This window comes from Aquarana catesbeiana, linkage group LG01 (assembly GCF_042186555.1).
Source record: "Aquarana catesbeiana isolate 2022-GZ linkage group LG01, ASM4218655v1, whole genome shotgun sequence".
NCBI classification, from domain to species: domain Eukaryota; kingdom Metazoa; phylum Chordata; class Amphibia; order Anura; family Ranidae; genus Aquarana; species Aquarana catesbeiana.
The window spans coordinates 967,357,609-967,429,697 of NC_133324.1; the positions used below are offsets into that span (position 1 = coordinate 967,357,609).

Sequence of the window (72,089 nt, forward strand, 5' to 3'; positions counted from 1 at the left end):
GTATTTGGCTTCCTCCAGTGGTATACAATGTGAATAGACTTGTTAAATTTTTATACAACAGCTAAGCAGGAAGTGACTTAATTGTTTTACTAAAAAGGACTCACCTACCCACAATGCTCACTCACCTACCCAGAAACACTAAGTGGCTGAATTGCATGCTGGGTAGGTAATAAAAGGCCCGACGTGGCCATTTTCTGTCTCTTCTGGACGCGTGGCCTGCCTGCAGGGATCTGTGAGGGAGTGTTCCAGAGAGCGCGGCCTGTATCTTGTGGAGGAGAACAGCAACCACTGAGATTGTCTTACCACAGTGTGCTGGAGAAGCTGTGTGATCGGGTCCGATGACCCAGAACACCTGACAGAGCCAGACGAGGGTCCAGGTCATCTTGCGGAGCGGAGCAACATAACAGTGCTGACCGGCGGCAGGACTGAGACTACCGGAGTGGAGGCATCCAACTTTCCAGGCCTGGTGTGGTGAGAGGGCTGTTGCCCAGAAGTTATATACAACACTTCACACACTTAGACTAACCGCACAGTGTTGCTGAGACCTGCAGTCCCACAGCAAGGGTCTCCTTTAAGTGGACTGAGTCCAACCAGGCCTCAAAGCTTATATCCCACTAGGTACTGACTGACGGCCTGAGTGTGATTTCACTGGAGACAGTTACACGTGTGTTCCATAACCGGAATCGCTGTCATCATCCACTTTATGTCATTTTATTATCTGTCAAACCTTTGGATTACAAAGACTGCAGTATAATAGCTAGCAGAAGAAAGAAAACCAGAGACTATATCTTTCGCTGGGAGACTTTGTGTCACAGTCACATGCAGAGAACTGCATTATACCTCAGAGGGAGCTCTTGAGCAGTTATACTGTACTGTGATTAATAACCTTGCATAGTGTGCCTAGTACAAGCGTACTGGAAGTGGGAAGGTGCTCAGCGTCAAAGCTTTATCACCCTGAGCATTAGTCCCACTCGGAGACGCGCCTGCAGAGGTCAATTAAGAAATCTGCTAATAATTGAAGAATTACTTATTGCATTATTGTGTTAAGTTTGTGTATTAATTCAGTTATTGTAATCCCTGTTTAGCCCCGTCTCAGTAAACTTACGTTCTGGTTAAAGTACAATTGGTGTGAGGCTTGTTCATTCTCCTACCAGGTGGAACAACGGCTGCCCAGGTAACGACAAACGTACATTACATGCATATTGTTATTGTGGGATTGTTCTTTGTCATTGGGTTTCACACCAACACTTACATAGCTGTGTCAAGGGGATTGAGCCAATTCATTGGGGGTGGAAGAGCAGAGCATAGGTCCTATCAATTACAAGCAGCTCCTTCGGGGGTGAGTGCTACATTTGTATATTTCTCCTTTAAGGGGGCATGGCAGGGGGTGTGTCTTATGCCTACATACTTTTGCTAATAGGTGTCCCTCGTTCCCATCTCAGAAAGTTGGGAGGTGTGCAATTAACACAGAAGAAAATACACTTATGCCGCATACACACGATCAGACTTTCTGGCATACTTGGTCCGGCACACTTTCCAACGGACTTTGTCCGCCAGGTGCGCCGGACTTTAAAATGGACGGACTTGCCCACACACGACCGGACTTTCCGGCGGGCTAAGTCCGCCCGTCTTTCCGACGGACTTTCGCCGGAGTTATGGCGGACTTTCCAAATGAACGGACTTGCCCACACATGGACAAGTCTGTTCATGCTGGGACTGTGACGTTTTAGGGGGCGTGGTCAACATCACCCGGTGACCACGCCCCCTAAAACGTCACAGTCTCAGCATGCCCAGGGACTGTGACATCATAAGGGGGCGGGGTCTCCGCCTATATAAGTCACAACGGAGCCCTCAGAGAGCAGTCCAGCCAGAGAGACCGTCGTGTCAACATCTGGAGAAGAGAAGAGGCAAGAAGACAAGAAGCCCAGAAGTCCGGACCTCCGCTGGCAAGAGAGCGGCCTGAAGACAGCGGAAGAGCCGGCCGAAGAACTGGAGAGAGCGGAGAAGAACCAACCGGACGCCGGGAGAAGAGGAACCAGAGGGACCCCCGAAGCCGGAGGAAGACCCCCCCGGAGCTGTTTAATAAATTATTTAAAAACCTGTGTAGTGTGTTTTATTATTGACACTTTTTCCCTAGGTGAATGGGTAGGGGTACCATGTACCCCATACTCATTCACATAGGCTGGGGGGCCGGGATCTGGGGGCCCTCTTATTATTGGGGGCTCCTGGATTCCGATAAGCCCCCCCGCCCGCAGACCCCGACAACCAACGGCCAGGGTTGTCGGGAAGAGGCCCTTGTCCTCATCAACATGGGGACAAGGTGCTTTGGGGTGGGGGGGCCCCGCAGGGCGCCCCCTCCCCCAAAGCACCCACCCCCCATGTTGAGGGCATGCGGCCTGGTAAGATTCATGAGAGGGGGGGGCGCTCGCTCGTCCCCACCCCCTTTCCTGACCGCCCGGGCTGCGTGCTCGGATCGGGGTCTGGTATGGATTTTAGGGGGGACCCCACGCTGTTTTTTCAGTGTAGGGGCTTCCCTTTATAATCCATATCAGACCTAAGGGTCTGGTATGCCCCGCGCTCGCCAAAATAGGTAAATTTGTTTTTCCTATTGCAGCGAGCGCGAAATGCAATACCCTGCCCTTGCGTCGTATCTGGTCCATTGAACCAGCATACAGACGAGCTGGCTTTCCGTCGGACCAGCACACAGATGAGCTGACTTTCCGCCAGAAACTGAGTCTGACGGAAAGATTTAAAACCTGTTTCAAATCTAGGTCCGGCGGGCTTTTTGGAAAAAGTCCGCCGGAAAGTCCGCCGGAGCCTACACACGGTCGGATTGTTTGGTGGACTCTGGTCCGCCGGACCAAGTATGCCGGAAAGTCCAACCGTGTGTATGCGGCATTAGCGCCAGAAATACTGAACATGACTAATATTGTAATATCTCGGCGATCACCCGCTTACAATCTCACCCACCTATCGTTTCCAGAGTTTCACTAAATGAGCTAAATTAACGCTTCTGTTCTGTCCTAGATCAGAATTTTAGACCAACCAGGGAGGAAGAAGGGAAATGTCTGCAACAATTGAAAATAAGACTCCGTATTATATTTCCTACTGCTTTTCATACCAAAGAGCACTGAATAATGTCAGGGTAAGTTCACCTGATACTGTATATGTAAACACATTGGTGAGATTTGTTGCTAATAGGTTGGTACACCCAAAACTGATATGTTTGTTGGATCCTAAATATTAACCGCTTAAGGACGGCCCCATGTGCATATACTATGGCAGGGCGGCCCTTAAGTGCAAAATCACGTACCTGTATGTGATTTTCTGTCTAAAGCTCTGGGGTTGCGCACGTGTGCCACCGGAGCCCCGCTGTGATTGGACACAGAGGGAACCAATCAGCGGGTGTCCGCCGGACACCCGGAGATCGTTCAGAGATGTAAACAAGGCAGATCGCTGTTCTGCTAGTAAGGAAGACAGATCTTGTGTTTCTGCTAAGCAGGAACATGGATCTCTGTCTTTCTACAGTTAAACAATCCCCCACACAGTAAGAAAGCACTCCCAGGGAAAACATTTAACCCTTTGATTGCCCCTAATGTTAGCCCCTTCCCTGCCAGTGTCATAAGAACAGCGACTGCTTTTTTTTTTAAGCACGGATCACTGTATTGGTGTCACTGGTCCCCAAATAGTGTCAAAAGTGTCAGTTAGTGTCCGATTTGTTTGCCGCAATGTCGCAGTCTCGCTAAAAATCACTGATCATCGCCACTACTAGTAAAAAAATTTAAAAAGTTCCATAAATCTATCCCATAGTTTGTAGACACTATAACTTTTGCCCAAACCAAATAATATACGTTTATTGGGATTCTTTTTTACCAAAAATATGTAGCAGAATACATATTGGCCTAAATTTAGACATTTGATTTTTTACATTTTTTTTATTGGATTTTTTTTTTTTTTTAGCAGAAAGTAAAAAATATATATATTTTTTTTCAAAATTGTCGCTATTTATTTGTTTATAACCAAAAATCAAAAACAGAGGTGATCAAATACCACCAAAAGAAAGCTCTATTTGTGGCGAAAAAAAGGATATAAATTTATTTGAGTACAATGTTGCACGACCGTATCGCAAAAAATGGCCTGTGATTGAAGGGGGGTAAATCTTCTGGGGCTGAAGTGGTTAATCCAGTCGTTAACTGTTGGAGGGGCAGATGAAAGCCACTTCCTAGACACTGACTTCCTTGGCAGACACAGGAGATGAATAATAGTCAGCAATGAAGAATGATTTAACTCCAAAAAACTCAGAAACCCCCAAAACACAGCTGAGCGGGACAGAGGGAATTTGAATATTATATATAACGTTTATCATATCCACTATTTATTGCCAATATTGAAATAGTTTGGGACATCACCACAACCTATGGATCATATTGCCCGGGTCTCTACGGCATCTATGACACAGAGAGAAATCTCTAAATACAATTTTATGGAACCACTTGGGTGTCCTGTATGTTCCATGTAATATATTTATTTGTGTCATCCTAGTCGAGGCGGATAAAGATGTATTGAGGACTAGGGATGAGCCGATGTTCTAGTTGAACGTAAGTTCGACTCGAACATCGGGTGTTCACCTGTTCGCCGAATAGTGAACAACTTGGGGTGTTTGCGGCAAATTCGAAAGCTGCGGAACACCCTTTAAAAGTCTATGGGAGAAATTAAAAGTGTTAATTTTTAAGCCTTATATGCATGGTATTGTCATAAAAAGTGTTTGGGGACCCGGGTCCTGCCCCAGGGGACATGGATCAATGCAAAAAAAGTATTAAAAGCTGCATTTTTTTCGGGAGCAGTGATTTTAATAATGCTTAAAGTGAAACAATAAAAGTGAAATATTCCTTTAAATTTCGTACCTGGGGGGTGTCTATAGTATGCCTGTAAAGGGGCGCATGTTTCCCGTGTTTACAACAGTCCCTGCACAAAAAGTCATTTAAAAGTACTTGCGGCTTTAATAAATTCTTGGTCCCAGCAATACAAATAAAAGTCATTGAAAAAAATGGCATGGGATTCCCGCTCCAGTCCATTACCAGGCCCTTTGGGTCTGGTATGAATATTATTTGGAACCCCGAACCAAAATAAAAAAAAAATTGTGTGGGGGTCCCCCCAAATTCCATGGATTTTTGGGGGACCCCCACGCCATTTTTAAAAAAAAATTGGCACAGGGCTCCCCTTAAAACCCATACCAGGGTCTGGTATGGATTTTGAGGGAGACCCCCACGCCTTTTAAAAAAAAAAAATTGCCATTGGGTTCCCCTTAATATCCATACCAGACCTGAAGGGCCTGGTATGGAATTTGGGGGACCCCCACACAATTTTTTTTTTTTAATTTTGGTTCCGGGTTCCCCTTAATATTCATACCAGACCCAAAGGGCCTGGTAATGGACTGTGGGGGAATTTCATGCCCTTTTTTTAATGACTTTTATCTTTTTTGCCGGGACCGACAATTCATTAATAGCCGTGAGTAGTTTTAAATGATTTTTTTTCCTTTAGAAATGTCATTTTGCTGTCAGACTGTTCTAAACACAGGAAACATGCGCCCCTTTACAGGCATACTATAGACACCCCCCAGGTACGAAATTTAAAGGAATATTTCAATTTTATTGTTTGACTTTAAGCATCATTAAAATCACTGCTCCTGAAAAAACGGCCGTTTTTAAAACTTTTTTTGCATTGATCCATGTCCCCTGGGGCAGGACCCAGGTCCCCAAACACTTTTTATGACAATAACTTGCATATAAGCCTTTAAAATTAGCACTTTTGATTATTCATGTTCGTGTCCCATAGACTTTAACCACTTCCCGCCCGGCCTATAGCAAAATGACGGCCGGGCAGTGGTTCAGTAATCCTGACTGGATGTCATATGACATCTTTCAGGATAAGTGCTGGCGCGCGCCCGTGGGGGGCATGCAGCACAGCGATCGGTGGTGCGGCATGTCAGTCTGACACATGAGGCTCTTTACTGAGTGATCAGCTGTGTCCAATCACAGTTTATCACAGTGTAAACAGAAAAAGCCGTGTATCGGCTTTTCCTCACTCGCATCTGACAGACGTGAGTACAGGAGAGCCGATCGGCGGCTCTTCTGACAGGGGGGCTCTGTGCTGATTGTTTATCCCCATAAGTGCAATGATAGGTGGGCACTGATAAGCTAGCTGCCATAACCCGGTATCCCCGTGTTCGGACGGCAGTTGGCTACAAGATAAAAGTGGTCTCTGCAGGGGATTCACCACAAGATCACTTTTATCGGTAGCGGGAGAGGCCCCCCCCTCCCGCCACAATCCGGTGCCCTCCGCTGCATACCGGAGCCATCGGCAGTGGCGGAGGCGATCGCGTCCTCTCACTTGCTGTGCATGGAGACTAGTGAGGGTAAGATGGCCCCCACCATCTCCATGACACTGCAGGGCGGAAGCAACGTCAAAATGTCACTTCCGTCCATACGTCTTAAAGGCAAATTTTTTCAATGTCATTTTTTCACATGACAATTTTTTTTTTCTTTTTTATTGCATTTAAGTCCAAATATGAGATCTGTGGACTTTTTGACCCCAGATCTCATATTTAAGAGGACCTGTCATGCTTTTTTGTATTACAAGGGATGTTTACCTTCCTTGTAATAGAAATAAAAGTGACCCAAATTTTTTTTCTTTTTTAAAAACAGTGTAAAAATAAATAAAATCAAGTAAAATAAATAAGAAAAAAAAATATTTTTCAAACGCCACGTGCCGACGAGCTCGTGCGCAGAAGCGAACGCATACGTGAGTAGCGCCCACAAACAATAAACAATAATTGGGCTAACTTTACTGTTGTCTTATTTTTTTATTCAAAAAAGTGAATTTACGGTGTGCGAATACGGTGTGAAAAAAAGTATTGCAAAAAACTGTTTTAAACTTGTAAACACCAAAATCTCAAAACGAGGCTGGTCCTTAAGTGGTTAAGGACGTTACAAAGAATATATTCCCATTGATCTTTAGTTATAGGACCCATGTCCTGTTCCCATTTAACCTTACATGGGAGGGGGGTCAAAGATATTTGGGAGTCAAGCATCTTTAACCCCTTCAATACAGGGCACTTTCACCCCCTTCCTGCCCAGGCCAATTTTCAGCTTTCAGCGCTCTTACCCTTTGAATAACAATTGCACGGTCATGTAACACTGCACCCAAATGACATTTTTATTATTTTTTTCACACAAACAGAGCTTTCTTTTGGTGGTATTTAATCACTAATGGGATTTTTTATTATTTTGTAAACAAACAAAAAAAGGCCGAAAATTTTGCAAAAAAACAAACATTTTTCATTGTAGTATAAAATTTTGCAAACAGGTATTTTTTCACCTTCACTGATGTGCACTGAGGAGACAGGACTGATGGGCACGGATAGGTGGCACTGATGGGCACTGCTGAGGCAAGACTGATGGGCACTGGTGAGGCGGCATGATGGGGGCACTGATGGGCAGCATTGATGGGCACTGATAGGTGGCACTGATGAGCACTGATAGGCACTGGTAGGCACACTGATGGTCACTGATAGGTGGCACTGATGGGCACTGTTGAGGCAGCACTAATGGGCACTGGTGGAGGGCACTGATGGGCACTGATAGGTGGCACTGATGAGGCGGCACTGATGGGGCGCATCGATGGGCACTGATAGGTGGCACTGAGAGGTAGCACTGAAGGGCACTGATGGGTGGCACTGGTGGGCACCAATAGGCACTGGTAGGCACACTGATGGGCACTAATAGGTGGCACTGATAGGCTGCACTGATGGGCACTGGTTACTGCGGCACTGATGGGCACTGATGGGGGGCACTGATGGGGGGGCACTGATGGGCACTGATGGGGGCACTAATGGGGGGCACTGGTTGGCACTGATTAGGAGGCACTGATAGGCAGCATTGATGGGCACTGATAGGTGGCACTGATGATGAGGCACTGATGGGCACTGATAGGTGGCACTGTTGAGACTGCACTGATAATCAGGACACTGAGTGCCCTGATTATCATTGCTGATGTCCCTTTAACAGAAGCCGGTTATCAGCTTTCTGCTTCTCTCCTAGTGCTGACTGTGAGGAGAGAAAAGTCGATAACCGCCTTCTATTTACTTCCGTGATCAGCTGTCACGGGCTGCTGTGATTGGCTCTTTACCCGATCTTCAATCAGCTGAGTCCCAAGGACTCAGTGATCACCGAGCGCACCCAGAGGGTGTGCGGGAAGCGTGATCACTGAAGGACGTCAAGACGAGCTCCCGGCAAAGTAAGCCTGCGCTGTAGCGGTTATTTAGCTATAGCGTGGGTGGGAAGGGGTTAAGTATATATTAGACACATTACCCCTTTTAGAAAAAGCATTAACCCCCCCAAACAACTCTGTTGGTGTATATAATCTAAAGCAACTCAGCTTCTGTTGAGGATGTATAGCGTGTCGAACTTGGAGATATTGAAATAAACTAGTTCTAGAGATTTGGTATTTGTTGAACGGATTTCAAAACATTATCCTTAAAAAGCTGATAGATGTATCTCATGGCTTTGGATTCCCATTGTTCCATGGTACTTAACTTAGCGACATCCGACAGGAGTATAATTTCCTCACAGAGGGGTGTATATAGAGAATCCCTCATAATTAAGCCAAAATTCTTGTCCCAAATTTTTTGAATCATTAATAAAGTAGGAAAGGACTTCAAATGCAGTAACTATCTGACTTTTAACATCAAAACCACCCTCACATCAAACAAAATATCTTGCTCAAGTATATGCATTGGGGTCTCTATTCCCATCCACAAGCAGACCTGGTCAATGTTGAATCTGAGCAGCTATGTAATATAGTCACATGTTAGGGAGTGTCAGTCCTTGTTCCAAAAAAAACTAAAACTTCTAAACTTCACTCTTGGTGAGCCTCTCTTCCATTCCAGCTCCCGAAAAAAGCATCAACGATATTAAACCAACACTTTGGAATCCAGATAGGAGCATACCGTAAAAAAATATAGCAATTGGGGAGCCAATTAAGTTGGTGCAGCCAGCCATTGAAAGTGGGAGGCGGCTCCAACTTTAACACTGAAAGCGCAAACTACCTGGAGTCAGATTCAAGGTCAAATAATGGAGGTTCGTGGACATCCTTGGATTGAAGAGGTTATACCAGGATGACGCCTGCAGCTCCATTCGTTTAGATTCGGCATTCATTATTTCAGATAATTCATAAATTTGGATAAATTTGAATTTGTTATGTTCACTAACAGCCAAATTTGAAAGTAAATTCCAATACCTATAATTTAATAGTTAGTTATTATTAGCTAGTTAGAAAATCTGAAAGAATAACTTTCTTATTTTCAAATTTTCGAATTTACGAATCTTTAAATTACGACCATAACGAATGACCCGAAAAACGAAAACTAAAACCATTAAAACAATGAAACAAACACATTTTTGGCAGTACACATGTCTAGTTTGGTGGGGTCACACCACACAGGCAGTACACAAACTGTGCACAAGATAACTTTATATAAGCACTATCAATTGCTTGTCAGATTGTTTATCACCACTGTGGACTGTATTGACACTTCATGATTTGTTGTATATTGTTTATGCACAGAGTATTTATTTATGTTTGTATAGCTTTTGAACAGCACGGCACATATGTTTTGATTCAATTTTATTCCTTTCTTGGCGAATGATGGTGTAGCGGTTATTATAATTAAGGGGTATTAACCACTTCAACACAGGGCACTTTTACCCCCTTCCTGCCCAGACCAATTTTCAGTTTTCAGCGCTCTCACTGTTTGAATGACTATGGCGCGGTCATGTTGCAACACTTTACCCAAATGAAATTTTTATAATTTTGTTCACACAACTAGAGCTTTCTTTTCATGGTATTTAATCACCACTGTTTTTTTTTTTTATTATTTTTTTATTTTTTTTGCTAAATACACAAAACCCAACATTTTGAAAAAAAATGCATTTTTCTTTGTTTCCGTAATAATTTTACAAATAAATAATATTTCTTCATAAATTTAGGCCAAATTGTATTCTGCTACATTTCTTTGGTGAAAATAACCCAAATCAGTGTCTATATTTTAGACTGTCAGAAAGTTATAGAGTCCACAAACTATAGTACATATATATATCTAAAAATTGATCAATCCTCATATACTGAGGGCCATCTAATTTCAGGAGGCCCTAAAACGCCAAGACAGTACAAATATCCTCCCAAATGTCCCCTTTTGGAAATTAAACAGTCCAAGGTATTTAGTAAGAGGCATGATGGGATTTTTAAAGTTGTATTTTTTTTCTCATGATTTTTTGAAAAGAACAGCAGTACAACATCATCATATGACAGTGTGTCAGTAATCAGGGACACTAACTGGTGACAGTATGAAAAAAAAAGCAGTGTGACCAGAACAATATAATGTTACCATAGTAACATTGTACTACTCTGGGGAAGTGATCAGGATTTTTTATTTTTATTTTTTACACATTATTATTGCTTATAGCAATGCATTTCATTGCTACAAGCAAACATTTTACTGAATGAGATCTATTCATTCAGTTTGTTTTGTTGTGATTAGCTTTGATTGGTCAGAGCTAATCACATGGTACAGATGGACTGTTATTGGTCTTGTTTGTACCATGTGATCACTGTGACCAGTCACAGATAGCTACACAATTGTACACAATGGATGGCATGAAAGGAAGCCACCCATTGTTTACAACACAATCACATCGATCACATGGTAGCGGCAGCGAGCCGGTACACTGATCAGGCACCCCCGGGGTGGCGTGTGAGGAGCGATCTGGGAGGACGTTATATGATGTCCACCTGGATCGATGAAAGGCCAGTCTGGCCGTCATATTACTTTATGCTGGGCGGGAACTGGTTATTTAAAAAAGCTCTGGGGGGATTGCCAGGAGATGGTGGGTGAAAGAGAACTCTAGGTTCGTTCTATCACAAATAGAGGTGACAAAATGTCTTTTCTTTTCCAAATGTATTTAGTTACCATTTTTCAATAAATTGGACCAGATCTCTCCCTTCAGCCTTCTCTGGATAAACCCAAAATTTGTATATTATTGCATCTAAGATGATTCTCAAGATCATCTAATTTGGCAGCATGTAGCATTATAGCACGGTTTTGGATGTGCTTTATAACTTCTACTTATTTATAACTTTATAACTTCTACTTCTGCTTTGATCCAGGAATTTGGTGTTATAGGACCTTGGTCTTCTAAGCGCATCAGTCAGTTGGCTTTACCCAGTCATATTTACGTGAAATATGGACATCAGTCAAAAGAAGACACCCGTAAATATGCAGATTTGCATCGAAGTTACAATGCCATCCACCATCACATCTTCTATATCCGGGAATACGGCGCGGACAGATCTTTGCTGCAGCTAACATCTAACAAAGGAGGAGCTGATCCTACATGCCCAAACTATGGTAAGCATAGTCAATAATCAGGAAATTTGCTGCAGTGTGCAGAGACCCATTACCGGTCATACCAGGGTATTGACTAATGGGATACCACAATGTGTATATACAGGTGCATCTCATAAAATTAGAATATCATCGAAAAAGCTAATTTTATTTCAGTAATTCAATTTAAAAAGTGAAGCTCATAGTTTTGATAGAGGTGTTACACATGTGATATATACAGAGTGGTATATTTCAAGCAAAGATTTCTTTTAATTTTAATGATTATGGCTTACAGCTAGTGACATCCCAAACCTCAGTATCTCATAAAATTTGAATATTACATAAGACCAATAAAAAGGATTTTTAATACAGAAATGTTGGCTTAGTGAAAAGTCTGTCCATGTACAGTATAGTATGCACTCAATACTTGGTCGGGGCTCGTTTTTCATGAATTACGGCATCAATGCAGCGTGGCATGGAGGCGATCAGCCTGTGGCACTGCTGAGGTGTTATGGAAGGCCAGGTTGCTTTGATAGCAGCCTTCAGCTCGTCCGCATTGTTGGGTCTGGTGTCTCTCATCTTCCTCTTGACAATACCCCACAGATTCTCCCACACCAGCAGATGACATGGCTCCCAAAATCATCAATGACTGTGGAAAATGTTGCATTTAATTTGGAAATCGCGGTCCCAGAGTCTGGAGGAAGAGTGGAGAGGCACAGAATCCAAGTTGCATGAGGTCCAGTGTGGTTTTCTCAGACAGTTATGATTTGAGGAGCTATGTCATCTGCTGGTGTTGGTCCACTGTGTTTTATCAAGTCCAAAGTCAGCGCAGCCCTCTAGCAGGAAATTCTATTTTATGGAGATGCTGATTTCATTTTCTAGCAGGACTTGGTACCTGCCCACCCTGCCAAAACTACCAATACCTGATCACATGATCATGGCATCACTGTGCTTGACTGGCCAGAAAACTTGCCTGACCCCTGTGGGGTATTGTCAAGAGGTATTGTCACCAGCAGTCAAAAGCAAAACTGTTTTTCACTTTCCACTCAAATTTTCCACTCTTCAGCTTCCAGCCAGCAAAATGTTATACACATGTTACGTGTTATATTTCTCAGACGGTGCTTGAAGTAAAAAGATGAACATTTCTCTATCTCACAGGGTAAGGGAGGGGTTGATCATTTAGGTTTTATGCTGCCCTAGGCCTGACTAAACTCGTGCACCCCTAATTTAGGACCCACCCTTCCTGTCAAGGTCACACCCTTCCTGTTTAAGGCTCGCCCTGTCATCTTTAAACCAAGGGACAGTCAGATACTGCGGGCATGGCATAAGGGACAGTCAGAGACTGCGGGCATGGCACAAACGACAGTCAGAGACTGCGGGCATGGCACAAATGACAGTCAGAGACTGCGGGCATGGCACAAACAACAGTCAGAGACTGCGGGCATGGCACAAGGGACAGTCAGAGACTGCGGGCATGGCACAAGGGACAGTCAGAGACTGCGGGCATGCCACAAGGGACAGTCAGAGACTGCGGGCATGGAACAAGGGACAGTCAGAGACTGCGGGCATGGCACAAGGGACAGTCAGAGACTGCGGGCATGGCACAAGGGACAGTCAGAGACTGCATACATGGCACAAGGGCAGGGTTGGTACAATAATATATGAGTAATTAAGTGCAGCGCGAAGGTTGCAAAAAGCAAATTTGCGTAAATAAATGATATAAATGTGACTTAAACATAAATATATCAAATAAATAGAGATTAATACATGGTGAAATGTGAATCAAGCAAAGAAAAAGTGAAATTTCTGAAAAAAATGCTAGTTTGGTAAAAAACCGAAGAAAGATAGAAGATGGAAGAAAGAAGATAGAAGATAGAAGATAGAAGAAAGAAGAAGCATTTAAATAAAGGAATTGTCAAAAACTGTCTCTTGTCATTTTTAACATTTTTGACACTTTTTTTTGTGAAATGGTAGGGGTACTTTTGTACCCCCTTACCATTTCACACAGGGGGGATGGCCAGGATCTGGGGGTCCCCTTGTTAAAGGGGGCTTCCAGATTCCCATAAGCCCCCCGCCCGCAGACCCCCACAACCACTGGGCAAGGGTTGTGGGGATGAGGCCCTTGTCCCCATCAACATGGGGACAAGGTGTTTTGGGGGGGCTACCCCAAGCACCCTCCCAATGTTGAGGGCATGTGGCCTGGTACGGTTCAGGAGGGGGGGCACTCTCTCGTCTCCCCTCTTTTCCTGCGGCTTGCCAGGTTGCATGCTCGGATAAGGGTCTGGTATGGATTTTTGGGGGTACCCCACGCCATTTTTTAAAAAAATTTTGGCGCGGGGTTCCCCTTAAAATCCATACCAGACCTGAAGGGTCTGGTATATATTTTGAGGGGGACCCCACGCCATTTCTTTTTTTTATTTTGGCCGGGGTTCCCCTTAATATCCATACCAGACCTGAAGGGCCTGGTATGAAATTTAGGGGGACCCCCCACGTCATTTTTTTTTTTAAATTTTAGTTTGGGGTTCCCCTGTGGGGAATTCCCATGCGGTTTTTATCAATGAACTTTTATGTGTATTGTCGGACCGGCAATTCATTAATAGCCGCGAGTAGTTTAAAATGACTTTTATTCCTTTGAAATGTGATTTTGCTGTCAGACTGTTCTAAACGAGAAATATGCGCCCATTTACAGGCATGCTATACTTGGTACACCCCCCAGGTACGAAATTTAAAGGAATATTACACTTTTATTGTTTCACTTTAAGCATATTTTATTATTAAAATCACTGCTCCCGAAAAAACGTCCGTTTTTTTGCATTGATTCATGTCCCCTGGAGCAGGACCCGGGTCCCCAAACACTTTTTATGACAATAACTTGCATATAAGCCTTTAAAATTAGCACTTTTGATTATTCATGTTCGTGTCCCATAGACTTTAACGGTGTTCGCGTGTTCGAACAAATTTTTTGGCTGTTCGCATGTCTTGGTGCGAACTGAACAGGGGGGTGTTCGGCTCATCCCTAATGGCCACATGATAGCTTATGTTTTTGGGGTTGTATTCGATATGTGCAAAGAGAGATCACACAAATACTTATAAGCATAACATTTAATAAACGGAATGATACAGATAACAGTATTAGAAAATATAACAAGAATACTTAAAGTGTAAGTTCACCTTTGCAGAAAATCTGTAAGGTGAGCTTCCACTGGACCCCCTTCCCATCACACCCGGTCTCACTAACCTGGATTCTGGCTATCACCCGTTCTGACAGATCCTATAGCCGCTTTACCAATCCAGGGATTTAAAATCCCCCGCGGCTTTCTCTCCTCTACGCCTGTGGTGACAGGAAAGACTACGCGGGTTCTAAATGGTCGGCGCCGGCCATGTGACAGGGCCGACCAATTAGAATGCTCCTAAATGTACGTTCCTGATGAGGTACGTTTAGGAAATTAAGCCGAGGGGATTTCTAAGCCCTAGACCGGTGAGGCGGCTATACCAGGTCTCCTAGCAGGAGATCACCGGGCTCCAGGTCAGCGGGACCGGGGGGGTCCCATCTGCTTGCACAGCGTCGTACACAGTAGAGATGGGCAAACTATTTGAGTTGAGCAAAAGTTTGGCCCAGACATTGCCTGTTCACCCGTTTCGCGCACAGCCACAAATTTACAGGGCGCTTAGTGGGATGTTCACCTGCCCAGTGCCCCACAATGCACTGCGCGCTACAAAGTGTATCCTAAGCCCTGAGCGGGCAAATCTTTGCCCACTCAGGGCACAGTGAATAGCTGTTAAGGAGCGGGCCGGAAAGCCACCTTAACAATGGATGAGTCATCAGCTGTCTATGGGCTTCCATGCTGACAGCTGAATGAATTTTGCCGGCAGTAGAAAAAAAAGTTTTAAAAAATGGCGTGAGATCCCCCCAAAATCAATACCAGACCCTTATCCGAGCATGCAACCTGGCAGGCCAGAAAAGGGGGGGGGGCAAGCGTTCCCCCCTGAACCATACCAGGCCACATGCCCTCAACATGGGGGGGTGCTTTGGCACACCGCCCTAAAGCACATTGTCCACATGAGCCTCTTTCCCATGACCCTGGGCTGTGGTTGTGGGGGTTGTGGGGATCTTCAAGCAGGGGGCATATCAGAATCTGGAAGCCCCTTTTAACAAGGGGGCCCCCAGATCCCGGAACCCCCCTATATGAATGAGAATGGGGTACATTGAACCCCTACTCATTCACCCAAAAATGTGTAAAAAATAAAAACAGTACACAGGTTTTTGACAAGTTCTTTATAAAAAAAATAATATCCCCCAATGCAGATCCATAGTCAATCACGTTGCTGATGCCACCGCCGGACCTATAGGTAAGGGGCAGAGCCACTTGATGACTTCACCTGGTGGCACCGCCCCCTGTGACATCACCGACTGGTGCATGCTGGGTCTGTGATGTCACAATGGGGCGATTGTCACCAGGTGACAAGGCCAGGTGACTGCGTCTCTTACCTATATAAGAACTGTCAAATGGCGGAGCCTGCAGTAGGTGTTTAGTTTTCGTTGCGGGTGGAACATTTTTTTTTCTTTTTTCTGGTCTGGCAGTGGCGTCAGCATCACAACTGAGGATGGATCTACATCGGGGACATTGTTTTTTAATATTTTTTTAAATTTTTTTTTTAAAAAGGACCTGTGTACTGTTTTAATTTATTTTTGACACATTTTTGGGTGAATGAGTAGGGATACAATGTACCCCCACTCATTCACATAGGGGGGGTCCGTGATCTGGTGGCCGTTGGTAAAGGGGGCTTCCAGATTCTGATGAGCCCCCTGCCCTTAGTTGCGGGTGGAGCATTTTTCTTTTTTCTTTTTCGAGTCCGGCAATGACATTGTGATTGACATTGTTTTTTTTATATTTTTTAAAATAAAGGAATAGTCAAAAACCTTCTTTTTTTCAGGTCTGGCGTCGGCATCGGCATCATGATTGACAATGGATCTATATTGGGGGACATAGTTTTTTAAATATTTTTTTTAAAAAAAGGACTTGTCCCCATCAACATGGGGACAAGATGCTTTGGGGTGTGGGGGGCAGAGCTGAACCGAACAGGGGGGTGTTCGGCCCATCTCTAGTACACAGGTGATCCCAGATGCATGGATGATTACAGGCTCTGATTTGAGACTGAATGTTCCAAGCTACAAGTGTAATATATAGACGTGTGTGTAAGGAATGGACAACCCCCACTGCAAACATCACTAGGACCTTTTAAAGTGGTTGTAAACCCACATATAAAAAAAAAAAAGAAAAAAAAAAAGACCTCCAAGACAAAGGCATAATGAGCTAGTATGCATAGCATATTAGCTCATTATGTAATACTCACCTGAGATCGAAGCCCCGCTGTGATGCCTGTGCACAGCACCGATCGCTTCCGGAGTTACTTGCGCGCAGGAGCCTCCGGCAACGGCACACTCACTGAAGCAACAACACGTGCGTGCCGTTGCTTCAGTGCACATGTGTCGATGACGTCGGCACATGCAGATACAGGGGATACCTCCTAAACCAGGTTTAGGAGATATCTGGGCTAGCTCCAGGTAAGCCTTATCATAGGCTTACTTGTAGCAAAAAGTGGTGTAAGGGTTTACAACCACTTTAAGGACTTGATCAGTTTGCAGTGACTTTCCTTTGGTTTGAGTCAGCTACGGTGGCCAGGATAACTAGGATATTAGAGGCTTTCTTATATATTTGTGAGGCAACTAGACAACTAATAAGAAAATATGCAATTTCCCCATCCCCAGCCAGCCTGCAACAAACAGAATTGTCCTGTCTAACATTAAACCAGGGGGTTGGTTTGCACACATTTACAAATATATGCGTAAGCTGCAGGGCCACTTTCCGGCACCTCAGTGTACTGCAGTCCTAACTGTTATGCCCCGTACACACGGTTGGATTTTCTGAAAATGTTCGATGGGAGCTTGTTGTCGGAAATTCCGACCGTGTGTAGGCTCCATCAGACATTTTCCATTGGAATTTCCGTCACACAAAATTTGAGATCTGGATCTCAAATTTTCCGACAACAAAATTTGTTGTTGTAAATTCTGATTGTGTGTACACAATTCCGATGCATAAAGTTCCACACATGCTCGGAATCAAGTAGAAGAGCTGCACTGGCTATTGAACTTCTTGACGTTCGGAATTTCCGACAAGATTTGTGTGATCGTGTGTATGCAAGACAAGTTTGAGCCAACATCCGACGGAAAAAATCCATGGATTTTGTTGTCGGAATGTGCGATCGTGTGTACCGGGCATAAGTTTTGAGAGTCTCCAAAGTTGGAGCACATAGATAATAATGGATAGATTGAGAGAATAGGAGGGTCAGGAGGAGAATGTACAGACCCTGTGTAAGTTCTGAATGTCATTCGCATCAAATTGGATCAGAAAGAGATCGAGCATTTATAAATATATCAGTCAAAATTAGGTTCAACTGAAATTTACATTTTTTAATTCCACTGAAGTTAATGCAAGAGCATATTTGATGGTCAATGTTGTCAAGGAACCAGCCAAGTTCTTGCCATGAGAAACCAGGCACTGCAGTTGGGGACCTTTGCTAATGCAAAGCATGGTGAAGTGCGTGGTACAGAAGGTGGATGGGCCCTTTTATACAGTTTCAGTTGTAACATGGAAAATATACAAATCCTTTCATTTACAGACTTGAGGATGCTTTAAAGTGGATTTCCACCCAAAAGTGGAACTTCCGCTCATTTGTCTCCTCTCCCCCTCCGGTGCCGCAATTGGCACCTTTTGGGTGGGAGAGGGGACAGGTTACCTGTCTTTGACAGGTATCCTGTTCCCACTTCCGGGAATCCTGACATCACCGCGGGGCTCCCTCCTCCTCTCCCTGTTGCCGGGCCAGTTGCCGGGCCAGTAAGAGAGAGGAGACTGCATACATGGCACAAGGGCAGGGTTGGTACAATAATATATGAGTAATTAAGTGCAGCGCGAAGGTTGCAAAAAGCAAATTTGCGTAAATAAATGATATAAATGTGACTTAAACATAAATATATCAAATAAATAGAGATTCATACATGGTGAAATGTGAATCAAGCAAAGAAAAAGTGAAATTTCTGAAAAAAATGCTTGTTTGGTAAAAAACTGAAGAAAGATAGAGGATAGAAGAAAGAAGATAGAAGATAGAAGAAAGAAGAAGCATTTAAATAAAGGAATTGTCAAAAACTGTCTCTTGTCATTTTTAACACTTTTTTTGTGAAATGGTAGGGGTACTTTTGTACCCTCTTACCATTTCACACAGGGGGGATGGCCGGGATCTGGGGGTCCCCTTGTTAAAGGGGGCTTCCAGATTCCCATAAGCCCCCCGCCCGCAGACCCCCACAACCACCGGGCAAGGGTTGTGGGGATGAGGCCCTTGACCCCATCAACATGGGGACAACGTGTTTTGGGGGGCTTCCCCAAAGCACACTCCCAATGTTGAGGGCATGTGGCCTGGTACGGAGTTCCACCCAAAAGTGGAACTTCCGCTCATTTGTCTCCTCTCCCCCTCCGGTGCCACAATTGGCACCTTTCGGGTGGGAGGGGGGACAGGTTACCTGTCTTTGACAAGTATCCTGTTCCCACTTCTGGGAATCCTGACATCACCGCGGGGCTCCCTCCTCCTCTCCCTGTTGCCGGGCCAGTAGGAGAGAAGAGCGCACAGGTGCAGTAGGGTTCCCGTCGTCAAGCTGTAAGGCTACACTGCTGGGTTCCCTTACCCGCAATGGCGGCAGCAGCACCCAACAGCTGATGGAAACATCAGCTGCGGTGCCGACATCGCTGAACTCCAATACAGGTAAGTGTCCTATTATTAAAAGCCAGCTGCTGCAGTATGTGTAGCTGCTGGCTTTTAATTATTTTTTTTTGGGCGGACCTCCGCTTTAAAGTTGTTTATAATGTTATGAAACAGCACGCTTTTAAGGGACAAAGTAGGTTGGCAGAACATATTTGGCAGTGGTCTTGAATCTTTTTTTTTTTTTTTTAATTATTTTTTATTAAGTTATTTACAGTACAATACAGTACATACTAAAACAAAAACACAAACCCGGTAGGCAACGTGCCATCCCGGTTTCGGCCACGCAGAGCCATTGTCAAAAAAACCTAACATAGTTCAATTTAACTCCCTTCCCTTCCCACCCCCCAACCTCCCTACCCGACCAATTGCCAAAGTTTCACAGTTATGGAGATGTGCACCTTAGGATTAGTTACATCCGTACCATGCCCCCCACGTAGCAGATATCTACATGCCTATGTAAATGGGAACAGTTTTATATACCTCTTGATGGGGATTTTGTTTATTACCGAATAGCATCATTTACCAACTCAGTGTTTTGCTTAACCTCATATGCATACATACACCATTCATATTTAGCCCACTGTATCCGAAGAGTCAAGCCAAGCCTGCCAGACCTTTTTAAACTTTTTTTCACAGCCTCTGGACCTGTAAGTTGCTCTGTATAGATGTATGACAGAGTGGGTGCAGTTGGTTTCTTCCAGTTCAATAGTATAGCCTTCCTACCATAAAACAGCCCAATATTCAGTAGAGTGCGGTGCGCTCGGGATGGAACTACCTCCTCCACCAATCCTATTAGGCAGACTCTAGGTGTCATAGGGATCGGGATGCTGAGTACCTCCGAAAGGCAATCTGTAATACCTGACCAGAAAACTTGGATTTGTGTGCAACTCCAGAAATCATGTTCCGAGTCAGCTGGGGAGTGGGAGCATCTCCAGCACTGACTGCTGGCAGATGGATATATGCGGGACAACCTGGCAGGTGTAAAATAAATGTGATGGAGGAACTTGAAGTGAATTAGGCGGTCCCTTGCAGACACTAAATATTTAAAGGGGTGTTCCCACATATCTTCCCAATCCTCTCCTTGTATATCAGTGATTTCTTTCTCCCACCGTTCCCTGCATTTGGATATTCCCAGAGGTGTTTTTTTGAAGAGCGATTTGTACACTGTTGATAAAGGCTTAACCAGTTCCTCTTCAGTCAAGAAAGTCTCTAGTGCTGATGGCAGATACTCAATTATTTGGCCATTGAACTGCGCCTGAAATGCGTGGCGCAGTTGCAAATAGTGAAAGAAAAGGAGTTGGGCAAATTATGCCTGGCCTTCAACTGGTCAAATGTACAAAGCTCTCCCTCTCTGGTAATGTCTTTCAACACCTTAACACCCCCACAGACCCATATCATGGGATCTGGAAAGGAGTAAAAATGCGGGAGATTCGGGTTCATCCACAATGGGGCTGATGGCGTAACTCCCAAATAACTAGGAGACATTGAAGTGGTGGTAGTTTCCCATGCCCTGATGGTCGCTTTCATCGAGTCCGTTAAAGGCAAGCAGGATTTCGGACCCCTGTAGAGGGCCAGCCTCAAACTCTCATAGGACCCCAAGTGCGCCGCTTCCATAACCATGGCAGAGTCCCTATCATCCGCCAATAGCCATTGCCTAGCAAACACCATCTGGCCTTCCAGATAGTATTTCTGCCAGTCAGGTAGTGCCAGTACCCCTGTCCCCATGGCTCCTGGGGAACTTTGATATTTATGCGTGGTGAATGTGGAGACCATATGAAAGACCCTGTTATGCTGTTTAGTGTTTTTAAAAAAGTTTTGGGTATTCATAGAGGAGAATGACGTAGGAAATACAATATTACAGATAGAAACTTCATTTTTATAAGGCTAACCCGCCCCAACAAGGAGAGGGGTAGGCTTCTCCATGCCTGGGTCTTTTGTTTAAGTCTAGTCACGAGCGGTAGGAAGTTTAGTGACATATAATCCTGAACATTGGCAGTTATCCACTCCGAGGTACGTAATTGAAGAGACCCACTGTAGTGGTAGTGTGTCATCTAATAGGTTCCGTGCCTCGAGGCCTAGTGGTAGGATTGATGACTTGCTCCAATTCGCTCGTAGACCTGAAAAGGTGGCAAACTTCTCTAAGATCAATAGGGCAGCTCTGAGAGATGGCTCCGGATCTTTGAGGAACAGAAGCAGGTCATCTGCATTTAGCGCTAAACATTCTTTAATGTTCCCTACCTGAATTTCTCCCACCATCTCAGACTGTCTAAGTGCCCTGGCCATGGGCTCCATCATCAATGCGAATAGAAAAGGGGAGAGCGGACACCCCTCTCTGGTGCTCCTTCCTATCGTGAAGTAATCAGAAACCATGATTCCCAGCCGAATTTCCGTCCTTGGAGCACTATATAGCAGCGCGACCCAACAACAGAATCCAGGACCGAACCCCATGGCCTCCAACACCTTGTGCATGCATAGCCAGTCCACAGAGTCAAAGGCTTTTTCAATGTCTATCGAGACAATGACTTTGGCCGGAAACTCTGCAGTGTCTAGCTGTAAATATGCGAATAATCTCCTTAGATTCGCGTCTGTCGACATGCCGGGCAGGAGACCTGTCTGGTCAATGTCCACCAGGGTCGAAATAACCCTGGCCAGCACTTTAGCAAGGATCTTCAGATCCATATTGAGCAATGCTGTAGGACGATAAGAGGAGCACTCCAGCGGGTCCTTGCCTGGCTTCAGGAGAAGTACCATATAGGCTTCCATCATTGAGGCCGGCAAGGCCCCCTGTTCCCAACAGTGTGCAAAAAGTAGGTTTAGCCTGTGGGCTAGTTGTGACATATATTCTTTATAAAAATCAGTGGGAAATCCATCTGGGCCTGGAGCTTTCTGAGGAGGGAAGGCAAGTATGGCTGCCTCAATTTCTAGGACTGAGATACCTTCATCCAAAAGGGCAGCATCAGTGTCTGTTAGTCTCGGCATGGAAAGGCTTTGCAGTAACACCTCCAACTCAATGAAATTATAGGACGGAATAGGCGAGTACAGGGACTTGTAGAAACGTACAAATTCCTCCAAAACTCCTACTGGATCAGTGACCAAAGACCCCTCTCCACTTCTTACTACCGGAATACTAACTGGTATCCTTTGGTCAGCTGCCAGATTGGCCAAAAGCTTGCCATTCTTGTCGACCTCAGCAAAAATATTTTTTGCCCTCTGCCCTGCCATAGCTAGCCTCCGAGACTGCCTTAAATGTATCACACACCGTTGGTGGGGCAGCCGAGTCTACATTAGTTGCCCAGAATGTATCCATGGCTGTTTGAATTTGAGCCGTTACTTGCTCTTCTTGCAACCAACCCGGAGCTAATCTCCAACCCCCCTTCTTCCCCCCGAAGGGGAAGACCAGGGTAACTAGAAGCGGGTTATGGTCGGAGGTTCCTCCAGCCAAATACTCAGACTCATAGAGGTTCTTTAAAATGGAAGCATTTCCAAACGCCAAATCAATTCTAGCTAAGGATTTGTGCGTGGAAGACAAGTGAGAATATGATATAACATCCGAGTGCTTCCACCTCCACAGTTCAGTTAAAACCGCTACCGATGCCCATGAGCACAAATCCATTAAGGCTGGTCTAGCTACGTTAGATGAGTCTAACACAGGGTCCAAGAAGGCATTATAGTCTCCCATGAGTAGCATGGGGAGTTAGAGGTATGGTGCCAATTTTACCAGTAAGTCATACAATAAGTTCACCTGAAAAGGGGGGTAAGTAAATGTTCACCAACAATATTTTATGAAAGGAAACATCTAGTACAGTTGCCACATATTGACCTGCCGGATCCGTAAACACCTGGTGGATTGTACATGCAATTGCTTTGCTAATCAGTATGGAGACCCCTCTGGCATACGTGGAATAGGTGGAGTGAAACGCCATCTGAATCCAGGGTTTTCTAAAGATAGAATTTTACTACCCTCCAGGTGGGTCTCTTGGAGGAGGATGATATGTGGCTTCACCCGTCTAAGGTATTGGAACACTGCTGCCTTCTTAAATTTATTGTTTAGTCCCCTCACATTCCATGACAATATCTTTATCCTGTTATCCATCATAATAGTGAAAAAAACTGTTAATCGTATTACTTCTGATAGTAGTGAAGCAACCGATGAATAAAACATATTCGAGGACATGTATGCTCTAGCATTATTGGTGCACAAATAGCATGTGGCATATGGCCTTGGTCAAAACCCCCCTACCCTGCTGTTATACCAGAAACTAAAACCAAAAATTGTCCGGTATGCAGCTTGAGCCCTGTAACAAAAAAACCTAAAAGAGTTCAACCTGCAGTGTCGACAGTTTGGCATTAGAAGATGAAAAATGTTTGTGTCTTCCGCACGAGAATCTATGCTCAGTCCATGTATGTGAAAATACAACCGATTGGCCATGTAACCAGAAGTTGTTCTATAATGATAGCTGCAGATAGCAATAATTAAATGACTCACCATGTTGCAGTGCTCACCCCATAGTAAGCGTCCCCCCTCTACTTTGTGCAGGCGTTTCTCAGATGCAGTTCTTTAGTTGTATGGGAGGAACCATTAAGGAGTAGATACAGGGGTCTCAGTCCACCTATCACACAGGAGGGCCTGTCATGAGTCCATAACCCTTCCAGAAAGGGAAAAATAAAAAAAAATGGACAGGATAAACAGGGGAAAAAAACAGAGAACAGTAGAGCAAATCACAAAAACTCCCCTCCTCAAAGGAATAATGGTGTTTCACGGGTTTTGGTCTAGCCAGTCACAAGCATCTTGCGGGGTTTCAAAGAATTTCACAGTACCTTTGTATTGCACATGGAGCCGACTGGGGTACAGCATGCTGTATTTCAGCTCCCGTTCCCTGAGCCTTCTCTTCACATCTGTGAAAGATCAACGTCTTCTTTGCGTCTCTGCTGAGAAATCCGGGAACAGCATAATACAGGCATTTTCAAACTTTAGCTCCTTATGTTTCCATGCTTCTGCCAGTAACATGTCTCGATCCTTGTAATTAAGGAACCTGACCAGGAATGGCCGCGGTGGAGTGCTTGAGGGCCTAGCTCCCATTGAAACCCTGTGCACTCTTTCAGCAGGATATGTGGGAGGAAAGTCACCTAATGCCAGCAGGGATTTAAAAAAACTGTTCTGCAAATGTAGTTGTGGCAGTCCCCTCAGCCCCCTCCGGCATCCCCACCACCCTCATATTATTTCTTCTCTGGAGGTCCTCAGCATCATCTGCCCTGTGTTGCAGTGATTTCACCATCTCCTTCAGTTCTGCCAGTTGTGAGCTCTGAGTATGTGAGGCATCCTCCACTTCCAAAATACGGTCTTTCGCTGTGGTCAGTCTGCCCCTGATCTTGTCAAGATCATGGCGGATGAGGTTTCATACCGATGCCAGGAGGTCAATGCGCTCCATGAGTTCCGACTTTGATGCCGCTATGGCTTCCAGGATCGGACCTGTTATGGCTGCCATGTCCACCTCAATATCCTGTGGCATGAGAGAGGAATCCTCTGGCCCCCATGGTGTAGAACTGCCTTGTTGCGCCATCTTCACTGCTGGAGGTTTGGCGCGCTGTGCTGCTGGAACAGGAGTTGAGGAGTGGGTGGGGCTAGCCGCCATGCTTCCCTGGGAGCGGAGCTGTCTCTGTTCTAGTGGCGGCTGTAATTGCTGTGTTTTCTGCTTTTTTGATGCTGAGGACGGCATCTTACTGTGCCCGGCTGACTCCGCTAGTGTGGTGTCACTGACAGCGCCGGGGAGAGCCAGTCAATCGGCCGTAATCAAGATAATTTACCTGAAGATAGCTGGAGCTCCGAGAAGACATGTCCCACTGTGATCACATCTGCCCACGCCCCCCGGTCTTGAATCTTTTTCTTTTTCCAATGTGCTTTGCTGACAAACAGCAGCAGCACCCCAACCTACATTTACCATATTTATCGGCATATAACACCTTTATAGCACACTTTCCCCCTGAAATCCAAGCGGGGGGGGTGAGCGTCGCCAGATTACACAGAGTGAGGATCTCCCGTTTATTCGGCTGCCGCTGTTATACGAAGACCCGCCTCCTGCAGTCCAATGCCGAGTCTGTCCAGGAGGTGGGACTTCATATAAAGCAGCAGCCGAGTGAACGGGTTATCTCCACTCTGTGTAATCCGCCAGGTCTAATCTCCATGCACTAAGGCTGCGCTGATGGGCACTGATCAAATGTACGTTTTTTTCCTAAAACATCCCTCTTAAAATGAAGGTGCATTTTATACGCCTGTTCACATTATATGCCGATAAATATGGTACAGTGGAACCTTGGATTGCGAGTATAATCTGTTCTTGTAATCCAAAGCACCCGCATATCAAAGCGAGCTTCCCCATAGAAGTCAATGGAAATGAAGATAATTCGTTCCACATTGACTTCTATTGCATGCAATACCGCATGTGGCCAGAGGTGGGGGGGCGCCGGAGAGACTCAGAAATACTCGGAGACCGCTCGGATGCACTGAAACCCTCAGGAACTGAGTATTTCCGAGTGTTTCCAAGTATTTCTGAGTGGCTCCGGGACCCCCGCACCTCTGACCAAATGCGGTACTGCACACAGCAGAGGCTTGAATCCTACTCGTTTTGCAAGACAACACTCGCAAACCGAGTCAGGATTTTTAAAAAATAATAGCTCGTATTGTGAAACGCTCATTAACCGCATTACTCACAATTCGAGGTTCCACTGTATTTGATTACATTTGCTCAAAAAGGCTTCTTTAGTACTAGCACTACATTGAAAAGGCAAAAGTAGTGTTCCAAAATTACTTGTACATTTTTTTCTTATCAATTCACTGGAAACAGTTGTGTTTGCATGAAGTGTCTAATGCCAAAAGAAGGTGTCTTCCTAAACAATTTGAGGTTTGGCCCCTTAGGTATTTTGATAACAGCACCCCCAGTCCTAAAGGCAGGGACACAAATCACAGAAAGGGGCCTTTTTAAAAAACTAGAGCTATAGTCATCAGGTAAGGGTGGGAAAAAAACTGATAAGTTCTCACCATGGATTGCCATCGTGCCTCACCACTAGAGGTTTAAATTCTCATTATATGAAATGTGTTCTTTTAAAGGCAAACGTGAAGAGGACAGAAAAGCGATGGAAAGAAGAAGACTTCAAGAGGAAGAGAATAGGAGGAGGCAGCAGCAGATTGAGCGAGAGAGGCAGATTCAGGAGGAGATTGAGAAGGAAAGTAAAGCTCTAGAAGAAAAACAAGCCCAGTTCAATAAGAAGCTGGAGATGAGAAGAAACAAAGGGTTACAAAGACAGAAGCAAACTCATATCCTTCGCCACGTGGTAGAAGATGATGCCCTTCCCATCCAAATAACTGAGGTAACAAATATATACATACAGTATATAGATGGAGTACCCTCCCAGTTAGGTTGCTATCAGGTTAGGTCAGATTAGTTCAGTAGAACAGCTTGTGATTACTTTGGGCTGTTCTGGGCAGCGCAGGCTGCAGTTTTTTGCCTGTCTTCTGGAGGCCTCCAGAATGTAGTGGGTGGGGGAGTCAAATGAGCAGCCCTATAATTTAGGTGGCTCCAGCCAATCCCTTCGGGAGGATGCCCAGATGGTGGCTGGGAGAGTGCTTAAATTAGTTTGAAGCCTTAGACAGAGGGGTTCCTAGCCAGAAGGGCTTCTGCCCTTCTTGCAATCTCTTCTGCTTGTGATGAACAAGGTCCCAGTTCTGTACAGTTGGGGGCCTATCCTGCTACAAACTCTGATGCTAAAAGAGGGGTTTTACTGGGGATCTCGTCTGGAAGATTCACTGAGCAGTCTGTCTACCTAAATCTGGAGGGAGGCATCCAAGTACCTGGGACACGGTGAGTATAGACCTGAGTAAAGGATCCTAGTGACTATTGCTGCTATTGACCCCTGATGTACTAATACTAATGCTTGCCCGGCCTGGGTCATTACTTATTGTGTCCCAGTGCTGTCCACACTTTGTTCTTTTGCTGAAGGAACTGTTCTAGGGAGTAGCTGCAAAGAGAAGAGTGTCCTCTCATTACTGTTCAGTGTTTGGAGTATCCCACACCTTCTCTAATCCCCATCCAAGTTCATCTGCAATTAACGTTAAAAAAAAACTAGACTGTTTACTGGGCCAGAGGAGTGAATATTACTGTTTGCCTGGCTGCTGCTACACTTGTGGGAAAGAACCAAGAACAAAATCAGCAGCCCTTGGGGGGTCAGCGCTACATAGATACAGTGGGGAGAACAAGTATTGATACACTGCCGATTTTGCAGGTTTTCCTACTTACAAAGCATGTAGAGGTCTTTAATTTTTATCATAGGTACTCTTCAACTGTGAGAGACGGAATCTAAAGCAAAAATCCAGAAAATCACATTGTATTATTTTTAAGTACCGTATATACTCAAGTATAAGTCGAGATTTTCAGCCCTTTTCTTTAGGCTGAAAGTGTCCCCCTTGACTTATACTCGAGTCACCACCATCTGCCTACATGATCAGCGTGTCATGCAGACAGACGGCGGCCATTCCACTGTTCAAAAGCCACGCCTCCTCCTCGTCTGAGATAGGCAGAACACTCAATTTCCCAGCAGTCAGTGTACAGCCTATCACGGACATTCTCTCATCCTCGTCCGTGGTATGAGGATGAGAGATGGTCCGTGATAGGCTGACTGCTGGGAAATAGAGTGTTCTGCCTATCACAGACGAGGAGGCGCGGCTTTTGAACAGTGGAATGGCTGCCGAATGTTATTATCACACGCTGATTGGTGGATGCAGAGCGGGACACGGAGGCATGCACAGGACATAGGTAGGCTGCACAGGACACAGGGACACATGCACAGGACACAGGTAGGCTGCACAGGACACAGGGACACATGCACAGGACACAGGTAGGCTGCACAGGACACAGGGACACATGCACAGGACACAGGTAGGCTGCACAGGACACAGGGACACATGCACAGGACACAGGTAGGCTGCACAGGACACAGGACACAGGACACATGCACAGGACACATGCACAGGACACAGGGAGGCATGCAGCTGCAGATGGGCATTGTTGACCCTCTTTCCCACTTACAGTAGCTGCTGCATTTCCCACCCTCGGCTTATACTCGGGTCAATCAGTTTTCAAAGTTTTTTGAGGTAAATTAGGGGCTTCGGATTATATTCGGAACGATCTATACTAGAGTATATAAAGTAATTAATTTGCATTTTATTGCATGACATAAGTATTTGAGCAGAACTTAATATTTGGTACAGAAACCTTTGTTTGCAATTACAGAGATCATACAATTCCTGTAGTTCTTGACCAGGTTTGCACACACTGCAGCAGGGATTTTGTCCCACTACTCCATACAGACCTTCTCCAGATCCTTCAGGTTTCGGGGCTGTGGCTGGGCAATACGGACTTTCAGCTCCCTCCAAAGATTTTCTATTGTGTTCAGGTCTAAAGACTGGCTAGGCCACTCCAGGACCTTGAGATGCTTCTTACGGAGCCACTCCTTAGTTGCCCTGGCTGCCTGTTTCGGGTCGTTGTCATGCTGGAAGACCCAGCCACAACCCATCTTCAATGCTCTTACTGAGGGAAGGAGGTTGTTGGCCAAGATCTCGCGATACATGGCCCCATCCATTTTCCCCTCAATACGCTGCAGTCGCCTGTCCCCTTTGCAGAAAAGCATCCCCAAAGAATGATGTTTCCACCTCCATGCTTCAGGGTTGGGATGGTGTTCTTGGGGTTGTACTCATCCTTCTTCTTCCTCCAAACACGGCGAGTGGAGTTTAGACCAAAATGCTCTATTTTTGTTTCATCAGACCACATGACCTTCTCCCATTCCTCCTCTGGATCATACAGATGGTCATTGGCAAACTTTAGACGGGCCTGGACATGCGCTGGCTTGAGCAGGGGGACCTTGCGTGCACTGCAGGATTTTAATCCATGACGGCGTAGTGTGTTACTAATGGTTTTCTTTGAGACTGTGGTCCCAGCTCTCTTAAGGTCATTGACCAGGTCCTGCCGTGTAGTTCTGGGCTGATCCCTCACCTTCCTCATGATCATAGATGCCCCACGAGGTGAGATCCTGCATGGAGCCCTAGACCAAGGGAGATTGAACTTCTACCATTTTATAATAATTGCACCAACAGATGTTGCCTTCTCACCAAGTTGTTTGCCTATTGTCCTGTAGCCCATCCCAGCCTTGTGCAGGTCTACAATTTTATCCCTGATGTCCTTACACAGCTCTCTGGTCTTGCCCATTGTGGAGAGGTTGGAGTCTGTTTGAGTGTGTGGACAGGTGTCTTTTATACAGGTAACGAGTTCAAACAGGTGCAGTTAATACAGGTAATGAGTGGAGAACAGGAGGGCTTGTTAAAGAAAAGATAACAGTTCTGTGAGAGCCGGAATTCTTACTGGTTGGTAGGTGATCAAATACTTATGTCATGCAATAAAATGAAAATTAATTCTTTAAAAATCATACAATGTGATTTTCTGAAATTTTGTTTTAGATTCCGTCTCTCACAGTTGAAGAGTACCTATGATACAAATTACAGACCTCTACATGCTTTGTAAGTAGGGATGAGCCGAACACCCCCCGGTTCGGTTCGCAGCAAAACATGCGAACATGCAAAAAGTTTGTTCGAACATGCGAACACCGTTAAAGTCTATGGGACACGAACGTGAAAAATCGAAAGTGCTAATTTTAAAGGCTTATATGAAAGATATTGTCATAAAAAGTGTTTGGGGACCCGGGTCCTGCCCCAGGGGACATGTATCAATGCAAAAAAAAGTTTTAAAAACTGCAGAAGTGATGTTGAGTGAAACACTAAAAATGAAATATTCCTTTAAATATCATGCCTGGGGGGTGTCTATGGTATGCCTGTAAAGTGGCGCAGTTTTCCCGTGTTTAGAACAATACTGCAGTGAAATGACATTTCTAAAAGAAAAAAAGTCATTTAACACTGCTTGCGGCTGTAATGTATTGTCGGGTCAAGGCAATATAGATGAAAATCATTGAGAAAAACGGCATGGGTCCACCCCCCCAGCCTATTACCAGGCTCTTTGGGTCTGGTATGGATATTAAGGGGAACCCAGCACCCAAATTTAAAAGAAAATGGTGTGGAGGGGCCCCCAGGTACTATATACTCTGAACAGAAGTATATCTACTATACAGCCTGCCCTATATATACTCTGCAGAAAATTGGACCTTAGGTGTTGGTGGTGCCAGAACACTGTAACCCCTCACAGTTACTCTTGTTGGGCGCAGGAACAGGCCCTGCTGTTAAATACTATTTCAAAAATTGTAATTACATGCCCCTGTTAAACAGGGGCAGAAAAATGTGGCCTTTGGCGGTGGTGCTGCCACAACACTGTCCTCACAGTTAGGCCGCGACTCGAGTCCGTCGGAAAGATTTGAAGCATGTTTCAAATCTAAAGTCCGTCAGATTTTCAACTGGAAAAGTCAGCTGAAGGTCCGATGAAGCCCACACACGATCGAATTGTCCGCCGGACTCGGTCAGTTGGACCAGTCCGGTCGAAAAGTCTGCTCGTGTGTACATGGCATTACTCTTGGTGGCCGCAGGAACGGGCCCTGCTGTGAAATATTATATCAGGAATTGTAGGTACATGCCCCTGTTAAGCAGGGGCAGAAAAATTGGGCCTTTGGGGGTGGTGCCACAACACTGTAATCCCTCACATTACTCTTGTTGGGTGCAGGAACGGGCCCTGCTGTGAAATTTTAGATCAAGAATTGTAATTACATGCCCCTGTTAAACAGGGGCAGAAAAATTGGGCCTTTGGTGGTGGTGGTAGTTTTGGTGCCACAACACTCTAAGCCCTCACAGTTACTCTTAATGGGCGCAGGAACGGGCCCTGCTGTGAAATATTTGATCAAAAATTGTAATTACAATACAGCGCAGCTGTAGTGCAGTTGCTACTTTTTTTCTTGTGGTGTACACAGTACACAATACAGTGTAGTGTGGTGTTGCAAAACAAAATATATACCATGTCCGGAAGGCCACCAAGGAGAGGCAGACGCTCACAGGCCACTAAAAGAGGGCAAGCAGCCTCTGTGTCTACAGTCAACAGTGCTGGTCGTGGACATGGTGTATCCTTTGCAGGTGGCCATGGGGCACGCTTGTCCTTTTTTTCTGCTGCTGGCCATGTTATTGAGCTAGGACATGCAGAAAAGTTGGTGGAGTGAATAACAAAGCCATCCTCATGCTCCTCATCCTCTGTCACCCAGACTCAGAGTAGTTTGCCTTCCAATGCAGCTGCCAAAGCGGCCTATTCCACTGGCTCCTTGTCCACAGTCACTCCTTCCGTAGCCCCGCCATCATGCATGAAGGAGTCCCCAGAATTATTCGACCACAGTGTTGGGTACAACGTGAGCCTAGAGAGAGGGGGTACCCAAGAAGGTCAAGAAACTGGCAGTCATGTCCCCCCAGCTGCGGCATACAGCCAAGTTTGCTCCAGTGACGAGGAGGGAGGGGATGATGAGGTCACGGACTGTACTTGGGTGCCTGGGAGAAAAGAGGAGGAGGAGGGGGCACAACTCCAATGAGGCATAATGTCCTCTAGGGGGTAGCTTAAGGCAGCCACCCTACTGCATCACACCGCAGAGCTCCGCAGGTGCAGAGCTCTGCTGACTCCTCGCTGATTTTGAAAAGTTCCTTGGTTGGGCCTTTTTTGACACGTGTGCAGCAGATCACACAGTTGCTGTTTGCAACCTATGTCTGAAGCGAAGCGTGGCCAAAATAGCAGCTGCTTGGGCACCACATGCTTGACCAGACATATGATGACCTGCCATGCTGTCCGCTGGCAACAGCACTTGAAAGACCCACATCAAAGAAAAAGGCGGACTTCTCCTTGCTCCTCATCTGGGATCTCCAACCCCACTATACCTCCAGTCCTCTCAAAAACCTGCACTGAGAGGAATGAAGATATAGCAATAGGTGTCCCAAGTACTTGTAGCCAATCTGCTATCAGTACACCACCATCTGATTTTAACAGGCAAATTTCCCTACCTTAGTTGCTAAACCGTAAAAAGAAATTCGGTCCCAGCCATCCACATGCTCAGCGTCTGAATGCTAGCTTGGCCAAATTGCAAGCACTGCAACTGCTGCCTTTTCAGCTGGTAGACTCTGCCCCCTTTTCGTGAATTTGTAGAATGTGCTGTACCTCAGTGGCAGGTTCCAAAACACTATTTCTTTTCACGGAATGCCATTCCGGCTCTCTACCGGCATGTGGAAGGCAATGTTTTGGCCTCGTTGGACAGGGGTGGTCAGCAGTAAGGTGCATATTACCGCTGACTAATGGTCTAGCAGGCATAGGCAGGGACGTTACCTTTCCTTCATGGCGCACTGGCTAACTCTGCTGGCAGCTGGGAAGGATGCCTGACAGGGTTCAGTATTGTTGGAGCTTGTTCTGCCACCACTTCTCCAAAATGCTAGTGGTGATTCTGCCACAGCTCTCTCCTCCACCCCTTCTCGTCTTTTTCCTCTATGGCCTCTTCTGCAGATTTGTCCTCTGAACCAGCGATGCTCCATAATCGTTCAAGGGCCTACGCAAGCACTCAGTTAAAAAGATGCCATGTGGTGCTTGAGTTGGTCTGCTTAGGGTACAGGAGCCACACTGGGGCAGAGATTCTGTCAGCTCTGCAGGGACAGGCCCAGAGGTGGTTGATGCCACGCCATATTCATCAAAGAATTGTATGCGACAATGGCACCAACCTTCTCTCCGCCCTCTGACAGGGACACTTGATCCATGTCCCATGTTTGGCACACGTCCTGAATTTGGTGGTTCAGCGGTTCTTGAGCAGGTACCCAGGCTTACAGGATCTCCTGAGGCGGGCCAGAAAAGTCTGTGGTCATTTTCGCCGGTCATATAATGCCAGTGCTCGGCTGGCTGACATTCAAAGGGAATGCAACCTGCCCAGCAACCGCCTCATTTGTGACATGCCCACCAAGTGGAACTCAACATTGGCAATGCTGCAGCGGCTGCACACGCAGCAAAGGGCCATAAATGATTACCTGTGTGAGTATCGCACCAGGACAGGGTCAGGGGAGCTTGGCTTCTTTTCGCCATGCCAGTGGCTACTGATCAAAGATCCATGCACTGTTCTGTCACCATTTGAGGAGACCACAAGGATGGTGAACAGCGACAATGCATGCATCAGTAACACTGTCCCTCTAGTCTTCCTGTTGGAGCACACGCTTGTGGTAGAACAGCGAGAGGAAGAGGAGGACTTCCTTACCTCTCAAGGCCCCATTAACAAGATAGTATTCCTGCGGGCCCGCCAAACACACAGGAAGAAGAGAAGGAGGAGGATTGTGTCAGCATGGACGTGGAGGATAACACTCAGCAGCAGTCTTCAAGGGATGGTTTTCATTGGTTTTCATAGCTGGGAGGAGGTTATTACGAATCATGTGATCCTTAGTGACCCAGAGGACTCAGAATCGAATGCCTCTGCAAACTTACTCTGCGTGGCCTCACTGGTTCTGCAAAGCCTGTGAAAGGACCCTAGAATTCGTGGTATGAAGGAGAGGGATCATTACTGGCTGGCAACCCTTCTTGATCCACGTTACAAGGGTAAGGTTGCAGAACTCATCCTGCCTCGCAGAGGGAGCAGAGGATGAAACATCTTCAGGAGGCCTTGAAGAAAGGTTTGTGCAACGCATTTCCAGACCCTTGGAGGTTACAATTTCCTGGTGCTGGACAACGTGTTGCTGAGGCTTTGTTCAGTCAGAGGAAGAGCTGTGGAGAAGGTGGCCGGCTGACTGATGCCTTTAGACAATTTTTCAGTCCTCAGCGCCAAGGTCTGATTGGTTCAAGCAACCATCGCCAGCATCTGCACATGGTGCAGGAATATCTAGGGGCAAGAGCAGACTTGGAAACCTTTCCTACAGACCATCCACTGGGTTACTGGGTCTTGAGGATGGACCACTGGCCAGAACTTGCTCAATATGCAATTGAGCTACTGGCCTGTCCTGAATTTAGCGTTCTTTCTGAACGCACAATCAGTACTGCTGGAGGGTTTGTAACGGATCATAGAGTGCGCCTGTCCACAGACTCCATTGATAGTCTCACATTCATAAAGATGAATCAGTCTTGGATCAGCAGCTATCAAGCACCTGACGCTGATGTAACTGATTGATTTTTCTATGGATGTTGGATCCCTTGAAGACTGCCTATGCTGAGTGACTATCCTATTCCTCCTCAATCTTGAAGATGCTAGCTTCTAACAATATTTTTTGTTTAGGGCACCACCACCACTGCCTAAGGCCCAACTTTTCTGTCCCTTGTTAACAGGGGCATGTAATTACAATTTTTGATCTAATATTTCACAGTGGGGCCCGTTCCTGCGCCCAACAAGAGTATCTGTGAGGGGTTACAGTGTTGTGGCACCACCACCACCACCAAAGGCCCAATTTTTCTGCCTCTGCCCCAGCAGCAGAAAAAAAGGACAGTGGTGCCCCACGGCTACCTGCAGAGGATGCACCATGTCCATGACCATCACTGTTGACTGTAGACACAGAGGCTGCTTGCCCTCTTTTAGTGGCCTGTGAGCGTCTGCCTCTCCTTGGTTACCTTCCGGACATAATGTATATTTTGTTTTGCAACACCACACTAAACTGTATTGTGTACTGTGTACACCACCAGAAAAGTAGTAGCAACTGTACTACGGCTGCACTGTATTGTGTACTGTGTACACCACCAGAAGTGTAGTAGAAATAGTACACCACGGAATGCACTGTAGATATAGGCTGCACTGGATGCAGAGTATATATATATATATATATATATATATATATATATATATATATATATATATATACAGCTGGGACGAAAAGTATTCAGACCCCCTTAAATTTTTCACTCTATGTTATATTGCAGCCATTTGCTAAAACAATTTAAGTTCATTTTTTTTCCTCATTAATGTACACACAGCACCCCATATTGACAGAAAAACACAGAATTGTTGACATTTTTGCAGATTTATTAAAAAAAGAAAAACTGAAATATCACATGGTCCTAAGTATTCAGACCCTTGCTGTGACATATATTTAACTCAGGTGCTGTCAGTTTCTTCTGATCATCCTTGAGATGGTTCTACACCTTCATTTGAGTCCAGCTGTGTTTGATTATACTGATTGGACTTGATTAGGAAAGCCACACACCTGTCTATATAAAACCTTACAGCTCACAGTGCATGTCAGAGCAAATGAGAATCATGAGGTCAAAGGAACTGCCTGAAGAGCTCAGAGACAGAATTGTGGCAAGGCACAGATCTGGCCAAAAAAAATTCTGCTGCACTTAAGGTTCCTAAGAGCACAGTGGCCTCCATAATCCTTAAATGAAAGACGTTTGGGATGACCAGAACCCTTCCTAGAGCTGGCCGTCCGGCCAAACTGAGCTATCGTTGGAGAAGAGCCTTGGCGAGAGAGGTAAAGAAGAACCCAAAGACCACTGTTTTAAAACGAAAGCTGCGCTAAAAGAGAAATGTCCAAAAAAGGCTTTTTCTAAGAGCATCCAACAGAAACATTTAAAAATCCTACAAACACCATGATGTGCACACATAGACAAGGTGAAGTTCCCGACCACCGTAGCTGTAGATTGAGCTTACCAGAACAGCAAACAGTGAAGGCAGATGGCTTATTACCCAGCCGGGGCCTTTGCAGATGGTAATTTAAATTGTTGATGATCTCACTCGCTCCAGGCTAGGATATCCGTTCCCTCAGTATGTAAGTCAAAAAAGAAAAGAACTGGCCATAGTGTAATATATCTAAGGTATTATATGCAGATGGCGATTAATATTCTCACTCACTCCAGCTAAGATATCCGTTCCCTCAGTATATAACCCAAAAGAGAAAAGAACTGGCCATAGTGTATTATATCCAAGGTAACTTTAATAGGATAAAGTATTGCACTTACAGGTAAGAAGTAATGGTATCGCGTATAAAAAAGCCGGCCGGCATACACAAACATAAAACGGAGCCCGTCCTCCGCATCAAATCACGTGGTAGCGTCACTACGTGCCTCTCCAGACACGTTTCGTCATTAAGCGGACGTTCTCAATGGGGACCACGATGGCTGAGCTCCAGAGATGCAGTCGGGAGATGGGAGAAAGTTGTAGAAAAGTCAACCATCACTGCAGCCCTCCACCAGTCGGGGCTTTATTGCAGAGTGGCCCGACGGAAGCCTCTCCTCAGGGCAAGACACATGAAAGCCCGCATGGAGTTTAGTCTCGGGAGGGGCACTGGCAGAAAAAAAGGTGTTGCTTACAGGGCCAGATTAAGAGCAACATTGGCCTGGTGCTAAGGATTTTGGTGGGCCTTTTTATGGAAATAAATAAAATGAAAACACAAACAAGAGAGAGGGGGGGGGTGATAGCGAGATGGGGGGGTTGAAAGAGAGGGGATGAGAGGGAGGGGGAAAGAGAGAGAAAGGGGGTGAATAAGAGAGAGATAGGGGGTGAGAGAGAGGGGACGAGAGAGAATGGGAGAGAAAAAGGGGAATAGAGGGTGAAAGAGAGAGAGGGTGGTAAGGGGTGAAGGGGGTGAGAGAGAGAACAGAAAAGAGAGGGCATGAGAGAGAGAGGGGGTGAGGGGGTGAAAGAGAGAGGGGGGTGGGAGTGAGGGGGTGAGTCTGTGGGAGGCACAGCATAGTACATAACACGGGGGGGGGGGAATAGCACAGTACATTACATGGTTGGCGCAACACATTACATGGTGGATACATGGATACAGCACATTTAATGGTGGGCAAAGCACAGTACATTACATGGTGGGCACAGCACATTACACGGTTGGCACTGCCCAATACAGCACATTACAAGGTAGGCACAGTTCATTATATGGTGGGCACAGCACATGACATGGTTGGTACTATACAACACATCACATTGCATGGTGGGCACAACACAGCACATACACACGGTGGGCACAGGACCTTATATGATGGGCACAGCACATGACATGTTGGGCACTGCACATTACAAGTGGGCACTGCACATTATATGGTGGGTACTGCACATGGCATGGTGGGCACTGCACAGCACATGACAAGGTGGGCACTGCATGACATCACATGACATGGTGGGCACTGCACGACACAGCACATTACATTGTGAGCACAGCACATTAAATTGTGGACACCGCACATGACATGGTGAGCCCTGCACAGTACATTCCATTCTGGGTACTGCGCGGCACATGCCATGGTGGACAATGTACAGCACATTACATGGTGAGTACAGCACATTAGATGGTAGGCACTGCATGGTGCAGCACATGACATGGTGGGCACAACACAGCACATGACATGGTGGGCACAACACAGCACATGACATGGTGGGCACTGCACATGACATGGTGGGCACTGCATGGCACAGCACATTACATGGTGGGTACAGCGCATTACATGGTGGGCATTGCATGGCACAGCACATGACGTGGTGCACAGAGCATTACATGGTGGGCACTGAATGGCATAGCACATTACATGGTGGGCACAACACATTACATGGTGGGCACTGCATGGCATAGCACATTTCATGGTGGGCAATGCAACTGCACATTACATGTTAGGAACTGCACATGACATGGTGGGCACTGCTGAACAGCACAGCACATTACACAGTGGGCACAACACACTACATACTGGGCACAACACGTGGCAGGGTGGGCACAGCACAGCACGTGACATGGTGGGAACTGCACATGACATGGTGGGCACTGCATGGCACAGCGCATTACATGGTGGGCACTGCACATTACATGGTGGGATCACTGCATGGCACAGCACATGACATGGTGGACACTGCAAATTACATAGCGGGCATTGCAAGGCACAGCACATGACATGGTGGGCACTGCACATTACATGGCGGGCACTGAATGGCACAGCCCATGACATGGTGGGCGTTGCACATGACATGGTGGACACTGCAAATTACATAGCGGGCATTGCAAGTCACATCACATGACATGGTGTGCACTGCACATTACATGGCGGGCACAGTGCATGACATGGCGGGCACTGCATGGCACATCACATGACATGGTGGGCACTGCACATTACATGGTGGGCACTGCATGGCACATCACATGACATGGTGGGCACTGCACATTACATGGTGGACACTGCAAGGCACAGCACATGACATGGTGGGCACTGCAAGGCACATCACGACATAGTGGGCACTGCACATGACATGGTGGGCACTGCAATGCACAGCACATGACATAGTGGGCACAGCACATTACATGGGGGCACTGCAATGCACATGACATGACATGGTGGGCACTGGGCACAAGAGAGCACATTACATGGGGGCACTGCAAGGCACAGAACATGACATGGTGGGCACTGGGCACAAGAGAGCACATTACATGGGGGCACTGCAATGCACAGCACATGACATAGTGGGCACAGCACATTACATGGGGGCACTGCAAGGCACATCACGACATAGTGGGCACTGCACATGACATGGTGGGCACTGCAATGCACAGCACATGACATAGTGGGCACAGCACATTACATGGGGGCACTGCAATGCACATGACATGACATGGTGGGCACTGGGCACAAGAGAGCACATTACATGGGGGCACTGCAAGGCACAGAACATGACATGGTGGGCACTGGGCACAAGAGAGCACATTACATGGGGGCACTGCAATGCACAGCACATGACATAGTGGGCACAGCACATTACATGGGGGCACTGCAAGGCACAGCACAACATAGTGGGCACTGCAATGCACAGCACATGACATGGTGGGCACTGGGCACAAGAGAGCACATTACATGGGAGGAAGCTGGCAGTCTGTCCCCTAGCACAATAATTACACAACACCTCCCTAACAAATGTACTAACCTTATCATAACAGCATGTAAGGTGTCCTTCCTCCCGGGCTCCTGCTGGTTAGGAGAACATCAGCACCCCTTCCCCAGACAGCTCCCAGACACTGAGGATCTGTGTCAGTGTAACAGATGCTGTGATAGGAGTCAGGCATCGGTAGGCATGCTGTTTGCATATGTTAAGGGAAAAGTGGCATGCATATTGCATACAATCCTCTCACCTCTCTACAGCCAAGGAAGTTCCCCTTCCTCACTCACTCACGCCACGCTGGAGCTGTCCCTGGAGAAGATAGAGGGAGGAGGTGGGTGGAGCCAACATTCACACACTAGGCGTGGAGGAGGAAGAAGTTAAATCCTCCTCCGGCTCGTTCCACTCTGAAAGCTGGGACCTCCCTCTCCTCCTCCTTGGCTCTGACATGACATCACTAGTTGCTACACGCCAGGCGGGCAGGCGTTAGCAACCAGTGAGAGTGTTCAACAACACCGGCGCTGCTGCTGATTTTAAGCAGTGAGAGAGACACTCGGCAGTCAGTAATATTTCTCGGGGGAGCAATTGCCCTGTTGCACCCCCCCCCGGATCCGCCCCTGCCTGAAGGACTCCAAGATGGTGAGAAATAGGATTTTTTGGTCTGATGAGACCAAGATAGAACTTTTTGGCCTTAATTCTAAACGGTATGTGTGGAGAAAACCAGGCACTGCTCTTCACCTGTCCAATACAGTCCCAACAGTGAAGCATGGTGGTGGCAGCATCATGCTGTGGGGGTGTTTTTCAGCTGCAGGGACAGGACGACTGGTTGCAATCGAGGGAAAGATGAATGCGGCCAAGTACAGGGATATCCTGGACGAAAACCTTCTCCAGAGTGCTCAGGACCTCAGACTGGGCCGAAGGTTTACCTTCCAACAAGACAATGACCCTAAGCACACAGCTAAAATAACGAAGGAGTGACTTCACAACTCCGTGACTATTCTTGAATGGCCCAGCCAGAGCCCTGACTTAAACCCAATTGAGCATCTCTGGAGAGACCTAAAAATGGCTATCCACCAACGTTTACCATCCAACCGGACAGAACTGGAGAGGATCTGCAAGGAGGAATGGCAGAGGATCCCCAAATCCAGGTGTGAAAAACTTGCTGCATCTTTCCCAAAAAGACTCATGGCTTTATTAGATCAAAAGGGGCTTCTACTAAATACTGAGCAAAGGGTCTGAATACTTAGGACCATGTGATATTTCAGTTTTTCTTTTTTAATAAATCTGCAAAAATGTCAACAATTCTGTGTTTTTCTGTCAATATGGGGTGCTGTGTGTACATTAATGAGGGGAAAAAATGAACTTAAATGATTTTAGCAAATGGCTGCAATATAACAAAGAGTGGAAAATTTAAGGGGGTCTGAATACTTTCCGTCCCCACTGTATATATATATATTAATACACCGTCTGAAGTATATTAGTAATAGTACACCACGGAATGAACTGTAGATATAGGCTACACTGGATGCAGAGTATATATATATTTATATATATATATATATATATATATATAGAGAGAGAGAGAGAGAGAGAGAGAGAGAGAGAGAGAGAGATGATCCCAGGAGAGGTGTTGCACATGAAAGACATATGTGTGGCTCCTTGCAAGTCTTCTGGACCCAGGCTTCATCTTGAGAGTTGGGAATGGCGTGTGGAGATTTTTGAACTGCTGGGATCTTTTTAAACAATTTATGGCTATAGGATAGAGTTCCATTTCTTGTGCGTGTGAACATCCCTAGTACGGTACTAAGGTCCCTGATGTTTCATCTCGGTATAAGGCTTCTGGTCCATTGGTCGTGGTTCGAATCAATATTGACAAACAGCTCTCTCTGATCCTCTGTAACGGGGGATCATGAGATTCTGGTAAGCGGCCAGTCTCATTTATGGTGGTGGAACAAGCACTTTTTTCTTCTCACAGCAAGATTCTATGTTCTTTGGAACTTTTTTGAGTTTACTATTTATTTTTTATTTTTTACATCACTTGGGTGATTCACATTTTTTGTATATGGACTTTATACATGTATTATATTTGATTATCAATTTGCTAATATGTTTTGAATTTCATGTTTAATGCACCATTGGGGATCCTTTCACCCACCTTTCAATATTTGGTTTGGCGACGATGTGTATGATCCCTAACCCTTTCTAGCGCGATTCAACCCCCCTTTTTTCTCATATATATATATATATATATATATATATATATATATATATATATGTGTACTAGACTGACTGTATATATATATATCAAATACACTGCCACTAACTGAATAACCTGCCTGCTTAATCTAAATCACACTTTCTCTCCGTCTCCACGCCAACAACACTACACATGGCCGCCGTGTAGGCAGCCTTATATAGTGTGGGGCGTGGGCTAATGCCGCGTACACACGACCGGACTTTATGGTATACTTGGTCCTGCGGACCGGAGTCCGTCGGACAATTCGATCGTGTGTGGTCTCCAGCGGACTTTTTTCCCCAAAAGTTCGACGGACCAAGAAATGAAACATGTTTCAAATCTTTTCGATGGGAACTCAAGTCCGGTCGAAAAGTCAGCTCGTCTGTATGCTGGACCGACGGACAAAAACTGACACTAGAGCAGCTATTGGCTACTGGCTATGAACTTCCTCGTTTTAGTCTGGTCGTACGTCATCACGTACGAATCCGTCGGACTTTGGTTGATCGTGTGTAGGCAAGTCCGTTCATTCGGAAAGTCTGCCGTAAAGTCCACTCGTGTATACGCGGCATTAGTCCCCCTGAGCCATGATTGCCCAAAGGCACCCTGCCTTTGGCCAATTATGGCTTTCTTAGCAGAGGGCGCTGGGATTAGCCAAAGCATGCAGGTCAGGTGCATGCTTTGGCCAATCAACATACAGCAATGCACTGTATGTTGAAGCATCTTTTGATTTTATTACAGCGCTCAGTCTTTATGGGGATGAGTCTATCAGCATGGCATGTCTTGACTTGGCAATATTTGCCACTCTTCTTTGCAAAAACACTCCAAATCTGTCAGATTGTGAGGGCATCTCCTGTGCACAGCCCTCAGATCACCACACAGATTTTCAATGGGATTCAGGTCTGGGCTCTGGCTGAGCCATTCAAAAACTTGAATCTTCTTCTGGTGAAGCCATTCCTTTGTTGATTTGGATGTAAGCTTTGGGTCATTGTCATGCTGAAAGATGAAGTTCTTCTTCATGTTCAGCTTTCTAGCAGAAGCCTGAAGGTTTTGTGCCAATATTGACTGGTATTTGGAACTGTTCATAATTCCCTCTACCTTAACTAAGGCCCCTGTTCCAGCTGAAGAATAACAACCCCAAAGCATGATGCAGCCACCACCATGCTTCACGGTGGGTATAGTGTTCTTTGGTGTTGTGCAGTGTTGTTTTTGGACCAAACATATCTTTTGGAATTATGGCCAAAAAATTCAACCTTGGTTTCATCAGACCTTAACACATTTTCCCACATGCTTTTGTGAGAATTCAGATATGTTTTTGCAAAATTTATCCGGGCTTTGTTGTTTTTCTGCGTAAGAAAAAGCTTCTGCCTTGCCATTTCACCCCAAAGCCCAGACATATGAAGAATACGGGAGATTGTTGTCACCACACAGCCAGTACTTGCCAGATGTTCCTGCAGCTCCTTTAATGTTGCTGTATGTATCTTGGCAGCCTCCCTGACCAGTTTTTGTCTTTTCATCAATTTTGGAGGGACGTCCAGTTCTTGGTAATGTCACTGTTGTGCCATTTTTTCTCCACTTGATGATGACTGTCTTCACTGTGTTCCATGATATATCTATATATTTTAACACAGGTGTGTAAACTTTTTATATCCACTGTAAAACACAGAAAAAAAAATTATTTATGTACTCGCTTCACTATTACTCATTCTGTTAAACATTCAAATAACAGTCCCCTGGTGCTTACATAACACACCTATATGTGTGGTGTAATGATATGATGCTGCTGAGATATTACATAATAATATTACTGTGCATCCTCCTGACTAAGTCTGGGTATATGGATGACTTAGAGCACATGTGTCAAACACAAGGCCCGCTGATCGAATGCGGCCCGCCAGGCTATTTCATATGGCCCTTGCTTGCAGTTGCAGCACTCCCTCATTTCCGACACCACCTTGTCTCAGCAGAGAGGATATAACTCCTCCTACAGATCCTGGTGCTCTCTGTGCAGCCACAGCAACCCCTCATCTCTGCCTCCCCTGGTCCTCCTCCAAGCCCTGCACTTTCTGCTTCCCAACTTCACCCTCAGCTTCTTCCCAGCAGCAGCACATGGTAAGGGGGTGCACTGTGATGAACGGGGGGGGGGGGGGACTCTTGACTTCTGACCAGCGGTGTGCACCCTTCCTTTTCAGACTTGCATCATCTGCTAGAGGAGTGTGAGTGGGCTCCGCTCCCATCTGCACCTGCCCTTTACAGTCTTAAGTCTTAAGTTCTTACTAACACCAGTAATAATCGAATACAAAAGCAATTATTTAATATGATAAAGAATAGATTAAAACAAGGGTCCCTAAGCTTTTAAACAAAGGGCCAGTTCATTATCTGTTAGACTATTCAGGGGTCAAAAAGAGTAAAAAAAGTCCTGGCTTCAGTAGGAGTAATACATTTCTAGGCATCAGAGGTTATTAGGAGTAATAAATACCCCAACATCAGTGGAAGTAATTAATTCCCCAGCAGCATCAATGGGATTAATAAATACCCTGATGTCAGGGCCCATCAGGGCCGTCTTTAATTCAGGGCAAATGGGGCATATTCCCAGGGCCCTGTCATTGTGGGGGGCCCAGCGCTGTCTGCCCCTTGAGCCCCGGCGTTGCCTGCCGGAGTTCGGCCACCTCCGGTGCTGGTCGCATGCTGGCTGCTCGCCTACTGTCACTTGGAAATACAGAAGTGCTGCTTCTGTATTTCCAAGTGACAGCGCTCCTCCCCCAGTGGCCACTCTGATCCCTCGGGTATACACCGATCTCATTGAGAGCAGAGGAGAAATGCGGCGGGGAATCTGCACAGGAGATTCTGCTTCTGAAACGTGCAGGCTGCACAGACCTCACATCAGACAACATGCTCCGCTGGAATCGGGAATGGGCTGGGAGGAGAGCCTTGTACTAGGAGGGAGGGGGTGTTAGGAGAGCTCTGTACTGAAATGGGGGAGAGAATGGGAGATGAGGGGGTGGAAGGAAAGCCTTGTACTTGGGGGGGAGGTAATGGAACTCTGTACTGGAATCGGGGGGGGGCGCGGGGGAAGAGCCTTGCAATCTGCCCCTGGTGCACCCCTTCACTCTGCACCTGGTGCTCCCCTGCACTCTGCACCTGGCACACCCCTAAACCCTGCATATAGTGCATCCCTCAGCACTGCATATAGTGCACCCCTCGACACTGCACTCTGCATGTAGTGCACCCCTCAACCCTGCACTCTGCACATAGCACACCACTCAAACCTGCACTCTGTACCTAGCGTACCCCTGAACCCTGCACTCTGTACCTAGCGTACCCCTGAACCCTGCACTCTGTACATAGCACAACCCTGCACTCTGTATGTAGCGCAACTTTCAACTATGCCCTCTTTATGTAGTGCGCCCCTCAACCCTGCACTCTGTACATACGCCACCCTTCAATGTTAGTGCAGGTAATGATGTACAGTAACCTCTAGCAACCAAAATCAGTGAGCAATAATGATTTGCAGTAATCTCTAGAAACCAATCAATGAGCAGTAATGATGTGCTGTAACCTCTAGCAACTAATCAGTAAGCGGTAATAATGTGCTGTAACCTCTAGCAACCAATCGCAATCGCTGCCTGATCTGCTGCAGTAAACCCATTAATTATGAGTCTATCTGCTAATTACTGTATGTCTCAAAGCGGGGGGTCCAAGAAAATGTTTGCCCAGGATCCAATCAACATTAAAGACGACCCTGGGGCCCATTCACACCATATGCATTGGGCTTTGTTTGGAAGCCTTGCCCAAAGCAGCTCTAAAGCATAAATATAAATGCAATGTCTTTTTTTGGCATTTCAATAAAGTTGAAAAATAGAAAAAATTTAAACACTGTGATGCATCATTGCAGTGCATTGTCACTGCTCCCTTCACATTGCATACCAGTGGCTGCAGTATAACATAGCCATGGGTTTGAATCGGCCCTAAGTAGGAGTAAAAAAAATGTCCTGTATAAATACTTCCATTAGTGTTCAGTGGGGGTAATTCTTCTGCATGAGTGGTCAGTAGGAGTAAAAAAATTCCCAGGCATTAGTTCCAGCTGACACCACCAATAGAGGAAGGCAGTTCCACACCCTTGCTGTTCTAACACTAAAGAACCCTCTACGCAGTTTAAGGTTAAACCACTTCTCATCCAACTTCATTGAGTGGCCACGTGTCTCCTTGAGCGACCCGATACTGAACAGTTTTCTCCCTATGCTAGAATCCCAATTATTTATTGCTGTTATCCTTACAGAGGATCAGAGAAAGCTGTTTGTTAATACAGTATTAACAAACAGCTTTCTCTGATCCTCTGTAACGGGGATCATGAGTTTCTGCTAAGCGGCCAGTCTGATTTCACGGTGGTGGAGCAGGCACGCTTTTTTCTTCTCACAGCAAGAATTTATGTTTTTTGGAACTTTTTTAAGATACTTTCCTATCACTTGGGTGATTTATTTTTTATACATGGACTTTTTATTATCACTTTGAACATTTTATTTTTAGATTGATTATTCATTTGACATGTGTTTTGTATATTATGTATACACTAAAGGGGAACTCTTCACTTAGTTCTAAATATTTGGTTTGGTGATGATGTGTATGATCACCAATCTGTTTTAGCGCGATTCAACCCCCCTTTTTTTCTTATTTAATTTCACTGTATTTGTGTTACATTGATGAATCGCGGCTATAATTGTTATTGTTTATGTATTTCACTATAGCGCAATTATTCCCCTCATTTTTCTTACCCAGTACAGAGGAACACTGATCGGTCTCCTCCCCTTGCGAGTCCCCTCCCCCTACAGTTAGAATCACTCCCTAGGAAACATAATTAACCCCTCAATCACCCCCTAGTGTTAACTCCTTCCCTGCCAGTCACATTTACACAGTAATCAGTGCAATTTTATAGCACTGATCGCTGTATAAATGTGAATGATCCCAAAAATGTGTCAAAAGTGTCTGATATGTCCGTCGCAATGTCACAGTCACGAAAAAAATTGCAGATCGCCGCCATTACTAGTAAAAAAAAAAAAAAAAAATGCCATAAATCTATCCCGTATTTTGTAGACGCTATAACTTTTGCGCAAACCAATCAATATACACTTATTGCATTTTTTTTCACTAAAAATATGTAGAAGAATACATATCGGCCTAAACTGAGGAATTTTTTTTTTTTTTTTTAAATGGGATATTTATTATACCAAAAAGTAAAAAATATTGTTTTTTTTCAAAATTGTCGCTTTTCTTTTGTTTATAGCGCAAAAAATAAAAACCGCAGAGGTGATCAAATACCACCAAAAGAAAGCTCTATTTGTGGGAAAAAAAGGACATCAATTTTGTTTGGGTACAACGTCGCACGACCGCGCAATTGTCAGTTAAAGTGCGACAGCACTGAAAACTAAAAATTGGTCTGGGCAGGAAGGGGGTGAAAATGCCCTGTATTGAAGTGGTTAAGCATTAAAAAAAATCACTGCTCCCGAAAAAACGCCCGTTTTTAAAAATTTTTTTACAGTGATACATGTCCTCTGGGGCAAGACCCGGGTACCCAAACACTTTTTATGACAATAACTTGAATATAAGCCTTAAAAATTACCACTTTTGATTTTTCATGTTCGTGTCCCATAGACTTTAATGCCCCGTACACACGGTCGGACATTGATCGGACATTCCGACAACAAAATCCATGGATTTTTTCTGACGGATGTTGGCTCAAACTTGTCTTGCATACACACGGTCGCACAAAGTTGTCGGAAAATCCGATCGTTCCGAACTCAGGGACGTAAAACACATACGTCTGGACTATAAACGGGGCAGTAGCCAATAGCTTTCATCTCTTTATTTATTCTGAGCATGCGTGGCACTTTGTGCATCAGATTTGTGTACACACGATCAGAATTTCCGACAGCGGATTTTGTTGTCGGAAAGTTTTATAGCCTGCTCTCAAACTTTGTGTGTCGGAAATTCCGATGGAAAATGTGTGATGGAGCCCACACACGGTCGGAATTTCCGACAACAAGGTCCTATCACACATTTTCCATCGGAAAATCCTATTGTGTGTACGGGGCATAACTGTGTTCTGCCGAATTTTTTGCCTGTTCGCATGCATGTTCTGGTGTGAACCAAACAGGAGGGTGTTCGGCTCATCCCTACCGAAGAGGTTACCAAACTTTTCTCAGATGAACGCCTAACCAATTGTCCCCTGGATACTGTTCCCTCACAACTACTATGGTCACCCTCTTATTCTATCCTATGCTCCCTCACTCACATCTTTAATCTCCCCCCTCTACTGGCACCTTCTCCTTCCCTCTAATGCAAGCACAGATCACTCCCATACTTAAAAAGTCCTCACTGGACAATTTAAGACCCATTTCATTGCTCTCATTCACCTTCAAAAGGCTTAGTCTACAACCGCCTTAGCTCCTACCTCAATGAAAACAACCTTATTGATCCCTTACAGTCTGGCTTTCGCTTGCAGCACTGGACAGAACCTGCCCTACTAAAACTCACTAACGATTTACTAACTGCTAAAACCAATGGCCACTACTCCATACTCCTACTACTAGACCTCTCTGCAGCCTTTGATACTGTTGACCTTCCACCCCTTCTCAAGGTGGAGTGGTGTCTGCCACCCCTGTCTGCCAATCCCTCCATTGGCTTCCAATTGCCCAGTGAATTAAAGGGTTACTAAACCCTTGTGTTTTTTTTTTTTTTAAATAACAAACATGTCATACTTACTTCCACTGTGCATTTCGTTTTGCACAGAGTGGCCCTGATCCTCCTCTTCTGGGGTCCCTCAACGGCACTAGTAGCTCCTCCCTGCATCGAGTGACCCATCAGAGAAGCACTCTACTATGGGACACCTGCGCGGGCGTTCTCCTGATTCCTGCTTCTGCGTCTATTGACACAGAAAGCAGGACTCGGCCCCGGCGCCCGGGTCATTGGATTTGATTTACAGCAGCGGGAGCCAATGGCTGCACTGCTATCAATCTATCAAATCAAGACACCAGCTAGACCGGGTTCAGGTAAGTAAAAGGGGGGCATTGGGGGGGGGGGGCTGCAGCACTACAGAAGGTTTTCCACTTTAATGCATAGAATGCATTAAGGCGAAAAACCACAAGGGTTTACAACCCCTTTGAATTAAAAATACTAACAATGACATATAAAGCCATTCATAACTCTGCCCCGAGCTACATCACCAATCTTGTCTCCAAATATCACCCAAAGCGTCCTCTCTGCTCCTCTCAATATCTCCTGCTCTCTAGCTGCCTTGTCTCCTCCCACCATGCTTGCCTCCAGGACTTCTCCAGAGCCTCTCCCATTCTCTGGAACTTTCTACCTCTATACCTCAATATGTCCAGCTATCTCCTACTCCGGCTGCCATTAAATCCTTGAAAACTCATCTATTCAGGGAAGCCTATCACGCCTCCAAATAACTAAACTTGTATCACCTCTACTAGCTCCACCCTATTAGATTGTAAGGTCTTACGAGCAGGCCCCTCTTAACCACTTATGTCAGGTTAAGCACCATTCTCAGTTCTTAAGACATTGAATCGTCGGAACTGCTAGACAGATGATCGGTGTCAGAGTCACAAGCCAAGGTCAATGTAGGAGAAGAGTTTCATAGTCGGGGGTCACAAGCCAAGGTTGATTCCAAGTAGCAATAGAGGTAGTTCAAGGCAGCAAGGGGATAATGTGTGGAGCACAGTAATCTGGCAAACAGGATGCGTGGAGGCATGGCTTATATTACAAATTTCATAGGAGAAGGTTCAAGACAAACAAGGTTCAAGACAGGACCACCCAAGGAATTGTTCAGGGAACTAACCAAGATTCCAGGTGGCTCATCAAAAAGGGACATTGCCTGACACAGTAAAGGTACTGGGTTCAAATCCAGTCCCTGACACAAACTGTTTGCACTATATAAATCAGGTATAGTAATAGTAAATCTCCCCTATTGCTCTCCATGAAATAGTAAAGTGCAGGGATGGCCTTAGGGGCGAAGAAATGGTGGCCAGGAATCTGCAGCTGTGATACAGCACAGGCTGCACAATCCACCTGTTTAGTCAAGCTGACATTTAGGTGCTGGGGGTATATATTTTTGCACTCTAGCAGCTGGGGCAACAAAACTTGTCTGCTAAGTGCTAAAGCTGGTGAGGTGGGGTTGGCAGAATCGGAGCAAGGTTGCAGCCTACACTCTCCCCTACTTTGTGTGGTCCCATGCAGGCACTTTTCCGTACTGAAGGAGCCATTGGGTAGACTTCTGACACCTCTTGATACACTGTCATCTCTCTTGCTGGAGGCTGCTGAGAGGAAATTGTATATACTGGGGGTGGAAAGGGAGGAGCCGGAATGAGCAGGTTTGCATCCCCTTCCCTGACGAAGAACATTCTGGTGCTTTTCCTACTGAGCTGCATGGTGAGAGGTTTTAAGCTAGTTGTTGGGGGGGGGGAGTGGAGTGATAGCCAGCAATGAGCAAGGTTCAGTGGGTAATATTGGGGGCATTAGTGGTAGGGTGGTTAGAATACCTAAACACAAGGTAAATAAGTTGGCAAATCCCAATTACAGCCTCATAACAACTAACAAGGAAATATTTTGTGACAGGACAAAATTACGAGGCTTGTACACCAATGCTAGAAGTCTAGCTAATAAAATGGGAGAATTGGAGTTGCTAATTTACAAGGGGGATTTGGATTTTGTGGGAATTTCAGAGACTTGGTTTCAGAGCTCACATGATTGGCTGGCAACCATTCAGGGGTATTCCCTATATGGTAGGGACAGGGAGGGTAGGAAAGGGGGAGGGGTATGCCTGTACGTCAAGAATTATTTGCAAGTGAACATGAGGGAGGACATTACTTATGGAGCAAGGGAGGAGGTGGATGAAAAGGAAGGAAACTAATGGGAAAGTAATAGTGGGTGTATGCTACAGGCCCCCTAATCTGAGGGATGAGGAGGAACCTGACCTCCTATCACAGTTAGGAATTGCGGCAAGGCAGGGAAATGTTATTATAATGGGGGATTTCACTTATCCAGATATTGACTGGGCAAAAGGAACTGCTCATTCATCTAGGGCTCGCCTTTTCCTAAATGTCTTGCAGGATAATTTCATGGGTCAGTTGGTGAATGCGCCAACAAGAAATAATGCATTACTAGACCTACTGGTTACAAACAATACAGACCTGATCACAGATGTGGAAATAGAGGGACAACTTAGGAAACTGCGATTGCAGGTTAATTACTTTCAGTATAAACCACAGGAAAAGGAAACACAAGGGAAATACAAGTACACTGAATTTTAAAAGAGCCAACTTTCCTAAACTACGCTCTATGCTGCACGATATTAAATGGGATAAAATCCTAGGAACAAGGAACACTGAGAAAAATGGGAGTGCTTTAAGAACATACTAAAATAAAGGTATTATACAATGCATTCCAATGGGCAATAAATATAAAACAGTTAAAGGGTAACTTCACTTTTGTGGGGGAAGAAATTAGCAAATAAAGAAAAAATTATATAGCGTGTACAATTGCGACAAGTCATATTGTAATTGGATATTATTAAAAATTGCAAAAAATTGCCTTTTCTTTTCAATCTGCAGCCACTGTAATTTTCTGTAAAATGCAATATGACTACTCGGAGTTGTTCTGTACACAGAATGTGTACTGACCAGTCCCCAGAAACATCATTTTCCTGCTTATGTGATTGGCCCACTAATTTTCCCAGAAGTCTACACTAAGATACAAGTCAGATTTCAGGCATTCCCTGCAACAAAAATGTAATTTTTGGTGAGATACTTCCAATAGGAATTGAGGTTTAGGAGATATTCATTTTACCTACAGGTAAGCTTTATTATAGGCCTTATTATATGCTTACCTGTAGGTAAAAATCACAAAGCGAGCTTTACTACCACTTTAAATAATGGAGTTTTCCATAATTGCCATGTATGGGGACCGTGCAGTTACTTCCTAGAAAGCTGGCTGGGACCCCTTTTTTTATTGTTACTAACACTGAATTATATAACTTGTTACATTCTAATTTAAAAACTATCCATTTATTAATATGGTTCATACAGAAAATATCTTGAAGTCTTGATTAAAACTGTTATTTTTTTTTTTTTTAACAAAGGTTAAAGATGTAGAAGAGACATTAAGCAAACTCTTGACCATGCATGGAATTCTAGAAGATGGAATAATCCAAAACAAAAGTTTAGCTGAGAGGATCATTGCACTGCAATATAAAATGATACAAGTCTATGCTCTAAAAAAGAATTTAACTTTTCACGCCTTCCATAATTTGGATCACGTGTTTTGTTATGAGAATCTGTCTCTAACAGAACATGGTAGACTACTGAAAGCCCTGATAGAGGTCACCATGACTGATTCTACAATGGAAGACACTCTTATCTCATCTGGAGCAACACTTATGGAAGAGAAGACGGTATTTCTGCTCCAGGTGATGGAAAAGCTCTATCAAGACAGTAAGACCACAGCTGGGAACATTGTCCTGAACATGATCCAAGAGTTTTCAGATGTATGTAAGAAACAACTGTCTCTGATCCTGTTCAATGGAATTTGGAATCCAGTTCAGGCATTAACATTTTACTTACAAGCTTGCAAACCTGGAACTTCTCAGGAGAACATAGAAACAATTCTCCATCAAGTAAAAACCTTCCAGCTTGGACTGGATATGTCGGTTGATGCTCTGCAAAACAACGACCCCTTAAAATATCTGAACACAGAAATTAATAAGGAAACTGATAAAGATGTGAAGACACTCATACAAGAAATGAGACAGCTCAGCCATCCAGAAAACGTCTTAAATTTTCTTGAAAATGTCTTAGAAAAACTGATGCCTGAACTTCCCCATGACGCACAGAAGGATCTTGATTTTAAGATGAAAGAAGAAGCAATGCAAATGATAAAGGATTTTGACCTGACCAATCCCAGTGTAGAAGTTATGGTGCAAATTTTGATTAGGTTATCAGTAGCAGTTAAAGACACTACACGTGTTATTTCTGAAGACCATATAACGATTGTGGGGGGATATTTTCCTCGAGCCACTCAGTTTGCTTCCGTCATCAGTCTGCTCCTTTCAAATTCCCAGGAAGTTAAAGGTTGTCTGTTGGAAATTGGTACCGGAGAAGGAAAATCCTGTATTGTGGCATTGTTTGCCATGATACAGGCAATAAGAGGAAAAACAGTAGATATTATCACCAGTTCTCCAGTCTTGGCTCGTCGAGATGCAGAAGAATGGAGTAAACTTTATGAAAAATTTGATATAACCTGCAGTGTTATTCCTCCAGTCCATGTAGATGTATCCACTGATCCCAAAGACCCAACTGCAGCCATTTGTCAGGCCTATAATTCACACATTGTATATGGAACGGTTGAAGACTTTGCTGCTGACATTCTGAGACAGGAATTTGAAAGACAAAAGACCCGAAATGAACGCAAGTTTGATGTTGCCATCATAGATGAGGTGGATTATATGACCTTGGACAATGGAGTGCAAATTACTTTTCTTTCTCATGATGCTACGGGGATGAGACACTTGGACCAGCTACTGACCGCAATTTGGGCAAAACTTCATAAGTGTCAAAGAATCATGGCGGAATCAGGTGAGGTGTACTGGACTTCAGGAATACAATATTTTCACAAGCTTGCAACAGATGCTGTTTTTGGACAGGAAACAACTGAGCATTTCAGTTCTATTCATATTCTAGAATTTGGGGTGCAGCTCGGTCTCCTCAGTGAAGAAGAACTACAAGAGATTAAAGTTCAGACTTCTTCTGAAATAAGTGACCTACAACAGACAGAGCTAGAAAAACTGATAGTAAAATTTGGACCACAGCAAGAGAAAGACCTGCTGAAAGTCTTTGGCAAAGTTTTGGAAGATTCCATCCAGTTTAGGTTTTATGAACTAAAGGATGACAAAGCTTCTTTTATTGAAAACAGCTGTGATTCTGGAGAGCCAATCAGTGTCCTCCTCCTCCCACAAGGACAAGCATGTGTGCTGATGGCAATAAAACAGCTGGTGAATATCACAGTTGAAGAATTATCTCTGAAAATTAAATACTCTGATGACTACAGACCAGAAGATATCACTGATAAAGAAAATGAAGGTGTCATTCTAATTCCTAAACACCTGAAAGAGTACACCAAGAATAGACTTCCAGTCTTTGTGGAGAATGCCCTTCAGGCAATCATGATGGAAAAGGGTAGAGAATATACTATAGACAGCAGAGACAAATCAAATTTACCCGAGTATCACAGCATCATTCCAATTGACTTTAAATCCACAGGCGTGTTGGAGAAAAACAAGCGCTGGGGAGATGGTCTGCAGCAATTTCTGGAACTAAAACACCGACTAGCCCTATCTCAAATATCTTGTGTCACCAACTTTATGTCCAACTTCCATTTCTTTCAAAGATACCTCTCTGGTTCTGGAATATATGGGGTGTCAGGCACATTAGGGGATGAAGTTGATTTTACCTTTCTGAAGAAGCATTACAAAACATACTGCTATCCTATGCCCACTCATCGTTACACTAAAAGGTTGGAGCTACCAGTTCTGCAAGTGTTTGGAGGTCGGGAGGCCTGGATTAGGGAAATCTGTATGTTGGTGGAGAAACAAACAAGTCCAAGATGTGGGACCGAAGGTCAATGTGTCTTAGTGGTTTGTGAGGATGTAAAAACTGCGGAGAAAGTTCAATGCCAGTTGATCAATCTTAGAGCAATATCCAACCCAGGGAAAATCACTATGTATACCAGAAGTGACAAACACAATGTAGAAGCAAAAGAATTCCAGCCAGGTGATGTCATTTTGGCGACAAACCTTGGTGGTCGAGGAACAGATATCAAAGTTACAGAAGAAGTGAACAAAAGTGGAGGTCTAAGTGTCATTCTTACTCATTTCCCCAGCAACAGACGAGTAGAAAAACAAATATTTGGACGTACATCACGTAAAGGAAATCCAGGAATGGTGCAGATGGTGTTAAATCAGAATGATCTTGCTTCTTCGTATCAGGGGCAAACTGTGGAGGAAATGAGGAAACTGAGGGAAAATTATGAAAAAGGACGTATTGCAGACATGGAAAATGATGAGCTTTTAGAAGTCAACATACGTCATGAGCTCTTTACTTTGTTTTGTCAATGCCTGAAGAAGTTTGACAGTCATTATTCAGAGGAGGAGAAACAGGAATCTAACATTAGTCAACAAAGCATGGAAGAAACCTCAAAAATGGATTATCATCCGACCCTAAACTCCTTAAAAGAGACCTGGGCTTTATGGCTCACCACTCATGAAGATGACATCAATGACCACAAGGACTTAGGGCCATTACAAGATGATCTTAGCTTAATGCTGGAGGCCAAGTCTGAGAACCTTCTGCAAGGAAGAAGTGAAAATTTTTATGACTATGCTAAGGCCGCTATGGATCGGACATGCTTACACATCAATGACAAGAAAAATGATCATGGTGCCTTATCTTGTTGGGATAAAATGGAAAAAGCTGACAATATGTACCGGGCAATCTCACTTTACAATCGTGTCTTCATCACTATTAACATGGCCAAAGATGACTATAAACAAAATGCTATTACCTTACTGAGAGAAGCCAAAGCAGCTCTGGACATTTATGCCTCTGAAATTGGCAATATTAATGTCTTTGGAGACTTGACACAATGTTCAAGATTTGAACAACACAATGATGAATCAAATTTTGACTTGCAGAAACAAACAAAGATGCAATTGCTGGATTCCTGGAAAAAATATATTGAAAATTCAGAAAAAATGTTGGAGGATTTGGACAGAGAAGGAAAAGATGCAGTAACTGAGATGACCAGTGTGTCCACACTCTCTACAACCGAGAACAGAAGTAAAGTAGAGACAGATGAGATGTACCTTCTCTACGATTATGGACTTTCATTTGTCTATGAGGTTAAAAAAAAGCCAAAGTTCTGCTTTAGTGCCCTCCTTTGTTTTTTTCTTGGAGCATTACAAATTATAGCTGGGATATTGATTTGTGGATTAACATGTGGAGCAGCAAGTCAGTTTGGATTAGGTCTTATCTCTGAAGGTGTTAGTGACATGGTCTCCGGCATAGAAGGTATGATCAAGGGTACTTTTGATTGGGTACAATGGGCAGTATCAAAAGCCATAAGTATTGGAATGTCCCTCTTGACAGCAGGGTGCAAACTTATTTTTAAAGGTGCTAAAGCAATGGTCAGCATCACCAAAGATCTTCTCAATGGGACACGGACTTTCAGCTCACTAGCTAAAGATGCAATTCAATCAGGAAAGATATTTTTTTCATCAGCCACTTCTGGTCTGAAATCAATAACATCTTCAGCAACAAGAGATACAATCACTAAGTCCTTCAAGGGACTTGTCACTAACTCAGCTGCAAAGAAAGCCATGCTTGAGGGCGCAAAACATGTTGGCAAGGAACTGATCAAACAGGGAGTATCAAAAGCAATTGACGCAGGTTTTAAAGAAGCACTTAAAAAAATTTTGAAGGAATGCATTTCAAAGAAAATACACACCACTGTGATGAACAACAAAGATCTGGAGGAGGGTCTCATCAACTTTATTGTAACACAAGCTGTTCCAGAGACTGCAAAGGACCAATCTATAGATTACGTAATTCCCCCAAAAAACAAAGAATTAATTAAAGATTCAATAAAAAAGCTGGTTCAGTCAGCTGCGGAAGACATCTTCAGTCATCATGAGACCTACAATGAGGTTCGATCACACTTAGATACCGTTACTAACTTTATTATACAAATACTAAATACTCATGTTTCCTTGTCAATCCTGGAAAAAGTTACGCAGTATACATGCATTACAAAAGTGGGACTAGAAATTGCAGATCTTGTACAAACTGTTCCTATTGGGCCAATAATCAATAAGAAATTAATACCTTATATTGTCTCTGAGATGTCTGAAGGCTCCTCTAGTGTGAAAGATGCACGTAGCGAGTTCAAAGAGGTTCTCAAATTGAAAGAAGAAATGCAGGATATAGTATCAGAAGATGTAGCCAGAACTTTTATTGATCTACTGGTTGACCAAGTTTTATCTCTCATTCAAACTATATGGGAAATCCCTTATGTAAAAAAAAAGGTGACAGAAATAAAAGACAAAGCAGTGGAATTGTTTCAAAAGACACCACAGACATACTTTCATATCACCCAAAAAATGAATTTAGAACAAAATGACAGAAATGGAGAGAAAGACACCAAAATAAAGCCAGAGGAAGCCGAGTCACATATAACCAAAATACTGATGGACGAGGACCAAAACCTTGACCTGGAACTCAATGTCCTAACCAAGGGTGACCTAATTGAGGGTCGAGGAGTAAAAATTATATCTAAAAAGGATGATGGAACAACAGTGTCCACAGAATATTACCCTGGAAAGAACTCATCATCTCAGACCATTGTGCTTCAGATGAGGTGAGGAACATGTTTTTCACTTTTAGTTTATTAAATTGAACCCTTGCCAAGAATATGATGAAGAAGACCTAACGACTGCTAAGCAAGCACTAAGGGGTGCCAGCACATACCCAAGTTCAATAAGTCTGTTAAACTGAAACCATTTACCAAATCACTACTGTGATTGGTTCCCCTTTCCCTAGGATCCATACACAGACCCAGGAAAAGGAATCCATTTTTATTATAATTGCCCTTTAGGAACAGGGGAGGGCTGCAAACCTTTGGCCCAGGGAGGAAGACTCAACCAACTGGCCTTTCCATGGTAGGGGTACATTTCTGTGGGCTAAAGAAACTGTACTATGCACATGTACCATGGTGCTGCAGTGCTGGGTGAACATGTGGAAAGTGGGGTGTTCCTATGCTTTATTAGTACACACATTTTCAGGTTTTTCAGCATCATCCTATATTGCATTTCTCAACATTTGGTCACATGACATGTCAGAGCGGGAAAGGAAGTCGGTGTTGGAAGACTTCCCTCTGCCAAATGTTGTGAACTTAAATCTGAACAGGAATTCTATGAATGGGAGAACTACACCTACCAGCAGCCCTTGTGGCTGATGACTCTCAATGAACTACCAGGGTGCTGATGAACGGTTTAGGTGGTTCAGTGATTCTTCCTGTTATTCAGGGCCATTAGGCTGTGGGTGTAGCAGTGAAAAGACTTTGGATGCAGAAGCAAGCACGCTGAGGTGCAGCAGAGACTTTGGACGTGGCAGTCGAAGGGCTGCAGGTGCAGCAAAGGTTTGGTTTGCAGATGCTGGGCTGTACTTACAGTGGCTGGGCTGTGGATGCAGGATGGGATGCAAACCGGGTACAGGCTAGAATGCAGGCATGTAAAAAGAAGGAACTGTCATGTGACACATTGTGTGACACATCACCTGACAAGGCTGCAACACTGCAGGTAAAATCCAGGATGCCCACAGCTGGTGAACTAAGGAGGTGTCATCGCTGGAGGGCTGAAGGTAATGGCGGTGCTCTTATGGTGTCTTATGGGGTCCCACCCTTCAAGGGCATATGTTTGGGGGAAGAGGTGATGAGATGATGGAATTTTCATACAAGGTGAGCAAACACAGGTGATGCTACAGTTCAGGAACATTTTTCCCAGCCATAGCCTTTCCAATCCAACGGATGATACAACTTTCCTTTAGAGAACTTGGAATCTAAGATTTGCTAGATTTGATATTCTGTGGAGAATGCCACTGAAGGAGAAACATCTGGGGTAGGACAAGAAAATACGTTGAGAACCAGTGGTTTCAGAAGAGAGGAAAGGAATTGGGTATGTGGAGATGAGGTCGTAGACTGAACTTGAAGGACACAAAATTCATTTCAATATTTCGAACGGACCGATATATTGTGGAGCAAAGTTAGTAGAGGTCATATTGGGGTGAAGGTTTTTTTGTGGAGAGCCAGGCATTATCTCCAGGATGAAGGTTAGGTGCAGAGAGAGTCAACAAATCCTTTGTACAGTATATGGAAGCAGCAGTGAGAAGCCACTTTTGTACCGGCAACCACATTCATTTGAAGGAGGTTTGTAAGTTGACTAGAGCCGGCACATTATGAGTCAGTAGGATAACAAACAGGACCCAGAGGTGCTTACCATAGACTACAAAGAATGAAGATTCCCTGGAACTAGATTTAGAGGAGTTGTAAAGGTAGAAGGTTTTTTTTTTATCTTAATGCATTCTGTGCATTAAGATAAAAAGCCTTCTGTGTGCAGCAGCCAACCCAGCACCCCATAATACTTACCTAAGACCCCTCTCTGTCCAGCACTGTCTACGGATGTCTCTGCCGTTCGAGACTCCCCCTCCTGATTGACTGAAACACTGCAGCGACGCTATTGGCTCCCGTGGCTGTCAATCAAAGTCAGTCAGCCAATCAGAAGAGAGAGTAGGCAGGGACGGGCCGCAGCTCCGTGCCTGAATAGACACAGGAAGCTGTGACTCGGCTCGGGTGCCCCCCCATAGCAAGCTGCTTTCTGTGGGGGCACTTAACAGGAGGGAGGGGCCAGGAGCACCGGAGAGGGACCCAAGAAGAGGAGGATCTGGGCTGTTCTGTGCAAATCCACTTTTTTTTTAAATGAGACTTTACAATCACTTTAGCAACATTTTTATGGCAAACTCAGCCCAAGGTCGAAAAGAGACCCTGTCATCGAGGATGATGGAGACAAGAAAAAGATACTGTTCCAGGGTGTGATTAGTTCTTTTCATTTGGCCATTTGAGTAAGGTAAGTGGACAAGAATTGCAGAGAGATGTCCAAAGATTTACCAAGCACCTTCTAAAACCAGGAAGTGAACTGGACCCCCTTGTCTGAGTTGATATGAGACAACATGCCATGCAGTCTAAAAATTTACTGGATGAAGACTGGTGCCGGGGCTGTAACAGATAGAAGAGTGGGAAGAGGGACAGAGTCAGTTATTTTAGAAAACCTGTCCACCACAACCCATATGACCATGCAGCTGTTGAAGGATGGAAGGTCCATGCAGGGGCGTACGTACAGGGGTTGCGGTTGTGACCTGGCCCCATGCTCCAGAGAGCCTGTCTGGCCACCCTGTACACCTGGATGGGAGGAGCAGGGAGGGCGGTGGCATGTAGAGGATCCCTAAATGTAGCTGCTGAATGCCCGCTTCTCTTCTACTCTATCCTGCAGACATTCAGCGGCTGCAGGAGGGAAATGGAGGGCATTGGTTACTCTACATGACACCCCCGCCGCCTCCTTATCCCTGTCCTGCTGCCCGCAGACCCTGTGTGCTCCCCTGGCCCGCTGCCCCCCCTTGCAGTGCTGCTGGGTTTCCCCCTCCCATCTCCCCCCAGCTGCTGCAGGTTATACTGTCAGGATGGAGAGCATGTCTTAATGAATAGATTCAGTGATCGGTAACGATCAAGGACTCCTTTTTTTTCATGCATAGCTGAGGCATAGTATACTGTGTTTACTATGCTTTAGTTTATGAATGAACGGGAATCTCTGTACAGAGCCAGTGGCGGAACTTGCAACCTTGACCTGGCATTCCGCTATCTTGGGGGGACCCCAAGAAGGCAGGAAGGGGGTCCACTGTGGGACTGTAATAAAGGGTCCCACAATGGGAGTAAAAGGCCCAGGGACCAGTGGTAAGGGCACCGGCCAGGGGTCAGGGGGGTCCTTCATGATTTTTTTGCACCGGGCCCATGAAGGTTCTAGTTACGCCTCTGGGTCCATGGTAAAACTCATGGCTGCTGTTCCAAGGGTTACTTAGGAATAAGTAGAGAAACCAAAGGTCCTGCAGACATACAATAGGGGACTTTGATCTGGGCACAGGTAAAACAGGCTGCCACAATTGTCCTCACTCCTGGTCACCAACATCAATAGGACAGAAAGGAAAATGTTCTACGGGCCCTCAGATGATCTGTCAGTTGGAAAGTGTATTTAAAAGCATCAAAAACGTCCATGGCTTTTGAAGACCAATTCTAGGGATCAATGCAGGTATGTGTCAGGGCAGTAATAGGTGCCCTCAGAGGGGAATATCCCATGATAAGCCAATGATTGTGAAACCAAGGAGTCACTGAGTGACTTTCAGCCTGGCCAGAAGTGGGATATTTGCAATGGCTGACACCTTGTCAGGATCTGATAGAAGGCTGTCTTTGGAGGCAATGTACCTAAGAAATTGTACTTTCTGTTGCTCAAAAGGCACTTTTTTGCTTTAGTGTATAGCCCATGTTCCTGCAGGTATTGTAAGACCTTCCGCATGTGCCGACAATGTTTGCTGAGGAAGAAAGAATAGAGAAGAATATGGTCAAGATACACAACCACTCACACATAGAGGGGACCTCAAAAGATTTAATTGACAATATGATGACTGTAAGGGTAATACATGAGCCAAACATAGTCATAATGCCCATAAAGGGTGCTAAATGCTACTCTTGAAATAGCTGAACAGAAGGCTAGGTGCTAAATTGCAGCACAATCATATGTAATTGTATATCCGCAACCAGATGCAGGTGCTGAGCCAGGTACATGGGCAATTACTGGCAGCCTCACAAGTGACATCTGGGGTGGTAAGACGGGTGATTGCAAACACAATAAAGGCGCTCCACAACACTCCCATGAGAATGTATGAACAGCAATAAATGCAAGACTCGACAGGCACCCATAAATGCTCAAAAATTCACACTAAACCACGATGTCCAAAGAAAGAGACACAATGAATTATTGGCACAATAAAAGAGACTTATATGGTGCAGCCCCGGAATACCAGAGCAGGTGAATGGAAGCTGGATGAGGAAGGTGTAATGTGACGATTCCAGGTGAACACAGAGCCCAGAGTGACAGATGGCTGCCAGCCACGGCAGAGAGGCTTGGGGAGAATTGCAACCAATGGCGACATCACTGATAGCCAAACATCATCAGCTGCACATCATGGGTTTGTTGGGATACACCAGAGCTGGACTGGGACATAAATTTGGCCCTGGACTCCATCCAGACTGGCCCACTTTAATTTTGAGTGTCCCCCAACAGCGTCCCCCTTACATCAGGGTGTCCCCAACAACACCCCCCTTTACATTAGAGTGTCCCCAACAATGTCCCCCTTACATCAGAGTGTCCACAACAGCACCTCCTTACATCAGAGTGTCCCCATAAGCAGCCCCTTACATCAGTGTCCCCATCAGCACCCCCTTACATTAGTGTCCCCATCAGCACCCCCTTACATCAGAGTGTCCCCATCAGCACCCCCTTACATCAGAGTGGTCCCCTCAGCACCTCCTTCACATCAGTGTGTCCCCATCAGCACCCCCTTACATCAGAGTGTCCCCATCAGCAGCCCCTTACATCAGTGTCCCCATCAGCACCCCCTTACATCAGAGTGTCCCCATCAGCACCCCCTTACATCAGAGTGGTCCCATCAGCACCTCCTTCACATCAGTGTGTCCCCATCAGCAGCCCCTTACATCAGAGTGTCCCCATCAGCAGCCCCTTACATCAGTGTCCCCATCAGCACCCCCTTACATTAGTGTCCCCATCAGCACCCCCTTACATCAGAGTGTCCCCATCAGCACCCCCTTACATCAGAGTGGTCCCATCAGCACCTCCTTCACATCAGTGTGTCCCCATCAGCACCCCCTTACATCAGAGTGTCCCCATCAGCACCCCCTTACATCAGAGTGGTCCCATCAGCACCTCCTTCACATCAGTGTGCCCCCATCAGCAGTCCCCTTACATCAGAGTGGTCCCATCAGAACCCCATTATATCAGAGGGTCCCCATCAGCACCCACTTACATCAGAGTGTCCCCATAAGCACCTCATTCACATCAGTTTGTCCCCATCAGCAGTCCCCTTACATCAGAGTGGTCCCATCAGCACCCCTTATATCAGAGTGTCCCCATCAGCACCCCCTTACATCAGAGTGTCCCCATCAGCACCCCCTTACATCAGAGTGGTCCCATCAGCACCCCCTTACATCATAGTGTCCTCCCTCTCATCCCCCTCCCACGTGAACTCTCAGTTCTGAAGGCAGCTTCTCATTCCTCTCTCCAGTCATGTGATAAGTGATAAGTGACAAGTGGTAAGGGGAGAGAGGAAGGAAAGTCTGCTGGCTGTCTATCTCCCCTTGCAGGCTGGAGGGAGCAGAAAGCCTAATCCTCTCTCCAGCAAGTGTCGGCAGCTGCTCCTTGGTGACAGGAGTGAAATCGTGATCACTCACTGTCAGAGAGGAGCAGTTCCAGGACTGCACCTGACTGGCCCACTGAGGAAGCTCCCTGTAGCCCCGATGACCAGTACATGCCTGGAGCTGGTAACCAGAATGTCAAGACACGTCCCTTTCTCAAATCACAGTTCTTCCTGAGCCTCTCTGCCGCGGCTGGTGGCCATCTGTCACTGTGAGCTCTGTGTTCCCCATTACACATTACATCTGCCTCAACCAGCTTCCATTCATCTGCTCTGGTATTCCAGCGCTTCATCATGTAGGACTCTTATTGTGTCATTAATAAATGGTGGCTCTGTGTTTGGACATCATGGTTCATTGTGAATTTGTGAGCCTAAGACATTTGTATTTGTGAGTACCTGTCGAGCCTCACATTTATTGCTATCCATTCATTCTCATAGGAGTGTTCTGGGGCCCCTTTATTGTGTTTGCAATCATTTGAATGCTATTCTTGTATCTCCTGTTTGAACAATGTTTATAAACAATGTTACTTTGTATCTCTCTATCTCCCGTCTGATCAATGTTTACAAACAATACTACTTTGTATCTCTATATTTCCTGTCTGATCAATGTTTATAAACAATAGTACTTTGTATCTCTCTATCTCCCGTCTGATCAATGTTTATAAACAATGCTACTTTGTATCTCTATATTTCCTGTCTGTGATCTGAGCTCCTGAGTCACTGCTGGGAAGGGGAAGCTAAGCTGTTGAGTCACTATTAGAAGAAGCAAGGGGTGGATGCTCACTGCTTGAAGGGGGCTGGTGGAGCTGAGCTACTGAGCCACTGCAAGAAGGGGGAGCAAGGTGACCTGAGTTTCTGAATCTCTGCTCTTATGGGTGTGCAGAAGGAGCTGAGCTGCTCCTACTGGGACATGAAGCATGGAGTACTGAGCTGCTGATTCACTTCTGGGAGAGGGCAAGGGGAGCTGAGATGCTGTGTCACTACTGGGATGGGGAGTAGGGTGAAGCTGAGCAGCTGAATCATTGTTGTGAGGGAAAGATCTGCTGAGTCAGTGTTGGGAAGGGGGGTTGAGCTGCTGAGTCATTGTTGTGTTGAGGAGTGGGGAGCTGAGCTGCAGAGTCATTGCTGTGTGGAGGAGCGGGAGCTGAGCTGCTGAGTCAGTGTTGAGAGGGGGGTTGAGCTGCTGAGTCATTGCTGTGTTGAGGAGTGTGGAGCTGAGCTGCAGAGTCGTTGCTGTGTTGAGGAGTGGGGAGCTGAGCTGCAGAGTCATTGCTGTGTTGAGGAGTGGGGAGCTGAGCTGCAGAGTCATTGCTGTGTTGAGGAGTGGGGAGCTGAGCTGCAGAGTCATTGCTGTGTGGAGGAGCGGGGAGCAGAGCTGCAGAGTCATTGCTGTGTTGAGGAGTGGGGAGCTGAGCTGCAGAGTCATTGCTGTGTGGAGGAGCGGGGAGCTGAGCTGCCGAGTCATTGCTGTGTTAAGGAGTGGGGAGCTGAGCTGCAGAGTCTGTTCTGTGTTGAGGAGTGGGGAGCTGAGCTGCAGAGTCATTGCTGTGTTGAGGAGTTGAGAGCTGAGCTGCAGAGTCATTGCTGTGTGGAGGAGCGGGGAGCTGAGCTGCAGAGTCATTTCTGTGTGGAGGAGTGGGGAGCTGAGCTGCAGAGTCATTGCTGTGTTGAGGAGTGGGGAGCTGAGCTGCAGAGTCATTGCTGTGTTATGGAGTGGGGAGCTGAGCTGCAGAGTCATTGCTGTGTGGAGGAGTGGGGAGCTGAGCTGCAGAGTCATTGCTGTGTGAAGGAGCGGGGAGCTGAGCTGCTGAGTCAGTGTTGAGAGGGTGGTTGAGCTGCTGAGTCATTGCTGTGTTGAGGAGTGGGGAGCTGAGCTGCAGAGTCATTGCTGTGTGGAGGAGCGGGGAGCTGAGCTGCCGAGTCATTGCTGTGTTGAGGAGTGGGGAGCTGAGCTGCAGAGTCTGTTCTGTGTTGAGGAGTGGGGAGCTGAGCTGCAGAGTCATTGCTGTGTTGAGGAGTTGAGAGCTGAGCTGCAGAGTCATTGCTGTGTGGAGGAGCGGGGAGCTGAGCTGCAGAGTCATTGCTGTGTGGAGGAGTGGGGAGCTGAGCTGCAGAGTCATTGCTGTGTTGAGGAGTGGGGAGCTGAGCTGCAGAGTCATTGCTGTGTGGAGGAGCGGGGAGCTGAGCTGCAGAGTCATTGCTGTGTTATGGAGTGGGGAGCTGAGCTGCAGAGTCATTGCTGTGTGGAGGAGTGGGGAGCTGAGCTGCAGAGTCATTGCTGTGTGAAGGAGCGGGGAGCTGAGCTGCAGAGTCATTGCTGTGTTGAGGAAAGGGGAGCTGAGCTGCTGAGTCATTGTTGTGTTGAGGAGTGGGGAGCTGAGCTGCTGAGTCATTGTTGTGTTGAGGAGTGGGGAGCTGAGCTGCAGAGTCATTGCCTTGTTGAGGAGTGGGGAGCTGAGCTGCAGAGTCATTGCTGTGTTGAGGAGCGGGGAGCTGAGCTGCAGAGTCATTGCTGTGTTGAGGAGTGGGGAGCTGAGCTGCAGAGTCATTGCTGTGTGGAGGAGCGGGGAGCTGAGCTGCAGAGTCATTGCTGTGTGGAGGAGCGGGGAGCTGAGCTGCAGAGTCATTGCTGTGTTGAGGAGTGGGGAGCTGAGCTGCAGAGTCATTGCTGTGTGGAGGAGCGGGGAGCTGAGCTGCTGAGTCAGTGTTGAGAGGGGGGTTGAGCTGCTGAGTCATTGCTGTGTTGAGGAACGGGGAGCTGAGCTGCTGAGACACTGCTAGAATAAAGAACAGATGGAACTGAGCTGCTCATTGCTGTGAGGGGGGTGCAGAGGGAACTACACTACTGAACCACTGCTGGGAGGAAGGTGCAGAATGAGCTGAGCTGCTTAGTAAATGTAGGCCAGTGTAAATGAAGCCGAAGGAGGGGGGGTAATGGAAGCCAAGCTGCTGAGTCACAGCTGGGAATATGGGGAGGAGAGCTGCTGAGAAACCCTGCTGGGAGGGGGAGCAGGGTGATGTGAGATTGTGAGTCACTGCTGGGAGGAGGAGGGATCAGATCCCGAGTCACTGCTTGGAAGGGGGAGCAGAATGAGCTGAGTTCTGGGAGAGGAAACAGGGTGAGCTGAGCTGTTAAGTCACTGCTAGGAGGGGAGAAGAGGTGGAGTGGAGCTGCTGGGAGGAGGAAGCATGGCGAACTGAGCTGCTGAGTCACTGAAGGGAAGGGGGTTCAGGTTCAGATGAGCTGCCGATTTACTCCTGAGCGCAGGGAGCTGAAATCCGGAGTCACCTCTGTGGAAAGGGATGATGTTGAGCTGAGCTGCTGAGTCACTGCTGGTAGGGAGATGCAGAGCTAAGCTGCAGCAAGAAGGACCTGAACAACTTCATTGCTTCTGCTGTGATCCTTAAGGATGAATTACTCCATGGTTCCTACAGCTACAGAGGTCAGTTAGGAATAATTTTGAAGTGTATTTATTGCATGTTAAGAATATGCAGATAGTTGAATGTCCATTGCCTGACTGCTTTACTTTAAGAAGTTAATTCTGGAATAATGATGAGACATTATGAAATCATTTCTATTGTGTTACATAAATGTATTTTTATTAATCTATTATTATTGTCATATACCATGTCTGTGTATACCTTTACTCACACTCCTTCCTCTATTGTTCTTCAGTTCTCACTCAGGACAATTAAAGTTCCGCACTGCCAGTTCAGAGGGCCCTGAAGTCAGCAGCGAGTGGAGCGGACTGTATGATGTCATATCACAAGCCAGCGGAGGGAAGATCAGAGGTGATGTCATCAAGACATCCATCCATAACAAGGTATTGGTATTAGAGAGTGGTGCTGTCATCCACCGAACTCATCTGTGTGTCAAAATAAAAGCAAATAACAGGAATGCTTAAAAGGAATCGGTCAGGGTAACTATCACCTGACACAGCCAAAGGCCACATTCGGTATTGGTATTACCATGGTATCAAGGTATTTAAGAAAACTTGTCAATTACAAAAACAAAAAAAAGAGCAAACCCAAATGCAATGCACATCAGAAGTACAATATATGACAAAATGAGAAAGGACAATGTGTTTCAGGGGTGGACCCCCTTTGTCAAGCCAAACTGAAAAAGTGTCCACAAAGCTTTACATTGTTTGAGATGGGCTCCAATGCAGGCAAAAGAAGACGATCCCCTCAGGACTATTGGTTCACACTCTCCCACAGCAATAAAAGCATTTTTTTTTTTTTTTATGGTTAATGATGAAACTAATTAAAAAGGAAACTAAAATGGAAAGGAGAAAAAAATAAATATACTGTAAATTAATTGACCATTTGATCACTAAAAACAGGTTTTTTTTATTGCGATTTTTCTTTTTACCAAAAATATGTAGAAGAATATGTATCGGCCTAAACTGAGGAAGAAATTAGTTTTTTTTAAAATATTTTTGGGGGGATATTTATATAGCAAAAAGTAAAAAATATTGCTTTTCAAAATTGTTGCTTTTTTTTTGTTTTTTTGTTTTTTGTTTAAAGCGCAAAAAATAAAAACCGCAGAGTTGATCAAATAGCACCAAAAGAAAGCTCTACTTGTGGGAAAAAAAGGACGTCAATTTTATTTATGTACAGAGTCGCACGACCGCGCAATTGTCAGTTAAAGTGACGCAGTGCCGTATCGCAAAAAATGGCCAGGTCATTAAAGGGGGTAAAACCTTCCGGAGCTGAAGTGGTTAATTTACCTTTTACCAAAATTGTTTCCTACCGTTAAAAAAAAAAAAAAAAAAATGTCAAGCTTCTGTCAGTAGTGTAGTCAATGTCCTTATTATGTAAATATTTTCCAGATCCGGGAGAATTCGGAGGAGTATCTACCGCAGATCAATCGGGAGATCCAACGACAGAAATGGATGGACATGGCGGCTCATTACATAATCCCGGGATATATGGAGGAAGGAAAGGAGAAAAATTATACATTTGGTCTACTTTTCTAATGACATGAAAGCTGAACTCCAGACAAACAGTTAAACACACAATTGAGATACATACATGGAAGCTGTTTTACCTGCCAAAGTATTTTATTCCTGTCCATCCAGCCCTGAGATTTACATGTCTCTGCCCCACAGCACAGACCTGCCAGGGCAGGAGACTTGGTTTACTGAACTGCAGCAGAGAAAGATCATGTGGTTATGCCCCTCCCCCAGCCTGCGATTGGACACTGGAGAAGCAACAGACTGATGAGCTCCTCTCTCTATCACTCTGCTGTCTCGTCCTATCAGCATGTTCCTTTTTCAGCATATGAACTAATTGGCTCCTTGTGCTGTCACAACAACACTTCCTGTTTACTCGGCTGCCAATGGCGCCAATTTAAAAAAAAAAAAAAAAAACGACAGTATTCAGAGTCGCCGTTTTTGGCGATCTGAATACTTTTAAGTGCAAAGGAGGGATATGGCATCTTTTAGACCCCCGATCCCTCCATAAAGAGGACCTGTCACCGCATATTACTGTCACAAGGGGTGTTTACATTCCTTGTGACAGCAATAAAAATGATCAGATTTTTTCTTTTTTTAAAAAAAGACAATGTAAAAAAATAATAAGAAGAAAATAAATAAGAAAAAAAAATTTAAAATTGTTAAAGCGCCCCCGTCCCTGCGAGCTCGCGCAGCAAAGAAAATGCATACGTATGTCGTGCCCACTAATGTAAACGGTGTTCAAACCACACATGTGAGGCATTGCCATGATCGTCAGAGAGTGAGAGCAATAATTCTAGCACTAGACCTCCTCTGTAACTCTAACCTGGTAACCGTTACACCTATTGAAATCTTTAGGTATCAGAGTTTGTCGCCATTCCACAAGCTTGCGCAATTTCAAAGCGTGACATGTTTGGTATCTATTTACTCGGCATAACCTCATCTTTCACATTATACAAAAAATTAGGCTAACTTTACTGTTTAGTTTTTTTTTTTAAATTTATGAAAGTGTCTTTTTTTTTTCCAAAAAAATGTGTTTGAAAGACCGCTGCGCAAATACAGTGTGACATAAACTATTGCAACGATCACCATTTTATTCCCTAGGGCAGTCATGGCGAACCTTGGCACCCCAGATTTTTTTGCAACTACATTTCCCATGATGCTCATGTACTCTGCAGTGTAGTGGAGGATCATGGGAAATGTAGTTCCAAAAAATCTGGGGTGCCAAGGTTCACCATCACTGCCCTAGGGTCTCCGCTAAAAAATATATATATAATGTTATATAAGGAGTACCACCAAGGAAATGCTAGGGGACTTTATAGGCAACTGATTGAAATTTATTAATATAAAATATGTGGTGCATACAACACCAACAGTAAATTGCATTTAGAACATAGACAAAGCCACATGACAAATATAAAGAAGCAAATCCTTCAATGTTAATCCCGACGCGTTTCTGGACCTGTGTAGAGTCCTTTCTTCAGGGGCATTTCATACGAGGTAGTGCTGCTATATTGATATTCAGTGGAAGAGATGCAGTAAGAGCGAGGGGTGTAGGATAAGTGGGAGGGCCCTGCATTCACTCTTACTGCATCTCTTCCACTTGATTTAATATCAATATAGCAGCACTACCTCGTATGAAATGCCCCTGAAGAGAGGACTCTACACAGGTCCAGAAACGCGTCGGGATTAACATTGAAGGATTTGCTTCTTTATATTTGTCATGTGACTTTGGGGGTTATTTACGAAAGGCAAATCCACTTTGCACTACAATTGCAAACTACAAGTGCAAAGGGCACTTGAAATTGCACTGAAAGTGCACTTGGAAGTGCAGTCGCTGTAAATCTGAGGGGTAGAAGATGTGAAATGAGGGGAAGCTCTGCTGATTTTATTATCCAATCATGTGCAAGCTAAAATGCTGTTTTTTTTATCTTCCTTGCATGTCCCCCTCGGATCTACAGCGACTGTACTTCCAAGTGCACTTGTAGCGCAAAGTGGATTTGCCTTTAGTAAATAAACCCCTTTGTCTATGTTGTATATGCAATTTACTGTTGGTGTTGTAAGCACCACATATTTTAGATTAATAAATTTCAATATTTTTTCTACTAATTTGCCTATCAGTTGCCTATAAAGTCCCCTAGTATTTCCTTGGGCGGTACTCCTTATATAATATTGTTCAAAGTGGGATGTTGGCAACATATAGGTCTTTGCGGTTGGATCTCTATAAACTGTATATATAATGTTTGGGGGTTCTAACTAATTTTCTAGCAAACAAATATGTATTCTAACTAATAAGCAACACATGTCAGAAATGGGTTTGGGCGTGAAAGGGTTTTCAAAGAAGAAGCCTCATCAAATGCTTAATAACTCCCCCAGGGGACCAAATAAACATTGCTATTGTTCCCACTGAAATACACATTGCCCTTGTTCCCATTGAAATACACATTGCCCTTGTTTCCATTGAAATACACATTGCCCTTGTTTCCATTGAAATACACATTGCCCTTGTTCCCATTGAAATACACATTGCACTTGTTCCCACTGAAATACACATTGCCCTTGTTCCTATTGAAATACACATTGCCCTTGTTCCCATTAAAATACACATTGCACTTGTTCCCATTGAAATACACAATGCCCTTGTTCCTATTGAAATACACATTGCACTTGTTCCTATTGAAATACACATTGCACTTGTTCCCATTGAAATACACAATGCCCTTGTTCCTATTGAAATACACATTGCCCTTGTTCCCACTGAAATACACATTGCCCTTGTTCCCATTAAAATACACATTGCCCTTGTTCCCATTGAAATACACATTGCCCTTGTTCCCATTGAACAACAAGAGAAGTTCGCCCATGGGACTTTAAATGAGTTGGTCATAGAGGTCATAATAGGTAGTATAAAAATGTATTGAGGTTCCAAAAACATGATTTGCAATAAGCGTAGAAACATCATAGGGCATGATTAGACCATTAACATGTTGGTTATAGTAATAAAATACATGGTAACATAGTATACATATACAGCTTGTGTACTCTTAGACCATTGACATATTGGTTACAGAAATAAAATCCATAGTATCCATATACAACTTATGTACTCGACGCGTTTCGCGAGCTCTGCTCGCTTCCTCAGGAGTTTGTGTATATGCAGGATATCTACAAAATAATAAGTATCGATAAGATATAACATTCAATAATGATTATGGTCAGAAAAGAAACACATGGCCTAAAAAGATAACCCATACTTGCATTATGGTTAATGGATCCATGAAACTGGTCTACAAAGGCAACAGCGGAAAGTACTCCAACCGGGAGCTGAAGGGGCGTAGCCTGCAGCAACCGAGCGGGGGTCCAGTGGAGGGCGGACATGGCGAGAAGAGAAAGAGGGAATATTGTAAAACTTAAATAATAATTTAAGGGTATAAGTAGTAGCATGATATCACTCTTACATAAAAGAATTTGTGACATAGTAGGCCTGGATGCAAACAAGAAAGAAAAATAAAAAATAAAAAATATATGAATGGGGTGTGAAAAATGCATAGTGTGAAAAAGAAAAGAGAAAGAATTAGAAAGAAGAGAAAGAAGGAAAAAAAAAAAAATTATATATGTATATATAAATTCTGTTTCTAGGTGTGTCTCATGCAAGTATGGGTTATCTTTTTAGGCCATGTGTTTCTTTTCTGACCATAATCATTATTGAATGTTATATCTTATCGATACTTATTATTTTGTAGATATCCTGCATATACACAAACTCCTGAGGAAGCGAGCAGAGCTCGCGAAACGCGTCGAGTACATAAGTTGTATATGGATACTATGGATTTTATTTCTGTAACCAATATGTCAATGGTCTAAGAGTACACAAGCTGTATATGTATACTATGTTACCATGTATTTTATTACTATAACCAACATGTTAATGGTCTAATCATGCCCTATGATGTTTCTACGCTTATTACAAATCATGTTTTTGGAACCTCAATACATTTTTATACTACCTATTATGACCTCTATGACCAACTCATTTAAAGTCCCATGGGCGAATTTCTCTTGTTGTGTATGTTTATTAGGGATGGAGTTGTGTTATATTAAGAGGCAGCATCCAGACCGCTCTCTTTTTCTCTTGTTCCCATTGAAATACACATTGCCCTTGTTCCCATTGAAATACACATTGCCCTTGTTCCCATTGAAATACACATTGCCCTTGTTCCCATTGAAATGCACATTGCACTTGTTCCCATTGAAATCCATGCAGTAGGTGCTGAGCAGTGAGGTCCGATAACTACCTCCCTTCCTCCTCTCCCTGCCCACTGTTATCTGACATGAAGGAGACAAGATCTGTTCTCATCTCAGACAGACGGTGCACAGCGGAGGGGGGACATGCCAGAGTGACACAGGAGAGCCTGTACACCCCTCTTCCTCTCAGTTCTGCCAGGACTAAACTCACAGCCCCACCAATATTGCAGCCCTCTGTTTCCTCTGCTCTACCCCTCTGATATCTTCATTGTGGTGAACAAACGTGTGTGTACTAAGACTGGGCTGCCTGTCTTCCTCCAGCTATGCAGAAGAGAGTGGAGTAGCAACTGTCAGCTTGTGTTGTGAATGACGGCCATTGGAGAGGAGCGCTACCATTCCTAAACACACAAACCTGGCAGGTAATA

General features: G+C 45.0%; 1 protein-coding gene across 1 annotated transcript; it reads left to right on the forward strand.

The window, feature by feature from the left end:
- The first annotated feature begins 26,365 nt into the window (after positions 1–26,365).
- On the forward strand, positions 26,366–56,581 carry LOC141128824 (uncharacterized). Its single transcript, XM_073616369.1, has 3 exons — positions 26,366–26,620; positions 51,463–56,445; positions 56,543–56,581. The coding sequence occupies exons 1-3, from the start codon at positions 26,387–26,389 to the stop codon at positions 56,579–56,581; spliced, it is 5,256 nt and encodes a 1,751-aa protein (XP_073472470.1). The 5' UTR covers positions 26,366–26,386.
- The last annotated feature ends 15,508 nt before the right edge of the window (positions 56,582–72,089 follow it).

Bases quoted from the DNA above. Each gene is read 5' to 3' on its own strand.
- LOC141128824 (XM_073616369.1), top strand. From the start codon at position 26,387: ATGGAAAGAAGAAGACTTCAAGAGGAAGAGAATAGGAGGAGGCAGCAG. The intron at 26,621-51,462 runs GTAACAAATATA...TTTTTAACAAAG, and splicing joins TTCCCATCCAAATAACTGAG to GTTAAAGATGTAGAAGAGAC. The intron at 56,446-56,542 runs GTAAAAAAAAAG...AAATGAATTTAG, and splicing joins CTATATGGGAAATCCCTTAT to AACAAAATGACAGAAATGGA.